The 71,463-nt window shown below is 37.2% G+C and overlaps 5 protein-coding genes, 2 long non-coding RNA genes and 1 other non-coding gene across 9 annotated transcripts; 2 read left to right on the top strand and 6 right to left on the bottom strand.

The window, feature by feature from the left end:
* Positions 1–16,274: 16,274 nt before the first annotated feature.
* Positions 16,275–25,356, bottom strand: LOC106181347 (telomerase Cajal body protein 1). The gene is made up of 12 exons (XM_013565703.2): positions 25,220–25,356; positions 24,346–24,909; positions 23,807–23,902; positions 22,909–23,053; positions 22,312–22,400; positions 21,315–21,405; positions 20,418–20,550; positions 19,253–19,339; positions 18,815–18,933; positions 18,227–18,330; positions 17,753–17,902; positions 16,275–17,410 (listed from the first exon to the last, which is right to left on the bottom strand). Exons 2-12 carry the CDS (start codon positions 24,900–24,902, stop codon positions 17,266–17,268), a joined length of 1,716 nt encoding a protein of 571 aa, XP_013421157.2. The 5' UTR covers positions 24,903–24,909; positions 25,220–25,356; the 3' UTR covers positions 16,275–17,265.
* Positions 25,357–28,143: 2,787 nt separating this feature from the next.
* Positions 28,144–32,139, bottom strand: LOC147759456 (uncharacterized). Its single transcript, XM_086997069.1, has 3 exons — positions 30,512–32,139; positions 29,592–29,683; positions 28,144–28,698 (listed from the first exon to the last, which is right to left on the bottom strand). Exons 1-3 carry the CDS (start codon positions 31,821–31,823, stop codon positions 28,144–28,146), a joined length of 1,959 nt encoding a protein of 652 aa, XP_086853195.1. The 5' UTR covers positions 31,824–32,139.
* Positions 32,140–34,027: 1,888 nt separating this feature from the next.
* Positions 34,028–42,133, top strand: LOC106170193 (uncharacterized). 2 transcript variants are annotated; one of them, XR_015331466.1, is made up of 9 exons: positions 34,028–34,171; positions 36,787–36,941; positions 37,547–37,601; positions 37,825–37,892; positions 38,310–38,421; positions 38,941–39,059; positions 39,704–39,846; positions 40,214–40,664; positions 40,804–42,133. XR_015331466.1 is itself a non-coding variant. In XM_086997793.1 (8 exons), the coding sequence occupies exons 1-8, from the start codon at positions 34,111–34,113 to the stop codon at positions 40,311–40,313; spliced, it is 813 nt and encodes a 270-aa protein (XP_086853919.1). In that variant the 5' UTR covers positions 34,028–34,110; the 3' UTR covers positions 40,314–42,133. The 2 variants fall into 2 exon arrangements, 1 of the variants encoding a protein (XP_086853919.1); XM_086997793.1 differs by having other exon boundaries at positions 40,214–42,133.
* A 31-nt stretch (positions 42,134–42,164) lies between these two features.
* On the bottom strand, positions 42,165–46,272 carry LOC147759455 (uncharacterized). The gene is made up of 2 exons (XM_086997792.1): positions 46,181–46,272; positions 42,165–43,853 (listed from the first exon to the last, which is right to left on the bottom strand). Exon 2 carries the CDS (start codon positions 43,846–43,848, stop codon positions 42,526–42,528), a length of 1,323 nt encoding a protein of 440 aa, XP_086853918.1. The 5' UTR covers positions 43,849–43,853; positions 46,181–46,272; the 3' UTR covers positions 42,165–42,525.
* Positions 46,273–46,371: 99 nt separating this feature from the next.
* LOC106181341 (uncharacterized) lies at positions 46,372–51,618 on the top strand. Its single transcript, XM_013565698.2, has 8 exons — positions 46,372–46,532; positions 47,214–47,356; positions 47,604–47,757; positions 48,436–48,609; positions 49,039–49,136; positions 50,084–50,271; positions 50,536–50,675; positions 51,161–51,618. The coding sequence occupies exons 1-8, from the start codon at positions 46,437–46,439 to the stop codon at positions 51,254–51,256; spliced, it is 1,089 nt and encodes a 362-aa protein (XP_013421152.2). The 5' UTR covers positions 46,372–46,436; the 3' UTR covers positions 51,257–51,618.
* Positions 49,562–49,648, bottom strand: Trnak-uuu (transfer RNA lysine (anticodon UUU)). Its single transcript is given in 2 exon segments — positions 49,562–49,597; positions 49,612–49,648. It is a non-coding gene; the product is annotated as a tRNA-Lys (tRNA).
* Positions 51,619–56,924: 5,306 nt separating the features above from the next.
* LOC106174684 (uncharacterized) lies at positions 56,925–58,744 on the bottom strand. The gene is made up of 4 exons (XR_015331483.1): positions 58,582–58,744; positions 57,654–57,750; positions 57,371–57,473; positions 56,925–57,185 (listed from the first exon to the last, which is right to left on the bottom strand). It is a non-coding gene; the product is annotated as an uncharacterized LOC106174684 (long non-coding RNA).
* An 8,975-nt stretch (positions 58,745–67,719) lies between these two features.
* Positions 67,720–70,015, bottom strand: LOC147759454 (uncharacterized). Its single transcript, XR_015331459.1, has 3 exons — positions 69,846–70,015; positions 68,746–68,815; positions 67,720–68,178 (listed from the first exon to the last, which is right to left on the bottom strand). It is a non-coding gene; the product is annotated as an uncharacterized LOC147759454 (long non-coding RNA).
* Between the last annotated feature and the right edge of the window lie 1,448 nt (positions 70,016–71,463).

The following is a 71,463-nucleotide window of genomic DNA, read 5'->3' as shown; positions in this document are numbered from 1 at the left end:
AAGTTCATGTTATTTTGCATACATTCGCATGAATATCCTATAGTTGAATTAACTAAAATATTCCAATTAGTTTTGTGAAAAGTTTTACCGAAAAGTGACGTGGTGTCTGTTAAAAAGCATCTGCAACATGGAGATGTTAGAAATTTAACACACTCCTTCTCCAGCCCGTCTTCAAACCCCAAAAACTCATAATCAATCAATCAAACACCGAGAATTTATTCATCTTTAATCTGTTTCATGATTTGTTTTCCTATTTTGATATTTTTTGTGACCTCATGCCTTGCTATTATACACAAAGGCACTCAAGCAAAGTTCCCACTGTGTTAAACTATACGGGAAATATCCACTGACAAGAGAACCAAAAGGTCTCGTGCGATGAGGGAGAAGTCAATGAATATGTGGACTGCCCAAGAGATCACCGAAAGACCCTTTTTAAACTGTAACAGTCCTAATTACGACTTTTTTTCTCACGTTGAGCCCATGTAGAAAACGTGTGCCGACATCGCCGTTAAAAAACGTCGATTTTTGAAAGGTCACAGATGACGTGCAGCTACTGGACCCGAAAATTAATCAATTTCAGATATAATGTTACGTCTCAAGGCGATGCCTCAGACACGTTAATGCATGCGGCTCTTGCATGCTTCTCGCTGTCTTTTCGAGTCAATAGACAATGCCGAAAGAGGGTTGACATTTCCAGAGCTATTTTCTTAAAGACGGCATCGCACGACGGGCTGTCAGATGCTCTTGCGTTTGAAAGTCAAATGTAATATCGCCAAACTTCCATTAAGCTTCGACGCAAACCGATTTCACTTCATGACAAATTCTTCTTGATTTGTTGGTAGATTTTCATCTGTAAAATTACAGAATGCACGAGAGCAGGCTTTTATCTTGATTATTTTACTTTCAAGATAATGCCAGTCTTAGATTTTCGTGATAAACAAGTAAAAACGATTCTAGTTCGCCGCGCAATGTGCAAAATACATATAAATGTAGTGAATAAAATAGTGTCATTTGTTTTTAAACATCGGATACATTTATGTCAAAAGAAGTCAGTGTTTTCAGTGATGCATCTCTGCGACTGCACTATACACATTTTCTGTCATTGCTCAGTTTTATTTAGAAATAACATATACTCCGATTTTTTGGAAACAAAAAGAAAAAAATTCTTAACCGACCACCATCTAGTTAAAGAAACTTATTGCATTGCTTACTGATGATAATGTTTGAAGACAATCTTTGTGAAAATCTTTTTAAATTGTTATTGTAGTATGAGTACATTATCAACAGTTTATATCGTTAGGTCACAGTCATTGTAAAGAACTACCAACCAGGATAAATAAATTAAAAATAAAAATAAAACATTTTCTATAAAAAAATATATATTTCTCATTCTATCTTCGTCCATCTTATTACAACAATACGATCTCACCTTTTATGCTTTGAATTTAATGATTTGTGAGTCTTCAAAGTACCTCGCACATATAAGTACAGTATGAGAAGAGTGTGTGACGGCATCCAAGCTCTGTTATCATCTAACTCACACCGATTGTTTTGTAATTCTTGGAATAACAACAGTAGGGTTCTTTTCCAAAGGACAGGAACCTATAACGACATGCTGTGTAGAAAGAATTGTGCCTCGAGATACAATACATGTACATGTACACCCCTCCCCCTCTCTCCATAAAGGCATCATGCTGTTTGGGATTTCCCTGCCAAATCGAATTTTCCTCGAGAGAAAGTGACTTTCTCCTAGAAAAAAAAAAAAAAAAACAGGGATATCACTGACGCTTGTGTGTCATGTTGGATACCATTTCTAATCAAACAACTTAGTTCTAAAAGCCTCACCAGACATTTACATCCTCCTTTATACATGTAACCTTCCTGACATTTCTAAAGGAAATTTCGACACCATTATTTGAGGAGTTTTATCACTTTTGAAATCAGAATTGGGAATAGCTTTTCAGGATATTATGAACTAAAAATATGACGTTGAGACATTTCTAAATGCACACATTATACCGTTATGTAATAACATATGCGTTTCAGGTCGATCAGCCTGCTTTAACAGCATTAGTCTCCCTTATTATTCACTACCCATGATTATATTAAGCTTTAAATGAAATGTATCGGCGCATGTCTGAGATATTTCCAACCGCAAATACCGCAAATATGATTGGTAATGTTTTTTATTGAATTCGAAGTCTATTGCAGTATTTTGGCGTAGTGAGTAGAATGGTGAAGTATTCAGAAATTAAATGAATAATATAATAAGAAGGATTACTTGGTCGCTTTCACTCTCTTTCTCTCTCTCTCTTTGTGTGTGCGTGTGTGCGTATGCGTGTGTGCGTGCGTGTATGCAAACCTACTGCCCCTCCTTCTCTCCCCAATATTGACTCCCTTTCAACATTTATCCTCCTAACTGAAAAAAAATCTCCATATAACTAATACCTGTATATCAAAATATCGAATACCACACATTCATTTAATCATACGCAAGACAAACGACTTTAAAAAACCCTTACTCGGTAACATCTGCCGCCTTCGTCTCGCCAAAGTCTTGTCAACGTAGCAAACTAAACAGGTCCTTCCCTGTTCTAAGCCCGTTAAAGGTCGCTATCGCTCGTTAGTCGGCAGCGCTTCTTCGTCGCCGGTGTAATGAAGATAGATGAGCGACAGAGAGGTGCCTCTGCGTATCACGTCGGCGATAACATACACTCATTTTTTATTGAAATTACAGTTTTGATAGAGAAATTACCGACTCATCTGTCATACTTGGGCTACTTTCAACTACGGGGGTAGGACCACTTGGCGTTTGGTGGGGGCCGCTTAAGGGTTGTTTTCTCTCTCTTTCTCTCTCTCTCTCTCTCTCTCTTTTATTTTGAGAGGTATTCGGGTAAAAATGAGGCCATCCAAAGGATCATGGGGAGAAAAGGAGAGTTAACCAAAAAATTGTTGTGGTTTTGTGGTTACCCTATAGTATGGAACCACTGCGAAATGTACAGTCTAGAGAATGTTTATTAAATCCCTAGTACAGCACACTAGTGTTTTATGTCTGCGTTTATTTTATTTGGGATCGCTTTGATCGGAAATGTTGATAAATATTTCAATGCGAAAATGGATTATAGACGTATACGCGGTCTCTCGCTTTCTCATCTTTGGGTTTGAAGCATCATTCAAATGATAAAGAAAATTAGCTGTCGTTTGTTTCTAAACGAGGTTTTCGTCTTCTGTCGCTCAGATTTTGTCATTAATCGTTATGATGCCTTCGATTCCGAATATACATGATATGTTTCACTTGTGAAAATACGACCCGTTCTCTTTTGAAAGTAGGGAATGAATTCATCCCAATAAAAAGCCGGTTCAACTGTGTAACTGAAGGACATGCTTACTGGGGCAATTCATTTTTTAAATCAGTGACTAAAATGGGCCTTTTTTTATTTTTGAAGAAAGCTTCCAGAAAAATTCATCACAGACACAATAATCATTGTTGATATCTTTCTTGGAATGGGGAGGAATTGTGGAATTTCTATAGCATATAATACAGTGAAAGTATTCTGACTGTTTATGTGAGCTTGCAAATCCACAAAATGTTCTTCAGATGCACCGCCAGGAGTTGATGGCAGAATATTTTTAATAAAATACATCTTGTAGGAATTACTACACGGAAGACTTGCTTCGTCCCCAAAAACACTATGTGTTGGTAAAGTGTTGCGACCCATTGCACGCAAGAATCCTCAAGATACCTATACTATATATATTATTCTACCGCTTTGTCAAATGATCTCATTTTTGTGTGCAAATAGAATTATCACGCAATAACAAAAAAAAAATAATAAATAATAATAATAATAATAAATAAATAAATAAAATAAAATAAAATAAAATAAAATAAAATAAAATAAAATAAAATAAAATAAATGTTCTTAATGACTTCTGTAAAAGACTTTGTATTGGAAAAATGTAGTCGTCTGTAAAGCCAAAGTGAGAGTCCCGTTTGTGTCCCTTGCACGCATAAAGTATCAGTTTTACCGATTTCCTGACCCCCGATATTCGCTGGAGTTGAACCTTCTTTTATATTGGTTGGACGTGAATTCGATTAAAATGAAATACATATTTTTGTTGCGTGAGCATGACCATAAAACGGTATCTATGCTCTTTACTTGAGATCAAATACGGGATTCAATATTGATAGAGTGTCTTAAGACTTTATTTCACTTTAAATAGGCCTATATGTTTTTGTTATAAAAAGAAAAGAAAGCAGAGAGAGAGAAGAAAAAGAAACACCCACACTGAGAGAAAGAAAATGAAATGCCAACACAAATGTATAAATTGATATAGGAGTATGTCAAGATAAAACTGTCATTTATTATCTAAACGCCCTCTGACTACATGTATATCAACGCTATATTTCTTTTTGTCTTAGTTACATCCTTTTCTCTAAATATCATAACGATGAACTATGTATTTAGTTGCTGTTCCCTACTGGTTTCAATAAAAACGAAGACCATCACCTTGGCAGACCCTATTTCACTTTGTTTAATGTTTAATGTTCCCTTTTAAGTGGTTGTCGTAAATGGTAACATTGAAAAATGAACATATTCATGACTCACAAAGTAGAATAATCTATAGTAATCATACTCGGTCCCATTATGAAAAATATGCTGTCTTATTTTATTTTGCTTTTCTCCAACTGTCTTGTTTTGCTATATATGATTATGTTGTACAGCCTTCACACAGTATTATATTCAGTGCTACTTCGTATCGGGAAGGATTAAAAAAAAACAATCAAGTAAACAAACAAACAAAAAAGTGTTCTCTTCTCAGAAGCTCCCCTACCTGAATGTAGCACTGCCATGAGCTAACTTGATTATTTTCGACAGAATTGACTAATATCAATTTCACATAATATTAATATCATCATTTATTAACACAGTTTGTATTAAATTTCACTCATTGATTTTCTTTTCTGCCACAGCATTTTGGGCGCCTTTTGAGAAGCTGCCAACTTTGAACACACTGCTTGTCAATGTATACAAACTATTTTTCTGGATTACCAGACGATTTCCCACGTAATCCAAAAAAATGTGTCACAAGTTGTGACATGCTGTGACAAAAGCACGCCTTTAACAAGAATAAGTCTACATATCCGCGTTCATTATCTTAGCAAACGTGTTAAATGAGATGATTTACTTTGCTTGTCTGTTATATATATTTAAGTCACTTACCTAACCTTTCGTACGATAACTTACGGGTGTCACTTGGCTTTGAGCGACTCCAGATGTCCCTGGTCAACTCCAACTGACCCTTAACATTATCCTTAAGTGTCAAGTCCTCACTTATCTCTGTCCATCTCACCTGTATAAACATTGGTCATTTTTTTCTTAAAGTGTCCAGTTAACTGCGATATAGTATAACACCTTTAATTTGTTTTCCGATTCTTCTTAAGTCAACACTGCGCGTGGTGGGTTCGACGACCATTGATCTAGAGTCCCTGATATTTGGACTTTAATTAAAGGCAATAATTGGACAACGCAGGGATTAAAAAAACACGTTAATCAGACCAAGACCAGACTTTTTTATGGAAAAAAGAACACAACGTTCAAACGATGCCGCAACTAGGGGAAATTACCAGGGGAGGAACGCTTGCGGCGACAGAGCTATGTACCGCCTTGGGGCGTCTGAACATCGGCGTCAGAGAGACGCCGGCTCGAATCGCGAGTAACACCTGACTACACCTGACTGTATTGTTACAACTTCACCGACGTGTGCGCCTTAAATGATTGGGTGTCAAAAGGCAAAACAAACTGATTCTTTCATTGCCTGGTAAACGGTGTGCTGTTGACAGGTCAATCATTCATTCCTCCAGGCGGTTAGCTGGCTTTTTATTACTAGCTGGCTATACCCGGCATCGTCTTCCAGTCTTAACACTTAAACCTATATTAGAACCCCGGCGAATAGCATACGTGTGATAAGAAAAAAAACATCTTGGTTACGTGTATTATGTAATTGCCTTTTTTGCACAAGAGAGTCAGTCTGCGGACTCGAAGTTGATGAATTTTAGAAACAAACTCGCCTGTGTGATATATTTGACCTGTCTACTTCTCTGAAGGTGACGATGCACTCTTATACCTGTGCTGTTGAAGACGTCACAGGTAGAGCCGTGTGTACCTCGGGACTCGTAAAGAATGGCACATGTAATGTAAAAAAAATCCCGTCAAGGACACTTTGTCATTAATGTCCGTGTGTATGCCTTCCGCCTTGAGTACACGGCGTCCGTCTGTCCGAGTGTCCATGCAGCTGACCCCATGCTAATATCTTTTCTCGAAATCAAAATTCTATTGCCCATCACTATACAGTGACTTTACAGTCATTTTATATATTTTCTATTACGTCTTACTCCCACCGCAAAACAGTGTTTAGTTTTTCAATTATTTTATGGCCAGGCGGCTGTCTAAACCAAATGTACATGTATATGCCCATATCTTAATTGGGTGAATGGTCAATTTCTTCAGTTTTAGCCCCATTCCTGCCATACAAAATTGTTTGTGTTTTCTCATGTTTTTTTTTCAATAAACAGATATTTTCAAAATGAATTTTTTTCGTCCTATAATATCTAAATAGTTTAGTTTTGTTTAAATTAAACGGAATGATCCAGGTTCTTAATATTATATCTAATTAATTATTTATTTTATTATCATCTCATTATCCTATTGCAGTCATCAATTATCAAAAGGTAGATAACCGTAATGCAAAGAAATTGGTTCGTGTTTCCCATAACATAAAAGTGAATTTTTCAGAAAGCAGGGCTAAATAACCTAAAAATACTAAATTTTATTGAAATCTGCGAGAGGACACACAAATGCTTTTTATACAGGGAACAAAATAAAAAAGGAAATCAAAATGGGTTTGATAAGTCAATCTGAAAAAAATCGGCTGGATATGTGCTTATTATAATCAGCTTTATGGAAAACTTGTCGTATACAGTGTATAGTAATATCCGTTTTCCTGATGTCATTCCCTCCTATTTGAAAGCAGGTACTCTGTAAATATACGTCTCGGGTCCTACGTTTTTTTTTCACCTCATGAAAGGTACCGTAGCGGCGACATTGTCCAAGATACGTACAGATATCTATTCCTTTAAAACGTGCATTTAATGCTAGAACACACCTTTAAAAATGACATGTAATACAAAAAAGGTGTAGCTAGTCTATGCGTTAACGTAAAAAGCTGGCAATTGTGTCCTTGGTACAAATGTACACGCCTTGCCGGGCAGTGAACTCACTAGTCATCCATGCAGGTTCAGTATGTTCAAGGCCTTTCTTCACAGAGTCTAACTTCAGAGAGGCTTAACTTAAGAGATTCAACGCTGCGTTTGGCGCTCTTCTTTAAATGTCATTGCTAAGTGTTGCCGTGCTGCCCATATAACGAACTATTACCTGTTTAGTATCAACATGCACCATGGTTATATTGCCAGTGCGACTCATGGTCATGACGCATGCGTCATCGTGTTGCGCAACACGAAAGAGATTACACTTCGCCCAGCTACCGCTCAGTAGAGCGGAGACCGGGTTCCCATAGGAGGGCCTTTCGGTAAGGATCGGTCGGGGATCGGAGACAGGTCCTCCCGCGACGGAGACGCCCTATTATCCAGCGGATCTTAACTGGGACCTTTCAATTCACCTTAACGAGGAACGAAGGCGGCTCCTTAAATTACGGAGGCGTGTTCTTTGCCATTTGAGCCGAACGACCAATCTCGATATGCCCATACTTAATGTTAGCTATTATGACGTATCTAAACGCAATACCACTCCATAAATGACAGTGTATTAAGCAGAGAGCGCACCAATTGGTCTAAATTATATAACTACACGTTTTGATGGTGTAATGACACACTGACGCACTAACACAAATCAAGGTCCAAATATTCGTGCATTTAGATATAGTGAAATTATCTCAGTTACTTTGCATATATATTTTGTATTTTTTTGGATACTCACATTAAAATAAATAAATAAATAAATAAATAAACAGTTGGGTGAACGGATACACAAATAAACGAAATGAGTCGTTTAACATAACAATGAAAATAAGCAACAAAATATCCTTAATTTTAATTAATAATTAATTTGATAAGAATAGTGCAATTTGGACTCCACTCCTAATTTTTAATGCGAGTATAACTCTATATTTGTGTTTTCCAAAGGGGATCTAACAAAATATGTGTCTATTATGTACTGTTAATTACACCATCAACAGTATAAAATACTCGAAAACAAAGGAAATTTAGGAGGAAAATCGTGCAAAAAAGAAAAAAAATGCAGAGAGCAACACTGATTACACATTATACACTCACAGTGTGGAGAAAAAAAGTAATTGGAGAAGTCAAGTTATTAGATATAAAATCTAAATGATCTGAAACCACTGATTTTCTTTCTTCACTTGTAATGTGTTTTTTTTCCTGTTTTTAGTCAATAAGGGAAACCCCCTTACCTTTCCAAATCCCCGTTTACAATTGTTCGAAACCAGCAGTAGAGCGAGCGCAGTGCGGTAGTTGTCTTGGGTTAGTCGTTCTTAGGTAGTGCGAGGGACTTGAAACGCTCGGTGAAGATAACACGTCAACCTGAGATGATTTATCTGCGCTGCATCGAGTCAGAGTTCTAGTGATGCCGGGAATTCCCGCCTTTAAAAAGGAAGATGCCCAAGTTCGTGTATAATGGAAACTCCCTCATCTGTGACGTAGTAAGCTCATTAGTCGATTCCCTTTGACCTTTAAACTCTGACCTCCACCGCCTTGACTTCAGTTACCGATTACTTACGCGCTTTTGATAAAATATCAATTCGAAGAAAACGACTAGTTTATTTCAGCATCTGTATAGAGATAAAGATAATTTTTATTTTGAATCACTTGAAGGAAAGTCAAATCCATGTTGTTGTACGCAGACCCATCATTGGCAGATTTTTAGTCGTAACAGATATTTCTTCCCATGGGCCTACATCTATATTTCTAGATAAGATCCACGTTGAGAACGAAAAAAATTAATAAATTCAACGAAAACTTAATTAAATTCAAACTTTGTCAATAATTTGAGATCTTAAGCATCATTTATCTTCGCTGCATTCATCTAGGAACAGGTAAACACACGTTTTCTTAGAAGATACATCACAGATCAGCATGACTTAGGATATCTTTAAGTACCAAAAGCGAGTGCTCTGTCCCAGTAAATTTTAGAAATTGTTTAACTTCAATAGAGCAATCATTAAAACAGGCGAGCATTTTCTGTCAAAGTATAGCGTTTTATTTCTATTTTCATGTGTTCTTTTCTTTTTCTTTTGTAGTTATTTCAAAATAAATGACTTACACTTTTCAGACGCAGAAGTAACTGATCGTATATTTGCATCATCTGGGGCGAGATGGGTGTCTTTAAATTTGAACAATGAACTGCACGCTTATATGTAATCTTACAGAAGGCATCGAACCCAAATAATCAATCCAATTCGACTGCTACTTTTAAAGATAATAAAATCATCCTCTGTTTTCTTTTTCAGGGTTTGTTTTAGTAAAGAGTCCATTTTTTGTTGGAAATGCGGTTTTCTTTTCACCCTCTGGCTGTTAACTTCTGTGTTATTTTTAATATGAATAACGTTTCGGGGCGCCCTATACATGTACTTTTATACAGGGTTTATCATCCAGGTAGAACTACGAAAGAAACGTAACTTTATCTACATATGAGCATAGGTGATGCGGAATGATCAAAATCATATTGTTCATGTAATTAATTTAGACCACAGAATTAATTCAACAATCAAAAGTAAAGGCTATACGTTTACCCGTTTTTTTCTCTTTCATGTCTGATATTGGTTTTATATAACTTGAAAAAAAAAGTTTCAAAAAAGAAAATTGAGGCAAAACCCGATTTTGTATATAACATTCTTATGGTACAAGTAACAGTAGGTTCACTGGGTACTCTAGTCGTCACGTGGTGTGCACTGTCACGGGGTGATGACACCTTGGAAGAAAAGTTGTTGTAAAATCCACACTTTGTTTGATGCAGCACATGTCATTTTGGCTCTTGTCATGCCATCCTTCAAGCTGCAACATTCTTTTTTTTTTTTTTGAGAGAGAGAGAAAGAGAGAGAGAGAGAGAGAGAGAGAGCTAGAGGGATACGTACTTCTGAACAAATGACTAATGAGTTTATATCAAATAACTAAATTTAATTTTAAGGACGTTTTCTTACTTTTTTTGTATATACTCGGTATCTATATATACCTGTACTAACTTTTCATTTTTTATGTTTTTCACAAAAACGCGTGCTTTCAAAATGCCTTTTTTTCATTCGTTTAATGGACATTTTTACCTTTTTTGAATATATATATATATATATACTGAACTCACTTTTCATTTTCCTCACCGTTTGATTGCCTTTTTTTACAAGAAAACCCTGCTTTTAAAGTACTTGACAATGGCATTTAACAAATAAGCTATTGATCACATTCCTTTCTGCATATCTGTTTCAGGGGCGGGTCCAGGATTACGTGAAGGGGGGGGGGGGCACGGATGCAAAGCCGACCCTCCCCCCCCCACCCCCCCCCCACCCCCAACCCTTGTCGGGGGTTCCGAAAAATTTTAGATGGCGAACGGTGCCATTTGGTACGGCTTAGAACTATGCTTCAGCTTGTCAAATTCTTATTTCAAGAGGGGACCTTTGGTGTGATTTTTGCTGAAATCGAAGGGGGGTCAGCCCCCCCCCCCCCCCAATGACCCCCCTAAATCCACCAATGTGTTTTATTCCTATATTTTCTCCCTTCAATTTTCTTTGTTTTTTTTTCTTGTTTTTGTGACATAAAAATACCTGTCATTTCATCGGCCTGTTACCTTGACAAGCAATCAGCAAATTGGTCAGTTTCAATTTCTTTGTTAGCTTCTAATAATGCTGAAAGTTGTTCTACTTCTTTCCATATTAAAAACACATCAACAACGACAGTTCAATAGGCCAGTGAAGACCCCAACTGTTTTTTAAGGAAAATTTCTCAATAAGTACATTGAGGCGTGTGTGACAACGCACGACACGTATTCAGTATTTGAGGAAGGTTTGTCAATCTACCTCACGCGATAGGATACGGCATCATTTAAAAATTTCTAAGACGCACAGTACAACTTCTACACTCTGCACCGATTCACCCCTTCCTGGTGCAACTACAACAAGTCATTACGAGCAAATCAAATTTAAATCACGCTATAAATCCTGGTTCGGGCCTCGAAACGCACCGAGTGACCCCGCGTCACAAGCCCTTGCGGTGCTGGATGGTTCAAATCTCGTGACGCGACACACGCGAGAGATGTGTCGGTCTGTCACATAATTCGCGCAGCGTACTCTGGCCAGCGCATTCTGGTGGAGTGTTTACACGAAAATGCACTCAATGACCCCGTTTGGAAGCCATCTTTTTTAATTGAAGACGCCCGCGACAGATGCCTGACCTTTGTTGACTTGTACTTTTTTTCACTGGCTGCCCAAGGCTGGTTTTGTTGTTGCGCAGGGAGAAAGGTGTGTTTATGAACGGTTTTCTTATTTTGAAGATGAACAGTTTGGATATATCTTCAGGATACAGATTTCTGATTGTTAATTTGCTGGCCATTTTAACCTTACAGCCCCTTTTTAAGCACTCTTGGTTTCAGAGTTTATTTTACGAAAAAAATAATTAAATAATGTTAAAAGACCCACAGGCATCATGTTTGTAAAATTGTACATAATTGGAAAGGTGAAAAACATTACTTTTTCGGTCTCCTCTGAATACAAACACAAGTGCTGCAGTCTGTTATGTACAAAATATATCGTCCAATTGATACAATATTCATTTTTCAGTCACACACAAACATTTCTTGAGGACAACAAACTGAGCATGACGCCATTTTCCATTAATAAGAACATCTTACATGTATCAACGGTATTAATTACCTGTATACTGAAATGAAACTGAATGAAAAGTATTTAACATAGAATAGGGCATTATGAGGACTACATGTATTTCATGAAAGCAATGTTTCTAAAGAATGCTTATTTTGAAAAGAACGCAATAAAAGGGAAAATACCTCACCAACCTTAAGCTGTGTTGCTACTGCATGTATCCTGCCTTACAACTCGTATTTCAACTTTCTCATAACTTTATAGTATCAGCTCGTTCATGAAAATTAATATTTTTTCACAACTGCTTTTATTTTTTCCTCGTTTTAGATTCTAACTATTTATAGCAATAAATAAATAAACATGTAAATAAATAGATAAAAATAATGATGGATCAAGTCAGGTAATTACGAAATATTACTCTATCAAGGCATGGGGTCAAATATTTTCTTTGAAGTGGGGGCTTTGAAAGAAGTTGTGTCTCATGGCAAGTTGCTATGAGGACTACTGCACTATATCTACTACAGCGCGACACGTGAAAGGGAGTGACAAAAGGCAAAAGTAGTCTTTTAATATAAAACCAATTTGTGAAAAAACTCTCACAGAATAGCGCACTTTAATACACAATACTGAACCTAGCATTTAGTATTACTGTTTTGTTTTTTTTTTTAATTTAAAAAACATGTCTCATTAACCTGTAAATTGCGAGTAGCTGTCGGGTAAACGACTTTTTGAAAATATATTGTTTCACTTTCTTTTATGAGAGGTGTAATATAACATGCAAATCTTATAGATATGAAAAAAGCTGGTTAGGTCTTTATGGTATCAAGAGGTACCAATATCAATTGTCTGACACTTCTTAATCTCACCATCCTACTCTCAACAAACCGAAGATTCAAACTCCAAAAATACCAAAGAAAAGTTTCAAAACCATATTGCTTTTTGTTTTTTTGCAAAACTGAATATTCCGCACGTATTCTTTATATCGCTTGGCGTAAAAATGCAATTTTCGAGTAAATATCGTTATTTCAAATGATACACATGTATATGCATACAAGCTTAGTTACAAGGAAATGGAAAATGTGACAGAAAAATTTAAGAAGAATAGAAATTGCAAGATCAGCATTTGACAACTTAGCTAAAGTTATAAGATAAAAAAACATGAACATTAGTCTATGGCTGCGTATTATTAACTCTTCTCATGAGATCTATATTTCACAATAAAAACATTGTTAACAACTCTTAGAAATATAATACATTCTGTTCTACCACAAAAAACGGCAGTTATCGGTATTGTTCTGATATCTGAGCTTGTCATCAGACCACGTGACCTTCATAGATGGCTATACTCTTACGAAATTATTACAAAAAAAAAAAAAAAAAAAAAAAAAAAAAAAAACAGGGATTAACTTTGAATGAAGAAATGAATTTGTTAACCATTGGTAAGTATGGGGAAATTTGTTGTTAACTCCAGGAAAATTCATTTTTTGGCCAAAACGAACAGTTATTATCCCTTTAAATGTTACATGGTGTAAACAGTTACACAGTTCAGAGACATGAACACCTACAAATACAACAAAGACATAACTGGAAATATTATAAATGTGGGTATATTGAAGGATGTTTAAAACACCATGGACTGAACACAAAAACAATGAGGGAGTACAAAACTAAAAAATAAAAAAAAGATCATTTTTGAACGCCATCAAGAAAAGCAAATTAACTTATTTTGGTGATATCATAAGAAAATATCATTTGTAGCGGTTGTCATTTGAAGGAACATTTAAAATGGGAAGCGAGGGAAAAGAAGGCCAAGAACAACATGGATGGACAACATAAAAGAATGTGCCAATAAAAAAAAAATGGCACAAGATAGGGAGGCATGGCAATCTATGACAGCCAACCTGCTGAGAGTGGATAGCACCCAATGATGATGAATTGACAAGAATATAATCGTATTTATGAGAAAAAAATGCCCATGAACTTTCTCTTAACGGACTGTTTCATGTTTTCTTGATGTGGTTTCCAGTATTTTTCTATCTTAGCAAAGAAAATAAGTAAATTAAGTTATATGGGAGGTAAAAACTGAAAATGTGAAGTAAAAAACGAGTGATCAATTGAAATCACATGAAAACTCTCTTTAAACTAATAAAAAATATTTTTTTTTTGTTTTTCAGAATCATTCACCATTTTTGAGTACACTGACATTTCTTCAACTCAGTATAATAATTTAAATATCTGTTTACTTGAATTTAAGTATATCATAATGTTGTATCGTAATTTATTTATTTATTTAAATATTTGTTCAAATATTAAAAAGAAATCTAATAATACTACAAGATAAACCAAATTGTTTGTGATCATGCTTGGTAAGGTATACAGTGTAGTTAATATTTTTTATTGTTACATTCAATTATCATACGTTATATTGTCGCACTTGTATTCAGGTAATAAAGCACATATATGTATCGTACCGTTCTCTTCTAAGTCACAAGCCGAGTATCGAAGAGTACTGAATATTCAATTACATTTTCTAGCATTTTATTCACACCGTTGCATCTCCCCATCTGATCTCACATTACTCTGTCCGTCATGGAAGTGACCACGGAACGCCGTAGATATTGTATTGCCCTATCACACTAACTAGATCGTCTATCATTTTGTGCGTGCAAAGAGAAAACCCCGGATAGCAACCAACAGTCGGCACGAGTGATTGCTATTGAAATAAAAGATCAAATAATTGAGATGATAAATTAAAGAACAACTTCAAAGTGGCGATGAAAGGGACTAATCACGGGCCGTGTGTTTTGACAGTTAGGTGTCATCTTGTTTTCTATTTCAGTGGCTAGTGGTTGTGGCTATTATATCTTGAAGGGGTGCTGTTTTTATAACAATGCATTGGCCATCTTGCTAAAAAGCGCACACTTATTCGAATTAAAAATTCAAGGAGTGCATGCGTGCATACGTCCATGTTTTATGTGGTCAGCTGAATTGGTTGTCTAAAACATTTAAAGAGACTGTTTGAGTGTAAAATTTGGTAGAATGATGGTTGAAATTACTGTCAATAATAATAACCCTAATTTTCAAAATATCAAGAAAAACGCATGATGCACCATGTCAACATGGTTTTTGCAGATGGAACTTTAAAACATCGCTAGTCAACCCCCTATTTAAATGTGCGAAGCGATTGGCTGGAGTTATATATTTGCTCTGAAATATATGGAAGGAAAACGAGTATTAAAGCAAGGTCACCAGATCATCCGTTTGATCAGATAACAAATTAAAAAAAACATGTGAATCATTTTTGGTGCTCTTCATGGGAGACGATAAAGAAAGAAAAGAAAATCAAATAAAAGTTATTTTTCAATCTACTTGTGTACAACGCAGCCCTATAAAGCTTCGTGCAACACTGAAAGGTCGTTGAGAACCGTAAATGAACCCAACTTTGGACGTTAGCACATTATACATTTCATAATAAAATGCATCTTTTATAATAAAATGTGACTATCGAAAATATACATCTCAAATTCGTTTCTACTTTTTTGGTTTCACCAACCCGCGAGGAAACAGACGACTTATTTTTCAGAATCGAGCACACTAAATACACGAAGCACTCCAAACACAATAGTGTGTTTGGACTCTTTACTTCGTCCCTTAACGCTATGATAGATGCAATATACAAGGACAATATAAGCCCAACTGTCTCAATTCAATATTCACACTTTTATTTACGGAGCTAGCTCAATAGCCGTAGATTGCAACTGACACTAAGACAAAGGGCGGATCCAGGAATGGGAATATTAGTACACGCCCCCTTCTCAAAAACAAATGAATAAAAATAAAAGAAAGAAAGAAAAAGAAAACAACCGAAAGGAGACTAAACCAAGCAAAATTCCGTCTCTGTATCCTTCATATTACAGTTGTTTTTGTGTTCTTTTAAATATGTCAAGCGAAGCGAGAAAATATCTTTGTCCCAGCGCAAGCAAATTTAAAACGGGATCATGTCTCCTCTTAGGGTCTATTCCCACAACTTTAGATCGATCTATCACCGCGGGGAGTCTCACTAGATTACTGTCAGATAATCCGCCTTAAGTTTCCGTCCCGCCTACTACAAGCTGGAAGGAGGTAATTAACTTTCGTGTCCGCCCGGCTGACAGCTATTTAGCGTGAACCCCCAGGGAGTTAGGTCGATCTAAAGTAGGTCGATCTAATCTATGGGAATGGGGTGTTACACAGGGGATGAGATGGCTGAAAAGTGAATTTTTATACAATTAGCCGTAATTAATCATACATATAATCTGTTGGAATTGACACTATTTTAGCAAGGCGGTGTGAGAATATACGACTTTTGATGGATCCAGATCACCAATGGCAAAAATGATAATATATTTATTTTCCATTTGTTTTTAGTAAATGAAAATGGTACCCCGACAATCTCACAGTTTTCAACAACTTTTATGTGCAAAAATCGTGTCAGCTGACGTATTTTCGGTAAAAGCGTAAACAATAACATGAAAAACTTCCGACAAAAATAAAAATTAATTTAAAAAAAATTAAACTGAAGTAAAATAAATACAAAAACGTTCTAACAAGACGGTCTTCATATAAAAACTATACGAGATTTATTTTTTCTATAAAACGTGTATAAGACACTGGCTCCCACTTCCGAATTGTAAACATGCACCTTCAAATGAACTGTCATACAGCTCTATACAGATAAACTTTTCAGCCTTGCTTATACACGTTTTGCATTGGTATGACAAACACTAAACGTTATCTTGTTTGCAGTTCTCTTTCATAAGTTTTATGAAACTGGGCTGAAGACTACTCTTTGACCGCAGAGGCCACTACTAGGCCCTAACAAAACAATTGTATCACCTCTTCAATTTCGTTAAATTTTCTAGGGACCCCTGAAATATCAGCGAGCACTGAAGACGACCATTTCTCAGCTGCGTGTAATTTAGAAATGACTCCCGCTGCTGTGTGCACTATTGGATTTCTATAACACGCTGTCTTCAGAATGCATCTTTGTCAGATTTATTGTCATTTAAAAAAAGAAAACAAGCTGGTCTTTGCTTTTCTTCAGCCGTCTCATATCCTGGAACAAACCTAGACCATCTTTAGCTGGCTACCGTTAGACGGTCATGACTTCCAAAACTTCCTCCTCTCCCTTCTCCTAAAAGAGAAGAGACTGTTTCTACTTCTTTTCCTTGACTGCCCTACATTTAGACTGTGTTGTCCTTCATCATAGGCCGACTACCACTGTCTCTTGTAAGACTGTCAGTTCATTTCACAATATCCACCATTCTTCGCATGATGAAGATGATGATGGCAAAACTAACGACTGCCAGTTCAGGCATCGTTTCACACTGCCAACTTCCATAGCCGTAATGAGTTATCTTCTACTGTTTGGTTCAACATTTTCTTTTCCTCTTCATCCTCATCGTCTGAAATTTCAAAATGTCTCTGACCTGAGGCTGTTGCCAGAAGAGGAAGACTGGGATGGAAACTGGAATAAAATTGGAGTTGAACTTTAAAAAGAAGCTTAAATGTGAAAATTAGCCAGCTACTTACAGAAAGACAACTTTTGACAGTGTAAACATGGACGATAAAATAAAGCAGGAATTATATTTAATAAGTTTTGGGGCTTGGCATTCAGCCCTGAACTTCTACTGAAAATACAGCATCAAAATTATTGAAAAAACAGACTGAAACAAGAAAATCCAATCTGACTGGTTTTCGAACTTGACCAATATACCTTAGTTTTATAAATAGTGCACACATGTTTGATAATAAATTAAGTGGCATTGAGACAATTCTCTCTCTCTCTCTCTCTCTCTCCAACATTTACCTGACACCATTCACTGTGTCTGTGTGTGCCTTGAAGTGCAGTATTGGTGTCAGAACAGGATCACCTGACTCTTGTGGCTGTGGAGGCTGTAAAGTATCCCACACTGAGACAGTGCCATTGTGGTTACCACTCACTAGATACCTCCCAGTGCTGTGAACACAAATAAGAAACCTGAAAACTGGGGGATCAGAGAGGCGCTACCACCCCGGTGAGTAAGCCCATTCATATTAAAAAAAAAAAAAAATCCATTGTTGTGCTTGACAAGCTCTTCAAAATTATAAACAGCATGTATTATCAGGTATTTTGATAGTGTTTTTTAGTAATAAATGCTGTTTATAATGTTTACACTTAATATTTATGTTGAGTTGATGAGCCATAAAGATATTACACAAATAATGCATCGGATTTTAAATTGCTTCAAAAAATCCTAAAATGTGTATCATTATCAGGAAATTCAGAATATATTACAATTACCTGTCTATGTCAAAATAAATTCTCTGATTGGTCAGGACTTCTCGTGACATCACACACAATACAGCGCCAGGGTTTCTCATGTCCCAGCACAAGATTTCTGGATCCTGTCAATAAAATATATGTTTGTGATACACGTACACTGCATGAATATTTGGTATTTTAATATGTTAAAACAAACAAAACTGGCTGATACGAACTGAAAGACATTGATATAAAAAGTCATTAAACTGAATTCCATTGTATACTTATGATGTTACTCTTGTGCCATTTCGGAAATTTTCAACAAAAATTCAATAATATTCTAGAGTATCTTTACATGCAAAAGGGGGAAATTTGCTCTTATACATGGGTGCCTGCAAGCAAACCAGACAGGCATATTCATTTTGCATACCTTTTTTTTATAAATAAATAAATAAATTTAAAAATTAATAAGTAAAATGAAATAAAAAAAAGAAAATCCTGGTTTAATTATCTATAATTGACAATTTGTGCAAACAATTCTGAAATGCCTGAGGGCACTTCGGCTAAAAGAGGAACACTTCTGTCCCTGTTTTAATTTTATACAATGTTAAGGTGTTTAAGTTATACCTTTCTTCCACCTGTGAATAGCTTGGAACCATCTGAGGAAAACTGTATGTGTGTGACGCCTCCAACCTGACCCTGGAATAAATACAGGAGGCGGCCATTCTCTGTTTCATACACACCCACTAAAACAGACAGAAAAAAGTATAAGAGGCAGCCATTCTCTGCTTCACACAGACACATTGAAAGAAAAACAGCTAGAATCATTTTTAAATTAAACCTTATTCAGGTCAATGCATAATCTCCCACTTCAGGACATGTGGGGACCACTGGACCCTAAAATAAATAATATATTTACAGCAGAATATGCACATAAAAGGTGATTGCAGACTTATGGCATTATAAGTCTGTGTGCACATTTTATTTCACCGAGTACCTCATCTATAAGGAAAGAGGAGCTTCTTTGAGTTTTGTTCTAAAAACAGTGAAAAACTAATAACTTACCAGATTTGGAGTAAGAGCCAGCGGCATACATGTCACCCATGGGATTGAAGGCTATACAGGATATTATACCTGCCTGGCCATCTTTCACTGGAGATAGCATAAAAAGCATTTATTAAATACTGTTTCTTGTCTCTTAAATGGAATTTAATTTTCTGAAATCTACTGGATAAACTACTCTTGAAAATGTTTTTTTTTTTTGCTATTCATTCAGGCTTACTTGTACAAGGGGATTTACATGCATATCCAATAAATTGTTGGCATTTATCCAAACACAATGAAACATCTTCAAAACCTTCACAAAACTGATGCTTATAATAAACAAAATAATGTGAAAATTAAGCTTTTAAAATCTGTTAAAGGACTTAAATTTCTTGTCGAGTTCACAATTTTGCGTCTCTCTTGGAGACTTCTACCAGTCTACTGAGAATACACATGGGACAATTCTCAGTATTTTCAGTGATCAAATATGTACAGTGTAGATTCATAACGAGAGTGAGAATAGATCCACCTGCATTCTTAGACCCCATTCAGAATAGGGGACTAACTAGTCCAAGGGTCAAATATGGTGACCCACTACAAAACTTGTCTAATCCGCTAAAAGACACTGAATAGATATCCTGTGGGGAAGTATTCAAGTGGGTCGACCATATATGACACTCTGACTAGTTAGTCTGAATGGGGCTGGCTGAAGTCTCCACAAGGGAGATGCAAGAAATATAAGTAAACAATTAATGTGGGTGCATCATTGAACTGTATCAGATACAGTTGAGCTCAGTAAGAACGCTCAAGATTGTTATCCGTTTGTTACGTTTTGTTACCAAAAGTAACTTGCTTGTTAACAGTGGTAATTATAGGGTATTAGAGCTGACACCTCTGTGGTCACAGTCTGTTTAGACAGGTGATAACACCCAGTGCTGCCATGACTCACCAAACTATTGTCTGTTGATAAAGCAGTGAGCAAACATGCATTGTGTTTATGTAACACAATCCATTCCTAAAAGAGGGCTGGCCTTATAAAAAGTAACCAGGTAAGTTGTTTAACATTGATACTTTTGGTACCGTCTCATTATTTCTGAGCTCAACAAACAGGGCGTGACTCTGCGGTAATTTTACTGGTATTTAGCAAGGGCCCAGTGGTACTGCCTCTAAATGTGGTATAACGTACCGTAAGTGGGTCTCTGTTGACATGTTCTCCCAGGTCTTGATGTGTCAAAAACTCTGATCATCTTGTTAAAACCACAGTAGATCTGCTCTCCTTGTGGACTGAAGGCGATACTATGGGCAGCTACCAGTTCATCCTGAAACAAAGTTACAAACAAATAAAAAATAAAACATTATCAAAAATAAATGCCTTGTGAAAAGTTTTGATGAATATCTTTTTATTTGAATTGGAAAATATTAAGTTAATTATGTGGATAATTGTGTTACATTTTAGACCCCATCCCCATAGATTTTAGATCGATCTATCCCTGTGGGGAGTGTCACTAGATTACTGTCAGCTTAGCCAGCTTAAGCGTATGTCCCGCCTACTAAAAGCTGTAAGGGGGTAATTAACTATGGTGCCCGCTCAGCTGACTGCAATATAGCATGAACCCCTAGGGAGTTAGGTCGATCTAAATCTAAATCTCTGTATCGATCTAAATCTTTGGAAATGCACTCTTAAACTAGGCAAATAAATATTTCATCTTAAAGACTTGGTATCAAATAAAAGGAGATCACCTAAGTGACTTTTAAGCAAGTGGGGCTAAATGATGGTAGAGCAGCGAGAGCTGTGTTGCAACAAAAGAAAAAACCTGGATTATAACCACAGATATTTTTTTCTGATTGTTATCTCCAAAGGCCTGTAGAATCAGTCTTTTGTAAAACTGTCTTTTGTGAAACTGTACATCTCAGTATTCAACACAAGCTTCATGTTACTTAAGCATTGTTTTCAAAGACAATATTTCCAGTCAAGAGGGTTTCCCCATTCTTTCCTAAAGGTCACCCCAGCCCCAGGTGCGTTCTCGCATGTCTTTTTGTCTCGTATGACATCACACAGCTCCAACAGCTTCTTTGTACTCACCATCTGGTTGAAAGCTCGGTAACTACACCTTAACTGTCCATCAAAGGCATCCCACAGGTGTACAGGGGTGTCCCTGCTGGTGCTGGCAAAACTACCAAAAAAAAAAAAAAAAAAAAAAAACTAATAATAAAAAATGGAAAACAGATAATAATAATAAAAACAATATGTGGAAAGATGCACAGGGGTTTCCCTGCTTGTACTGGCAAAACTACGGAAAAAATAATTAAAAATTAAAATCAAATCAAAAAAATAAAAATAAAATGTGGAAATCCAATGTGAGAGTTCTTGATACTGGTATGTCACTCCACTGAATATTTGTCATTGCACTTATTTTCTTTTAATATGCAAACACTGACAGCTGGGTCCCTGCTGGTACTGTCAATACTATGGAAAATAAATATCACGGATATTACGGATATAAATTAATAAAATTAATATGTGGAAATATGAGAGTAATTGAAAAAGATGTGTGACTCTATTGAATGTGTGCAATTGCACTTATTTTCTTTCTAATGAGAGAGATCACTCTGCTAACAGTGACCATGTGTCAAGTCATTGCTTTGTTCTTACAACACAAGCTGATATTCTCCCTCATTAATGAAAAGTTATAATATGCACAACATGACAACAGTGGGAAACAATCCCACTCCTACTCCCCACTTAAAGTTTGTGATAGCTATATAAATAATTCAATCTAGCTCAACAAGCTCAAGACATATACATAACTGTCACATGGGTGAATGTTGTAAAAACTGAAAATCCTAGAAATGAGCTTGCAATTTCTCACTGCATTTATTCCATATGAAAAAAAAAGAAGACTGATAATCATGAAAGTTTTTACCCATGTACTGACATGCCTTATCTTTTTTCAGTATTATAAATTCTATCACATTAAAACACCAACATTTTGAACAAAATAACACGAAAATCAAGTTAAAGTATATACTTCTTATTATAAGATACATGCTAATGAGATAATAAAACCCATCACACTCACCAGCATGTTGCGGGTTCCATGGAATTCATCAGGGGATACCAGCTGTAATCATAAACCAGTTCTCCCTCTAAGACCCTTAAGGCTGATTTCTGAAATCAATGGTTGAAAAATCTCCCTTCAACTTCTTTCTGTATTTTTTTTTCTTTTTAATATACTCTTTCTTCAGACAAATTTCTCGCCCAAACAAAAACAAACTTAATCAATATTGGAGATTGGATGTCACATGTGACCTCTTAACGTAAAAAAGTCTAAGGCCCGATGCAGTCTGAGATAAAGGGTTCATTCCCAATGACCTATCATTCTACATAGGTCAATCCAACTCCACTTTTTAGAGCATAACACAGCTGATGAATTTCAACTTCTTTTCTGATAATGCATATGCTGGGGTAGCGCTAACACTCGCCAATTTAGCCAAATGCTAAAACTGACTTCAATTGGCTAAAGAAAAAGGGCTTGATTTGACATGTGTTAGCCAAATTATAACCATTTTGGTAACAAATTGACAAAAATGTGGTGATTTGGCTAAGCAAAAAAAAATTGCTACCGCTACCCCAGATATGGTGATTAATATTATGCCTCAAGCCTATATCAACCCACCATTTCTGGACAATTATGGCCATCAGATGTGACTGGACTATCCTGACCACCATTGGACCCTTGACCATAAAGCTCTTGAGGAAGATTGAAAATACGGAGGTAGCCATCATCACTGTTGGTCAGCACACAGGTGCCATCTGGTGACCTGAGAAAACAATCAGTGACAGAAATATAGAAAAATAAAAAGAAGTACCTGCCATTCTCAGAGAAGGAATATGACATCTCTTTTCTTGGGCCTTTTGCAAATAATTATATGGTTCAGCATATATACCTGTAATTGTTGCATCTATAGGTATATAAGGTAAATCAAATAAGAACCCATTCCTATAGACACCATTGGTGCACATGGATCGACCCAACTCTGTGGGGACTCTTGTTAAGTGCAATCAGCTTAACTAAATGACACACTTCCTCTTGTTTCCAACATACTCCTTTGCTCGCCAGTTTTTCTGCATTCTAACAACACCAGGAGGAACCATGCCATTCAGTTAAGCTGATTGCAGTCAGCCAGGCTCTGCAGAGTTGGGTCGATCCACGAAGACAGATGGTGTCTGTGGGAATCAGGCCCTTGGCTCCAAAGTAAAGGTAATAAAACCTGCATAAAAATGCAATAAGTTCTTCCCCATTGTTCTCTCTTTTGCACCCCTTTCTTCTTTCTTATTTCATTTATTTATTTATTTTTTTTTAGGGGGGTGGCCGTGGGGGGTGACATTATAATACTCCTTGACCCTGTTTATTTTATCTGCTAGCAAAGCTTTATATTATCTGTTACATTTTTTAATGTACTGGAACTAGCTTGGAAAAATAACTACTGTATACATGGTTTTATTCCGTAAAATAACGTAGGCTGACCTTTGACCTTCCTAGACCTTTAACCTTTGAACTTCCTTTAACTTACCACTTGCAGCCTTTCAAGAAGTTTCCTGCCACAGCATCAAACTCCTCTACAGCACTGGCCACAGAGGTAGGGACATAGTCAAAGTTATAGGAGCAACTGAAATTGAAGCAAAGGAATCAATGTTATAGCTGTAGTAATTGTACATGTATCTTTTAGTGTGTGCGTGCGCATGTAAATGTATGTGTGTGTATATGTGTTTGTGTGAGAGAGTCGTATGAGTGCATGCCATGCATACTTGTGCACTGGTAGGAGTTAGACCTTACAATGTATAAATTTTTCTTAGCCAGAGATTTCCTTTTTTTACTATTTATACTCATATTTTGCAGGACTGTCAACTTGAATGGCTGGTTTGTCCAAGTTTATAATTCTGTTTTGCAATATGTAAAATTTTATCAGTGATATTAGGGTCTTTTTTATTTCGTGAAAAATGATGGAATAAAGGGAGAGGTGAGAATCAATACCGTTAATATTCACCCAAGTTTTCAATCCAATAGACTATGACTAGGAGATTACTTAGAAAGGAGGAAGACAAAAATTACTTTGTAGACAGACTACTGTCACAGTCCTGGGCTCCATCAGTTTTTGCCTTCTTGTTTGGTGGAGGGTCAGCCACTGTCTGACAGGTGGCACTACTGTCAAGACAAGCTTTGACATCTTTACAGACATTCCTAGTCTCTGGTTGTGAGATGGCACTGCTTCCAAAAGAAGCCACGCTTGCCAGTTCAGAAGGCTCTGTTTCTGACTGACTGTTTCCAGTCTTTTCAATAGCCACTCCTTCACTTGGCTCCCCAGATACTCTGTCATTTACTGAAGTCGTGTTAACGTTAATTTGCCATGAACTGTCTTGCACCTCTTTCAGAGTATTGTCAATTTTAGTTACAAGACATGAGCTATCATCGCCATCTTTTTGTAATCTGCCGTCTTTTTGTAAAGATGGCCCCTTCAAACCAAGAGATGATGACTGTTGATTTTGTTCCATTTCATTTTTGGGACATTCTACTGCCAAGCCTGTATCTTTTTCAGACTCTGCATCTACATGTGCTTCTTCTTTCCCAGTGCTCTGAAGATTCTCTTGAGAAGCGACACTGCCTTCCATCCCTACACTGAAAAATATTTAGAATGATATCAATGAGATGGGAAGTACATTAGTTTGTCCTTGAGAGAGAGAGAGAGAGAGAGAGAGAGAGAGAGAGAGAGAGAGAGTTTTCTGTGTTCATTACTTTCTCACTGATCATGAGGCTCATGCATCCTCAATCTAACGCTATAAAATTGGCAATCAAAATAATCACCCTTGTACTTTCAATCAAATTGATATCCAACCATGCTCTACTCTACCGGCCTCGGTTCACGAGTCGGAAGCATCGAACACTTTTGTTCTAGCGTTTTGATAATCTGTTTACACACAAAACATACCTGTATCTTTCAAGTCCAAGTTTATTCAAGTTCAACAGTCCAGGAACATTTATAATCTACTCGCAGCCGATGCCAAGCTCTAGCTCATGTTCCCCATATAAGACTGACTGGAGCCTGGAGACTAGCCATGTCAGGCAACAAGATGGCCACCATATGTCATCTTAAGCTAGAAAACTGGTTGTCCTATCAGGTCAGAGAACATGACAGCTAATATTCCAGTCAGGAATTTAATCTTTTAGGACCACAGGTGATAGAGTGAGTAGTTATTTATTTAGTTATGCATAATTGTTTATGCTTTAATAAGATATAAATCTGCACGAAGGTATATGTACAGTCTCTTGTTAGGCTACGATTTACTAGGTGCCAATTGTGAACAAGATTTTTGCTGTTGTATTCTACTTTGTATTGTTGTATTGATATATTAGGCATAAGAAGTATTGAGTTTTTCGTCAGGTATATTTAAAAAGCGACGAAATGGTGCGTTAGATTTCTTCTTTTTTTTCAATTTTTTTCACCTCCGCCAAGGAGGTTATGTTTTCACCCCTGTTTGTCTGTCTGTCTGTTTGTCATCAACATAACTCAAAAAGTTATGGACCGATTTTGATGAAATTTTCAGGGTAGGTGGGAAATGGGTTAACTTAGAAGTGATTAGTTTTTGGTGGTGAACCTATAATCAATCAATAATCAATAATAATAAAAAAATCGCTGCCTTGGCGGAGGTCTGCGCTCTCGGAGTGCTTTCACTAGTGGGCTTGATTTGGTCTTAAAATACAATTTAAGAACACAAATAGTCTTACATGATCTTAAAACATGAGTAAGACCATTTCTAGTCTGACAGCCAATTAAGTTGTCTCCCCTTACACATTCTCCTATTGTGAGCAGAGGTGTCCTCTATTATGAGGGGAGGTATCCCCCATTGTGAGGGGAGGAAACTGCTTGACCACTTAAGTAGATGTTAGATCATTTTTGATCTTAAAAGTAGATTCAGTCCATTTTAAGACTACTGCTGTAATGATTAAGATCGTGTAAGATCACTTGTGAACTTAAATTGCACTTTAAGACCAAATCTAGCCCACTAGTGTTTTCTAGTTTACATATACATTCTGTCTACTGGTAGATCTCCACAATTCGGGCCTTTGATGTTATGAAAATGGTTAATTGTTTGAACTTTTCTCTCAGTGATAATGCGCAGAATAAAAGGAACATGTAAATTAATGATTGTCAAAAAGCTCAACATGCATATTTATGTGCAGTCACAAGTCAAATACTGGAGACACGTGTCGCTTGTGTGCTTTTATCAGACAGCGTTCAGGCAGCGCTAACGCAATGACAAGTTTTCGTTTGCGCTTCAGCATCTTTGACCTGGATGGTGGGAGCCGGCCAGCAACTTTGAAATTTCAGCTTAAATTATAAGTTAAAGGAATAATTACACTTCGTTTTGGCCAAAAAATGAATTTTTCTGGAATAAACAACAATTTTCCAATAATTTCCAAAGGTTAATTAATGAATCCATTTTTACATTCAAAGTTAGTCCCTGTTTTTTTTTTTTTTTTTTTTTTTTTTTTTTTTTTTTTTTTTTTCTAAAAAGTTTTTTTTTTGTTATAATCACTTAAGAGATTATAACAGAGTATAGCCATTAATGGCCACGTGCACGCACGGCCTCCATTCATAATCAGAAAAAAAATTGTGCGCAAGGTTAAAAGTGCGCGTGCGGCGACGAAAAACACTCTTTTTTGGGTCTTATAATTAACATTTACTACGGAAGTTACGCTTTGTTGGAAATATATTCTGTTGGTTAATGATAGATTCGTTTGACGGAAATTTTTTTATCTATTTTAAGGAGAAAGCAGAAATGTCTCTTCAGTATGAATTTACGTAACATTACATGCAATTTACTTGAAATAAAAAAAAAGCGCATATGAGTTTATTTTACGGATGTAGAATTATATATTTGACCCCATTCTCATATACACCATCATAGATCGATCCAATTCCGGGGACTATTGCTGAGTGCAATCAGTTTAACTGAATATCAGGCCTCCTGGCGTTGTGTAGCATTCACAAAAGCTGGTGATTTTACAAGTACGTTGGAAACAGTACTCAGCAAGAGTCCCCGCAGTGTTGTACCGGTCTACGTAGAAGAATAAGCATAGGTATATATTATTGGGCTTTGCTTAAAAAAGAAAAGATCATGGCTACAAACTCAATAATTATTACTAGCAATTCTGCAAAGGGATGGTAAGTAATACAATTTGACGGAAATAACTAAGGGCTATATATAGCACAAAAAGAAAGGAGAAGAACATCTGTTCGAATGTCATTTTTTTGGGGAAATATGAGACGATACCCTTCAGCATATCTTTAGTTATGCTATGTGAAACAATATGATGGCGTTTGGTTGCGTTTACTAGATTTGACTTCATATTCATATTTAAGAGAAAACAACCAAAATATCCTTTGATAAATTGTCCGTTTTTATTTTAAAATATACTAGTCTGTTATTATTTCTTATCCCATTCTTCTCCAAATCCAAAGAAACCTTTTTGACTTTTAGCTACATGTGGGACACAAGACTTTGGGCCATCTCTTCACTGATCCACATTATGTCATCGGCCAGCAAGCAACGTTAATTGGATCAAGAAGATGGGTGACATTTTTCTTTTCATTAATATTTAGTTACAAAGTTTAATACAGTAGCACTAACTATTTCTATTACAGCACAGATAAATATGTGCAAGACTGAGCAAAGACCAACTTTTGTTGCGTAACACAAAACAGCGATCGATTTAAGGTAAAGCAGCGGCTGAAGTGGCCGCCCAAAGTCCTTGACACTCGACCCAAATCTCTTTACCACACTTTATCTCATTTCAGCTGTGAATGACTGCGGTAAAATTATACATTGTTTATAAAGGTAGCTGATCATTTTAGATGTTCTGAATGATAAATGCTATCAGAACCTGCCAGAGTATAAGATTGTCTCGGCCCCGGGAGAGAGAGGATATTGGATGGACTGCAGTTTCGAATTCTTCTCTGCGGTCCTTAACGATGCCGACTTCAAAATCGAGATTATTGTAAGTATAATTGCGGTAGTTCTTCTGAATCAGAGCATCTACCTGATCCTCAAGAGACTCAAACAATGGAGTGGCATCTTGGAGACGGCGAACGCTTCGCTTTAGCCTGACCGGCAAAAGGGTAGCGACGTAATTTCTCTCACTCGATGGGAGAGTGCACTCTGCTAAAGGATCCATAAACTTATAGGCCTCCCAAACGCCAACTGGCGATAACTTAGGTATGCTTTCCAAGAAAAGCCTGTACTGTATCCCACAAATGTAGGTAAGGCTGCAGGGTTGCTTGATGACTTGTTTTGGGGTGAATATGATAGTTAAGTTGAACTGTAGGTTGATCATACCAGTAAGATATATGGGTAGCCTGCACCATCTTTCATCCTTTGGGCATTTAGTGATCTGCTGACAGTCGTCCTGGAAAGGGGATAAAAATAATAAAAGCACAAAAAAGTTGGTAATGCGTTGATTTGCAGTTCAATGTGCACAGCATGCATTATCCAAATAAAATATACATGTATTTGTCTATACTGTGTCCCTTTTTATCGTTTCAAACCATTTTTATAATTGCGAGTGCAATTTATGTTTATAGATTTCGTTTAAAGAATACATATTGCAGACCGTTAACCATACTAAATAAAGGTTTCCCATAACGCATATAAATCGGGTCCAGTAGTTTCCTATATGAGAGAATGCCAAATCGTAAGCCAAATAATTATACCCCTCTTTTTGGCCAAAATAGCATTGAAACTGCATCTTCTCCAAATATTTGTTCGTCCGTAAATAATGTATATACGTAGTACTACGGGTGAATTGCAAAATCATCACTCTCACTCCCATGTATGGATGTATGCAGGGGTGCATTTATCTGCGCGCGAAATTGCATACTTTTGCAGATTAAACTGCTGAGGAATATTTAAAGCCCCCCTTCCCAAAAGAAAAAAAAAAAAAAAAAAAAAAAAAAAAAAAAAAAAAAAAAAAAAAAGCAGAAAATGTCCGCTGAAATATGATTTACAGGAAACATGAACTAAGCCCTTTGGTATTTCGTATTTCTCTAAACTACAGGTACGTAGCCTATACTATACGAAACTATATTGTGGTATTTGGTCTGGTTGGGTTTTGAGGCAAAACTTTGACTTTAAATGTATCTTTAAACGAGGCAATGGATATCAACATCTTGTTCAAATTCATTTGCTAAAGCAAAGAGAAAAGGCTGGTTTTCGTCAATTACAAAAAACTGAAAGAAGCTCACACACACTTGAAACGATATAGCATTAGATATTTAGATTCCATAGACATCCCATGCTTACTTGATTCCGGTGTTCCTGACAACGGGATTCCCTTTGATAATCTATCAAGGCAGAGAAACCATTTGGTTCAAAAGCCTTCATCGCTGCTTCATCTGAGAAAAAGTAAAATTAGTTCAAAAGTAAGTAATGAGATACAATGGGAAGAAAAGAAACTGTGCAGGCAAAAACTGACCTTAATAAGTCACAGCGCCGAATTATCTGTTTTGATTTGTGTCAGTTTGACACCAAATCACTGATTATAGGTACATGTAACATAATTATATTATTTTATTTATTTTAAGACCAAGGCGTATGTACAGTTAGGCCTAAATATAGGCCCTCAGAATTACTGGAAAACGTATTTAATCATATCTCTAAAATTTTCATATTATTTTCCACATTAAGGTCAATACTATATGCATTATTTGTTGTATGTATATAGAAAAAGAACGCAAACAAGCCAAGACAGCTTCATGTTCGCAGCTCCAAGAGACCACTGTGGGTGAAGCAGCACAGATAAAGTTGCTGTGAATCATTGGTACCATATGCTTTTGCAGAATCTAAATAAATACCAGGTACTCGACATGGCCGCGTGCCAATGCGTATACCTGTCTTTGTGGAGTGGGGTGGGGTGGGGGTTTTATTGGGAAAAAGTATTAAGGAGATCGTGACAAGAAAGAACAGTTCCACTCACCTGTAGGTTACTTCCTGCTCTGGCTGGTTGAATTGTTAAACACTCAGGAAGAAGCTCGTCTCTCAGTAATAAAGAGCCATGTGCTTAAGAAATTAACTAAATATTTAATGTTGCACCAACCTCTTAAGCAACATTTAACTTGGTAAAGACCAAAAAGCCATCCATTTAATATAGTGGATAAAAGGTTGGCGGGACGATCTGATATCTGATTATGACTTCAATAGAAAATAGTTACTTAACGACTTACCATATTCGTCACATTCCTGAATGCTTGGAATAGAATCTGGTTGTCTAAGGCAAAGCCAGCAGAATACATTTTGACCATATGCGTGACCATTTGGACGCCTATAAAAAGTCAACGACACAGGCCCGTACTGGCAGATACGTGCGGACTCGGCGTCTAATGACCTTGAACAACGTCTGTCATTTTGTCCGTTCGCAGGGTCATGCCCCCCTCCAGGACCTATGCATGGTCGTCCAGGATTATGGTCTGGTGCATCAAAGAACATCATGCAATCCGGAATCATTTCAATCTGGTCTAAAATTTCAGAGACGTTCGTTACATCTCTAAAAACTTCGATTTGGGAGGTCAGACACACTACCCTGGGTTTCCATGCTGTGCGAGTTGTTGCCTTGTGACATATTGCACAGAAAACGTTTTTATACGTGAGGTTTGCCCATGTTGATGAAACAGGTAGCATTATATCAATGTCGTTAGACAAGCCTTTGAACTCACATTTTTGGCGGACATTTTCATCTTGCCAGTGGCTTGGACAAGAAGAAACAATCCAGTAGTATTTAGCACTAACTTCGTAATTTTCTTTAGTCGCCTGCAACCAACATTCTGTATTATTTTTCTGTATTTCAATCCCCGTGAGCTTGGTATCGTTGCAAAAGTGACCGTATGGCCAACAGCAATCGCCAAAAACGTGACACAAGTCGTCGCAGTAGCAGGTCACGAGAACGACGTTAGTGGTTGAACCAGCCCTCTCTTCGGCGCAGAACAGGCTGTTGACTGTTATGTTAAGCTGTGTAAGTCTCCGGCGTGCATATTCCATTGAATAGGTTTTACTTGGTTCTTCCAATTTAGGCCTAAGGTGAACAGTGGGGGCTTGACTTGTAATCGCAGTGTTATACGTATCAGAAGTTAGGTTTGAGACCGCTTGGGGGAGACCGGAGTAAGTATCGTTTCCGTGCGGTGCATTCTCCTCTGTTTGGTTGCAATATGTATTGTTTGTGACATCCCCATTGGGCACCAAAAATCGACTGGAGGCTCCCGTGCAGGCGGTTGACTTCAAAAGCGGATCTGGAGCGCTTTCGTTGATCTTGGGAGAACTGTGGCTTTCATGTGTAGGCTTTCTACTAGTATTAGACAGTTGTTCATCGCGATAGCCGATAGTTCCAGGCCTAACTGAACTTACCGATTTGACTATCACGGTGTCGGTCCGCACTTCAGCAGGTCTGCCTGACGACGGCAATACGGTAACTTTGCCATTTTGACTATTTTCAGAATTGACCAAGACATAGATTATCAGCACAATCATTAATAAGACTTTCATTTTTGAGTGGCTTCTTTTTCTTGATACTCAGTTAATGTGTCTTGCGAAATCTCTAATACTTGAGGGTCCTTGGTATTCTTATACATCTGAAATTGTCATTGGTTAAAACGGGGTAGAGAAGAAACAAGGCCGTTAGGTGGACGACGTGAGCCAATCAGAATCAGGTAGAACGACAACAATATGGCATTGTGAAATCGACAAAACTGTAATGTGAATGCCGCATGTCTATGGCGTCTTGCTTTGTTTTCTTTGTTGGGCTACGAGATCCTACAGCTCAAGTGCCGTTGAAAAGGTTTCTCAGAAACAATTCATACTCACAAAGACACAGCACTATCTCTTTTCAAACCAGACCTGATTAGCTTTAGTGCTGGAAAACAGCAATGTGATTCTGTCGATGCTTTGGAAAGGTAAAAAAGAGTAGCTTAACCACAAGCCTCGAACAACTAAATTGCTCTTTACGCTATCGCCTCAAAACAAAGAAAGGATAACTGAATCCCTAATTTGATACCCATTCTTTCTTTTTTCCCCTCATTTCTTTTCTTTTGTCCATTTGGTAGGTGAGCTCAGGATACATGTAGATAGCATGCTTTGCTTTCAAAGGGTTGGGGGACAATTTATAGCTATCTTCTCCATTACTGATACAAAATTGCACGAAAGCCCTCTGGGAGATTTGGGATGACCAAGTTGTCTACTCTTATATGTTACTACCTCATTCCTCCCACCCATTCATAAACTGGACCAGTAGCAGAGGAGACAACCGTTGTCAAATGTTCCACCTTCGAAGTACGATATCAGTATATTTTTTGCCGAGGGGAGCTTTTTTTTTCACCCAGCTGATCATCTTCGATCCGACGGGAGCATTTTGCCCAATTTTGTAACAGACAGGTTGGGAATATATAACAATTTCCTTGTCGTTTGCTAAATTATCGGAATAATTGCGTATGTCATATTTCTAGTACATGCAGTGTGTTATCTTTCCTATGATGAACTTTGTACAACCGAATTGGTCGTTTGTTCCAGTTTGTTCCAGGTACATGTACTAGTATCATTTTCTATTCTTTCTTCCTTTTCCTAGGGTTGTTAACCGCCGCTGTTAGGTAAAGCGGACACTGTGATCAGCAATTAACCACATCATATGTTAAAGTTCTTCATATTTCAAACATTAGCACGAGAACGCTGATTCGAAATCTTGATTTTTCCGTTACCATGAGGATTTGTGGTAAATTTGAATTTTAGCACGCGTGCGCTGTGAAATTAGCCCGCCCTCCGTTCATATACGGCTTTTCTCTGATAATAATCAAACGAATGTCTTGACCCCCCTCCCCTTCGGTTTCTGAAAAATAAACCTAACAAAAATTCCTCTTTTGAAATTAGACTTTTGACTAGCCGAATCACATTTATTAGACGTACCAAATGGCACCGTTTGCCCTTCAAAACACCAAAATTTTCCGGGGCCTTTGAGCGAGCCCTCCAAGCCAAGGGGGCGAGGGTCAACTACTCATTCGAGGCTTGTCATTCCCAGCTCTCTCCCCCCACCCTTCCAAATAACCCTTGATCCGTCCCTGGGTTGAACATGTACGGCATGGTCCTATCATTTTGTTGAACTTTCTGTGATCCTCTTTTCCTTTGCCCCTTTGTGGTTTTAGGAGGTATATCAATATTTTTAGAAGGTGTTTAAAATGAATTCAACTCCATTGTATGAATTTGAAGTTACCCTGTACATGCATGAAGCTATTTCGAAAAAAAGATCCGAAGATCTAGTGATCCACGGATCAGATATGCCGGACTCTACATGAAAGAAGAGCCGACTTATCCGCTGATGGTCTCCCCGCCTCCATGCACACGCGCCGTCCTTGGTCACCCAAATTAGAGGCTAAATTTATTAAAATGCATACTTTTGCAGCCGGTATTTTCGTTCATCGCCCTCTCATAATGTTGAGAATGAAGGCATAAAATGATTCGCGATTCTTACAACAACAACAACAACAACAACAATAATAATAATAATAATAATAATAATAATAGTAGTAGTAGAAGTAGTGGTAGTAATAATAATAATAATAATAATAATTATAATAATAATAACTAGACAGTGTGGATACATAGAAACATTCAAAGTCATATCACATAGCGATTGCTGTCTAAAATTACCGGTACCGTAACTTTGAATCTTTGGGTTAAACCGTGTTAATAAGACGGGAACGCGCAACAAAGATATCCGTATAGCTCGTCTTGATGGCAGCATCACTAAAATCTATATCGATGGACAGTAAGTACAGTTTTCAAAATGACAGCTGCCTTCATGAATCCCGTTGCCGACCTACAACAATATGATCCAAGATATAAAGGTATGGAGATTTTTATTGTGTTTTGCATAAGGGATTTATTTATGAAACGTATGTAAAATAACTAGAGCCAAATCAATAAAGGGTATTTGTGTTGTATATGGTCGAATGTCGTCTTTTGTTTAGACGAATTATTGATCTTCTGACTTTTCAAGTGAAGTGGACCTTTTCAGTTTAAGTTACTGGCTTTTAACAAGCTAGGTAACTGCGATATTTTGAGAACATGAGAACAGCTTTCAGTAATGACAAAATACTGATTATAACAAGGGCAATGCCAGCTCAAACTTTAGTCCAATTTTTCTATGCCCAGGCCTCCATGTTAACTGGGATTGGAAAACTTACACGGCTTTTTTCCCCACTATTGAACTTGAACTAGCTGGATACTTGACACAGCCTGGGTAACTAATTGGATCAGATGAGGAAGAATCTGTTTGAAAAACAGGTTGATTTGCCTTCACAGAATCAAAACTAATTTCATGCCAGCAGCATTTGAAACAAAACTGGCGTATCCTTGGAAGAAAGAGGACAACACATTTCCTTGTTATTTGGGTACCTTCAACTTACAAATTCTACAACTGGCCCATATTTGAAGAAGGAAAAAAGAAGTACTAGTACCTGTTTGTATAAGAAACATTGCCCCAGCATTTGAAGTTTATTTTGTAGAGCAGATACTGCTTATCATCAGGGACAACCTGATGCGAAGATGCGAAGTTGCACATGGATGGTCTTGGACTTATTGCGAATCGTTGAACCATATTTTGAAGTTGAAAACAGGTTGGAAGCAACTTGACATACCCAAGTTGTTAGATTCACGCCCAGAGAAACTCATTTGCAATTATTATGAAGATGTAGAGAGGGCATTTATGCACAGAGGCAAATGTTAACTATGTGTAGCAAATGGATATATATAAAGATTTTCTTGTGGGTTTCAACGATTGGGAAAGGAAATCCTCCCAGCAAAGGAGACAACGCTTCAAGAAATCACTTTGCACCCCTAAGCTGCTGAAGCCCATGGTTGCATCTTAAAGGTATACTGTGATGAAAAAACGGGTTAAAACTATCCATTAGGTGCCCAAAAGTCATTTTTGAGTAATGAAAAAAAAAGTTCTTACGTTTATTTAGTTTTTAAAGCCGATTTTATGCAGGTGTGTGTGAATTTAGTTTATGATACTCCCGCGTGGTGGCGCTTTGAGGCGAGTGACGTCACTTGCGTCGAGGCTCAGAAAGCCATACATATTCAGCTTTCCGCTTGCTAGCAGTGCAAACTAAAAGCGATACACGCAATTGATTACTACATGATCATTTATAAATTCAAACTTTTGAAGATAGATACACAAAAGAAGATGAATTCCCTACGTGGTTATCATTTATTAACCAACAAAATACATTTATTAACCAACAAAATACTACGTTAACAGTAAAGGTTTGGAAGCAGGGCAGCGAACATAGTTTTTCACACATGCCCATCTGTCGCGTCGGCTGAACGTTCTTATCCCGACTGATAAGAGAAAGTTACCTTATAATGCAGGTGTGACAGCTAACATTATTTTTCACACCCGTGCAGTTTACCAGTGTCAGTGGAGAGCCAGGTCAGTGGACAAAAGGCCAAAGATATTGGACTGATAGCATCGCACACTACATTTCACACCTCTGCAACTTACCTCGCTACTTCCGCCTTCCACGTGATCAGTGCAGCAGTATGTCGAGGAAAAATTTGAGTCCACTATCATGTTAATATTAAAGTTTTCACTAACATAACCAAAAAATTCGACAACGTAATTCTGCTACGAACTTTTTTTGGGCTCTAGAAGCTGCTCTCTTCTTCCTTTCGACGGCCGCATCATGCACACATCCTACAGGTAAGCCTCTCGTCGGCAGCGCTCTGGCATTTACTGTCGCATTTTGGTACTCCGAAAAATCGAATATACTGGGAACAGCATCATCTTTTAGTTTTCTCCGTGCTTTTCCACCGCACAATTCAGCTCGCAGGTCACTACGAAGCATTCCGGCTCGAAGTGGTCGCTACAGATCCTCGCGTGTTTTGACACTGTGTTGGGATTTTTTAACTTCAGAGAATTGAGCCAAATTTTACGTTTTGCGGCATCCGCAGGCAGGATATAATAGCAGATGTCTTTCTTATCGTAACCTACATTACGGCACCCGGGAACAACACAACTTTGCGGCATTTTGTTTTTCTGACACCTACTGCATAGTATATACTATTACTAGTACAGCTGTGGGAAGCTACTACCCAGGTTACGTCACTAGAAACTGACCAATCAGAATTTTCTCATCTAAATCTCATCTTTTCTCTCTAAAACTTAAAAAGAACAATTTTTTGACGTCGATTTATAGTTTTTATACTGTAAAAAAAGCAGTGAACGCTATGTGTTCCTAGAGCACAGTAGGCCTTAAAGTTTTCTTTGCCCACCAGTCTCCATCATGTGGAAAGAAACCATATCAAAGGAAGCAACCCTGCGCCACCTGAACAACTTTTCCATGCAAATAATTATAGTAACAAAATGAATAAACAAGTAAAATGAATAAATGCATATTAACAATTTATACCTACAGTAAGGTTGAGGATGAATAATAACCCAAGATTTTAATCTCCTCAGTGGAAGTCCTCCTGAATGAGTCCATGCTGACAAACTTTAAGAGAGGCAATGCTGTGGACCCCACCATTGAAGTAACAGCCCTGTGTGCCCAGTTGGACTTTCTCTGTCTAAAGGAGATGGAACTTCAGGATAGAAGAGGCACAACAAATGAAAAGGTAGGGCTTATCACATTATAAGGATACTTATTATACTACTATTTATAATTGTCTAAATTCAAATCATAATGTGTACAAATATATTTTAAGTTTGCAATGCAAAATTTGAGATAAAGAAAGGAAAATGTTAATAAAAATAATTTGATTTATGTATAATAAAAAAAAAAAATTCAGTTCATTTCTAAAAGTCCATTAAAAAGTCATTGAAAAACATGCTAGAGGCATGAAATCTCAGTTATGATTTTTTTTTTTTTTTTTTTGTATGCTGTAATGCACATTTACAAATGGAGAGTGAAATTTTTCCCATTTGGTCTCCTTATCTAACGTAATGGCAGTGTGACTAAGTGCATGCATAGAATTGAAAAGAGGATAATTGTGCATCTACTACACCCTGAGCTTCAGAGCTAACTTGACACTAACCTTTTCACTGTAGCCTATCTTCATCGTGACACGATGGAGATAGGCTACAGTGAAAAGGTTAGTGTCAAGTTAGCTCTGAAGCTCAGGGTGATCTACTAGTGCATGTACGAAACATAGATTGCTTTCAACATAAAAAAATAATAGTAAACTAAAAATGATAACTACATAATTCTCTTTTTTATCAGAAACCACTATCAAGAACCCCATCTGGACAAATTTCAAATGCATTTGAAACAAAAGGTAAAATATCTAATTTATATTTTTTTCTGTCAAATTCAGTTTAAGTTTTAAATTAGAACAAATTTGTTTTTGGATATACATATTAAGTTTAGGGAAACAATGCAAATACACGGGAGTGCACCATGTATTTTTAAGCTTTTTAAAGATTTTTTGAAATTATTTCTGAGTACAACATACTAGGTAGAACCTAAGTATTTTTTTTAAACAAATAATTTCTTTTCAGCCATGATCTTAATAGACAGAATGGAGAATGTTTTGTGTAGGAGCGCATACTGCCAATATCAACTAATAGTAGGTATTCTTATTATCTGATACATGTTCATATTCCTTTGGATTTTTTTTTCTTTTTTTCTTTCTGTCCCAGAGTTGTTATCTGTTATACCCAGATATCAGTACAGACAAATTAAGGAATATATGCTTGTGGGACTACTTTTCAAAGCTTTTAAATTAATTTTCTTTTTCCCGCTATGTAATTTTATGTATTTCATTTAATTCAATCTCATTTTATCTTATATACTTTATTCGTCTTTTTAAAAAATTATACTATTTTTTTAAGGTGGTTATATTAATAAATGAATTAACATAGTATTTAGCAAAGAATTTTGTATATAACCTTTAGTCATAAAGTATGTACAATTGGTATGAGGTCATCTTTTATTGAATCATCGACTTGCATTGAGAATTGCACATTTTTTTCTTTAATTCCAGGATTATTTAGATCATCTTGGTCTTCAAGGGATCTATCCACGTGCACTGGAATTAATATCTCTGCCCAAAGCAGTGCCAACTACAACTAGATCGCAATGCTCTTTGATGTCAGGTAACATACACTAGGTGTTTTGTAACATCTATTGTGTCTGTGTGTTAGTGAGAGAGAGATACACACTGGTAGAGGGAGAACAAGAGTGAGAACATGTCTTACCTTGTGTGCATGTATGTATGTGTGTGTGTGTGTGTGTATTGTGTGTGCGTGTGTGTATGTGTGTGTGTGGATGCACTTGTGAGAGATAAAACATGTTAGTGTGTGTGCATGTGTGTGTGTGTGTGTGTGTGAGAGAGAGAGAGAGAGAGAGAGTCACAGTGTTTGTATGTGTGCACTTGTAAGTGAGAGTGCATGGGTGTTTGCCTTTCTTTATAAATGTACATTATGCTTAGCAATTTCTTGGTCACTCATGATCAGTACTATCCATTTGGTCAATTCATCTTTCAAATTGAAATATCATTATATGTTCTAAAAAGAAGTGAATATTTAAAAAACCGACCAGTCTGAATATTGTATACAAGTTTTATATATACTGGTATATGTACATGTGTATCAGTGTATGTATGCATTTTTCAGATCACATTACAGTTCTGTGTAAACTGAATCAAGTCGTCAATATGGCCCACCAGTTGAATAGCGACATAGCCAATATCACCAATCATAAATATGTGGCTCACCAAATAGCATTACTCTATGTAAGTATCCAAACAATTGGTGCTATACTATAGAATGCATTTGTCACCAAAGGTATGCGTGAAGATTCATATCAAATTACTGTATAGGTCTTCAAGATATAAATAAGTTATCATAATCATTAATGATGCATCTATGAAGATCTACTATAACATTACTTATATGACATATACTGCTATAATATTACTACTATTACAACAATTACACACACATATATATATATATATACACTACTGTTAGATCTTTATAGTAGATCTTCATAGTTGCATCAAAAGTATATGCGTTTAACATTACGTATATATATATATGTGCATAGTAAGCAAGAATCTATCAGCATTCATGGTCAATCATAAGGTCAAAAATCAGTCAAGAAGAAAGGTTGATTTACAACAGTGCTACCCTTTGTCTCTTTATCCAGCAATAAAAATAATATTAAAATAATAATTATAATATTTGCTATTTTTATTATTTTATTGAAAACAGATAAAACACTTTAAGTAAGATCCCTCTGACCCATGGCCCTCTGATGGTTAATGTAGTGGGTTTTAGGAACCAAATTTAAGAAAAAAATTAAGATTAAATTTTAAATTTAAATTAAGATTAAATTCATTAATCAATTAAACAAAATAATCTATCTATCTTCCAGCAATCTATATGCACAAATGCCTTGAAGAAATGCACTTTCCTGCAGCCATATCAAAAAAGCATCGAAGACAACTTTAAACATGTGAAGAACACAATAAACAGTTCTGGGGATACCCCACATGTTACTCAACAGCAAAAACAGTGGTAAGTTTTGATTATTGTATAAACTGTACTAGTATATAAGTTATTTTCTCTAGACAGGTAAGCCTGTGAAAAAAAAAAGAAATTTATTTATTTATTTATTTATGTCATCGACTACCAGTTGTGCAGTAAAATAACTTAGTTCAAAAACAGATTGATCATTACATAAGTACGCCAACAGAAATGTTGACAAAATATTGCTTAGTTTTGCTTGTTTTAAAAGATGGATAAAATTTGCCTTTGTATGCTTTCAGTTAGTCTTTGAAATAACATGCGAAAGTTGTTTTAAAATAATATGATCATGTACAAGAAATGGATGATATGATCTGTGCAGAGGCTTGACATTTTCAAAACATTCTCTCCTTTCAAGGCTCTTGGATTTGACTAGTGGCATAGTGAACACCGCTGTCTCCCAACTACGCAGCATCATTCCTCCTGACATTGCCATGGTTACCAGACCTACGAAGTAATCTCTACCATAGCAACATACTTTAACCTTTGCAAAACGTACATTACAATTGCCACGGGGGTCGTTTTTAGAACCCACGAGGTCAGAATAGGGAAACGCACAGCTTCATATTCAAGTGCGTTGAACTAAATATCTCCACTATTGTTATGCCTCCTAGCTGCTTAATTCACCAGAAGGTGGACGGGAAAGAAACCAATAATAGGTGCATCCATGTTCACGATCACCGCAAGTCCACAGAACAATAATGTCCGTAAGGGAACTGTGCAATGCTAACTACAATATTGCTGCTTCCTACGGGTTTGCGATTTTAGAGAATTGTCAAAAGTTTTAGCTTGACAAAATCGTAGAGGCTGCGTAGGCCGTGAAACCGTACTGTTTCGTACGGCCGCCTTCTACTGACATACGATCGCAAAAAGGGATATAAGGGCATCGTGCATATATCGCATGGCAAATGTAATGTACACTTTACTGCTCTTGAAAAAGTTTGATAGGGGATATAAGTGCAGGCTGTTTAAAGGGGAAATACTCAACAGTTTTCTTTTTTTTTTTTTGTGTGTCACCTATGGCAGTATAATAAATATAGGTATAAGGCTACAATTATTAAGGCAGAGATAGAGACAAACAAATATATTGTCATTTTTGTATATTTATTGTGTTTTGTCCATTTTTTTGTGAAAAAGGTTCAGTTATTGGAGTATAGATTGCTTTGCTACTTTATACAACAGATGTAATATGTTATGTAAATGCATCTTGTTTTTTATGCGTCAGTCGCCTATGAATTGGTGATTTGTTTTTGATGTATCATTTGACCTTACATGTACAATGATTTTTCATGAGACGCATATGTTCACATATATTTCTCTGCCAGATGTCACTGGATATTCTCAAATATTTCTCTGCCAGATGTCACTATATACAGTATTCACATATATTTCTCTGGCTATTCAAATTTTTGTTCGACAAGATCTGCTCATCAGCTACGTCATCAGATGGACAGCATCTGGCAGAGAGAAGAATGTTTAGGAATGACATTTTTTCTTTTTTTACAAACATTTTGGCAGGGCAAGTGCCAAAAAACGGATTTTCCTGAGGTAAACAACGAACTTCCCACTCTTACCAGTGGTAAATAAATCCGTTCAAACATTCAAAGTTAATCGATTATTTTTTATTTATCTTTTTTTTTTTGTAATAATCACTTAAGAGAGTGTTACGGAGGGTAGCCATATGTGAAGGTCCACGTGGCCCGACGGCAAGCACACATTTCAGAATAATTGCGCTAACCGCCGTTTTGGTGGTAAATGCTTTATTTCTAGTGTTGTTTACAATTCGTGTATTTTGGAATTTCGAATCTCGGATGAAAAGTTGTTACCCCTTTAAAATCTGTGCTCAAGCATGTAACAATCAAAAGCAATGCAAAATGTGCAATGGAAAAAGTATTATTTTTTTTTTATTTTGTTTTTCTTTGTAGTGTCTTGTTTGTTCAGCCATGATGCTGTAATTGTGATCTAGCCTGTAACTAATTGTGAACAAAGGCTTTATATTCCTGTGCTTCAAAATGATAGAAATTCGGCTGAATGGAAGAAGACGTGATGGATTTTGTTTGGTGTTTATGGGCAATCCTCATTATAATTATTGTCATTATTAGTATTAGTATTTGTTTATATTTCTCTTTTATTTAAGCTTGAGTCCACACTGTTCAGTTTCCCTTAATCCGGGTGTTTTCCGGGGTTTTATAGACTGTTAATTCTTTGTATGTTCTTAGAGTTGGCTTATATTTGTTAAATTTGTTTGCCGTGAAAAGAAATACATATTTTGTAATACATATAACTGTTTATTTTGATGTCTCTTTTTTTTAAACAAAATTTTAAGAAAATGCCAAATAAGATTGTTTAACCATTAAAAAAGTCGTGTCATTCTACACGTTTATTTCTTGCGAGAGCTCATACCTGTATGTCCTCTTTTCTCGACATTTATAAGTTTCCGTCACCTTATAAAAAATCGATGTTTACAGAACGTAGACCGTTGCAGTGATACCCTAATATTTGAAAGCTTGATATATAAGCTGGGTATTTTGAAATGACTGGCGCATTTACCAGGTGTGCGTGACGGTCATCTTGGGTTTCAGTCAAACGGTTGTACCTCATTGCTTTTATTGTTTTCAAAATACCTTGGCATTTCTCAGAGCGTGTTATTTAACTTAGTTTCGGAGAATATCACTTGACGCCAGTGGAAGAAATAGTGTCTGGCAACACACTCGTTTCTCCGATCCGTGCAACACCTAGGCGGTCGCAAAATAAATCTGCTTCTGATTGGACCTCTTTTGTCCAATCAATAAGGTAGCCCCGCCCTTTTTTTCCAAGCGTGTCCAAGTTAGTTACGTACATCCCTTTCTGGGAGTCGCGATCCATGGCCTTGCAAGCTTCTGAAGCAGACTCCACTGGCAAGTCGCAGTATTGCAGCAGTAGCTTACAGGCGTGGTGCGGATTCTCCATCAAATCTTCATACTTGAAGGATTTAATGGCCATGCCGTTCTGTTTGAATCTGCGGTAATTAGCGCATATGGTTGCCCAGCTCGCGACGTAATATCCTATAATGGAAACACGCGCCACCAGCTCGGTGTCCCCCAACCACGGGTACGTTTCCGTGTCGACTCCCAGGTCCCATTGGAATCGGGCCAGGTGCGGAAAAAGGTAGTGGGCAATGCGGCTCGTTTGCAAAGCATGCGAGCGTTTGGTTTGTGGAAGAGAAGCGAAGGCATGGTAATACGACTGGACGGTTTCTTTGCCGTTCCGATATAAGAATAGATGTTTGATTTGTGGTACAACGCGCGCCACTATGTCCGCAAAAACAAAATTCTCAGCTCTTGGTTTGATACAAATGAGTCGAGGGTTGCTATCCTGCATCGGTTTGCACGTGAGTCGAACTACGCTCCTCACGTGCCTTTCAAATTCCTCGCGGGAGGTCCGTTTCATGATGATATTCAGACTTGTGTACCCGCCTGGTTCGCTCATAGACACAACTCTCGGGACCGATTCGAGAATTTGCGTGACTGCCGTAGATCCGCATCGCCCTGTGTTAGAGAGTAACAGCACATCACCTTTTGGATCACCGATTTCAGCGGCGATTCTATGAAATGACGAAATAGGCAGTACAATTAAACGAGTAGCATAATCAAACTGTGCCATGTACATAAAAGGGTTAAGCTCAGAACTGTAGATGTCTACTGTCTTGGGCGTTTCAACAAACAAAACCTCTTTCTCATCGACGTAAATCAGCGTGATATTTTCCCCCATTATGCACCGCGGATGTGCGAAATAACTGTGGGTGGCAATGAATTTGTCCAACTCTGCTTCTCGTGAAGGGTCTAATTTGCATTTCCATATGATGTTTTTAACCTGGGCAGATTGCTCGTACAGTTGACCATTCCTTGCAAGTCGCAGTGTGTTAGCGGTGCCGTTACATTGCCACCAAATGCGCTGTGCTAAACTAAAGAGGAACCGACACGTGCGGAAAATCCACCACCGAAGCTGAATCATATCTCCTGAAACATGTTTGAAAGCATTTGAGTAAGTAACCTAGGGTAACATGGTGCTCCATTGAAAAATAAATAAATAAATAAATAAATAAATAAATAAATAATAAAATGAAATAAACTGAATTAGTACACAGCAGTCTGTCGTCAATAATTGTTTAATCTCTTTGCATTACTTTTAGGTCAAATTAAAAGTCCATTTATTAAATCAGGCACATGGACGTCCTGTGTGTAACAGGTATACAAGAGGACGAAAACGGAACACTGATCGGCTTCTCCGTTGTATATCATGCGTTGGTGTACAAGGGGCGATGATGCACCTATTGGTCCTCTGATGAGGTGCCCTTATCCTTGATGACGGTACTCTGTACTGAGTTTATGTGCTTTCTGGTAGAGATACAGTGAATGTGTGCATATGCAGCTTTGGCAGATGTGGAAATGCATAGGCCTATGCCACATCTGCGCAGGGTATTGGTCCTTGACTGGCCGTACATAGATATGTGATTTGTTGACCTTGTATTCCCCCAAAGATCCCATTTCACCGTACCATGCGGTATAACGTATACGTATCACGGTGTATAACCTACCTATCTCAAGCCTTACATAGGGTATATACCCCGGTATACTCACTGCTATATTGGATCCCATGACACCCCCCGCTATATCACGCGTGGGTGCCGTTACTATTAGTATAAAATTATTAATGTACAGTGTATATATTATAAGTATAGATTTATTTAAACGTTATAGTTGGCGTTTAATATCCGCATTTTGTTAAGTAATGAATATGGTCAAACCGATTTAAGGTGATATAGTCTCGAACGCGATCCACAACAAGATACCACATTCACTGTACCAACCAGCGACTTGAGATGGAATGCCACGTACTACACGAGGCCATAACCCGTGGCGAAATTGTTACAGGAACTGCCAATCTGTTTGATGCTATGGGCTCGCACGGGTACATGTACATATTTGTAGACCGAGTGCCTCCTTCGATTGTCTGTAATGATAACGGTCATCTTGCTTGATCATGAACCTAAGGTATCACTTACCCGCCTCATGGAAGACTGTCTTAGCAAGAAGGATTGGTTCGGGTAAGCAACAGCAATGCGCGGCACATACACCGCTGTACATGTATAAGGAAACGGTGTGACCAAGTCATTGTGACACTGGACTGCCGACTTCGGACTCTTTAATTCTCTGTTTGGACAACAGAAGGTCACTGAGATAAAATGGACGGATCTCTCATGGGATGGGTTTAGATGTACACTTGTGCTGTTGCACCCACTTTGTGACTGACCTTTTATACTGTATCAGTAAATGATATACCGGGCCAATTTAATCAACATAGTTGCGTTACTGAGTTCATATGAAGCTTAGGAAAGCAACGATGATAATGATCTTAAAGTATCTATTTTCATTCAATGTATTTCCCATTGGGTTAGTTGCAAAAGAAAGCACATTCCGTCATTTGACTAAAAAATCAACAGATTCTGGCATTTGCAAACACATGCAGTGCGTACAAGCACGAACTGAAGGCAGAATATGACATGCATGGCCATCATATAAATGCACAATGCAATTTTAATTATTATATATTATTAAAACTAGGAACTAGTGTTAGCGACCACTTCAGTATGTTTGAATCCACATTAAATACAATAGCCAGAGTATAGCCATCAATGGAGGTCGCGTGGTCTAAAGATAAGCTCAGATATCAGAAAAATAGCTATAACTGCCGTTTTTGTGGTAAAACAGAATATATTTTATTTCTATGAGTTATTCACAATGTTTTTATTGTGAAATAAAGATTTCATAGGAAGAGTTATTATCCTTTTAACATTCTTCTTATACTGCGTTTCTTTGCAGTTGGTTGAATCCACACACAGTGGATTATATATGCATTACAAATGGCCATAAGAAAACGTTTGGACTTTATTTCTGCAACCAGTCCAAACCAGAATATAGCAATGCATGGATTCTGGCTGAGGCAATCTCTTAAAATTGTTGTCCAGTAAGGTCCAGCATGGCATGGTTTTTGCAAATCCAAAATATATTTCGTATGCGTAGGATGCGGGCCCTGCTCAATACGGATATTTGATATACTTCTCAATTAATCTTTAAAACGACCCATTATGCGGTTACCATTTCCACAATGTATATGCTCTCTGCCGCGTGAAGTACGGAGTCACAGTAAGGGGAATGTGCCATTACTGTACCCTCACCGCTGGACCTAAGTTTAATTTTTCTACAAATTCTCTAATCATTTAAATCAAAAGCAGGATGATCTCGAATGTCACCCATTCAAAGGTAGAAATACAATTGATACTCACACTAGAGGTCGTTCTAGAGATCACATCTCCTGAAGGAACATTGTTCCTCTTTATTCCCAGATGAGTTAAACCTGTTGCTACCGGTAACTGTGACATCTTGCTAAACGGATAGTACCGCGTGCAAGACAGCACCAATGAGATTTATTAACATAAATAATGAATATACATAGACAACACGTGGCACAGTAAACTTGAACGCTGTGACCCAGTTCCTGCATCTCGTTGTCTGTGGTTAACATCAGTCGACAGTGACAAAATGGATGGGTCGTCGATGGGCTACAACTTTCTAGGCAGCTCAGGACTGAAGGTGTCGAACATTTGCATGGGCACAATGACATTCGGGGAGCATAAGGTGAGTATTCCTGTTGTTTGTTAATGCTGAGGTACTGTTTGAAGTATCTGCTGTTCAACTTACACGTTTATTCCACGTAACCTTGATTATTACATGATGTGAGACGGTTACTGAAGACTCGAATGTGGACTTTAAAGCATAATCTCTGTTCCATGCGATAGCTGTAAATACCCACTCGTTTATACCAGCAAACCATCTACATGTATGCCATATCAAATCATTTGAATAATTTAGAGTTACCTGTAGCACTACAATGCACGTCATAATTGAGAATGCTACTGTGTAGTATGCTGTATTACAGATATCTTTGATAATTTGTTTGATATGATTTATATTTTCAGATAACTATAAGATAACCCTCCCTCCCCCCCCGAAAAAAATGCATCCATATTTCTAAATCTTTTTGACTATAACCTATTATTTCTACCGGAACGTAGCAATTTACTTTATATTTTTATTATTTCTTGTCCTTAAGAGAGCATTCACATTGATAAGAGCCGAGGTCTAGCAAGGCCGAGACCTAAGTATGGCGGACCTACATGAAAAGAAGGCCGCGTAATCTTTTAATGGGCTCTCAATGACATTCTCAATGACATTCATTGTGAATGCTCTCTAAGTATATGTTTTTGACTAAAATAATCAAGTCATGCTTTTTTTTATTCATATTACGTAAATCAACAGGGAGGCCGGCCTGGCAACCTGGATGAAGCAGCAGCACACGCTATGATGGACAGGTTTGCTGAGTTAGGAGGAAACTTTCTGGACACAGCCGACATCTACCAAAGAGGAGAGTCGGAGGAGATAGTGGGAACGTGGCTTCAGAAGTAATGATAACTTTTGTTTTTAAGCAAGAATGTTTGCATAAAATGCACTCTGAAAATGAGTTGGAAAATAAGTTTGACTTTTTTGCCAAAGGCCTGAATAATGCATCTTCATATATAGATATGATGTCATATGTTTTAGGTAAAAAGAAAAATATTACATAATCGCACCACTATCAGTTCTGAAAGATATGTAAGGGTTTATCTAGCTTTGTATTATATAAAAATGGTTTCATCAACTTGTTTTCAGGCAGGATCGGGAGAAATTTGTGGTTGCCACAAAAGTATTTGCACACGTGTATCTCGATAACCTTAATGGCGTGGGTCTGGGTAGGAAACACATTATGCATGCGGTGGAACAGAGTCTAAAGAGACTGCAAACTGATTACATCGACCTGTATCAGGTATAGAATTTTTATTCAGGGCCCCGTATCTCGAAAGCATCGCGTATTGCGAATAACTATATCAAATACAGGCTACAATGTATTATATGGGACGAGTATGGGCGAGTTATGGAATCGAGGCTCTTGCGCACGGTTGCAATGCGCGATGCTTTCGAGATACGAGGGGCCTGGTCTTCTCTGTTATTTGGTGTTTATCTTTTTATCTTTTATCCCATCCACACAGTACTATTGTACATGAACCACTGCAAACTTTTAGCACCTGGCTATAGTTGGTGTCACAATAGATAAGATTATTTAGTTCTCATCGATTGTAAGTGTTGTTGTTTTTAATTAGTTTAATTGCCCTGGCCAGACATGCAGCGACAATCAAATGGAACGGTGCAGTTTTCTGACCATTGTTTCTGTTCACACCTGTCACTCGCGTGGATCAATGCAACAGTGCTAATTTCTATATATTTATTATCCCAAATAAACCGAGTGGTTTTAACAAAGTCTAAGTTTGAAAGTTCAACAAGTACTCACTGTGTATGGTTTCATATTGGCGTTAGTTGTACTGATTAATTTGTACTGCTGTACAAGGGGTACTGGTACACACGTTTTAAGACCCAGATTTCATTTTTATACTTTACATCAAAATCAGATTTCTATATTAAATGATGGTGAGTGGTTTCTTTATAGACCCACATGTGGGATAGCGCTACTTCAGTCGAGCAAACCCTTCGTACCCTCAATGATCTTGTGCGTGCCGGAAAGGTCCGCCATATTGGCGTGAGTAACGTGACAGGATGGCAGTTACAGAAGATTGTGGACCACACTAGATTCATGGGTCTGGAAAGTGTCATTAGCCTACAGGTTTGTTAGGATTTGAAATGCATACATAAATTAATGTTTTATATGTCAGTTTTATATTGCCATTATGGCTATAAAACATGGTATACCATATAATAATAATAATAATGATAATAATTATTATGCATAAATAAACAAAGAAAGAACAATATCAATCCTGAAAATTTCATAAATTAACTTATATCATCAAGGCATTCCCAATACGAAGCCGTTGATACAAATAGGATCTAAAGACTTTTTTCGATATTTTTTGTTTCTAATTTTGCCCTTATGAATGAGATTCACCAGCCGTCATGTGTATTACGCTAGTGGCTCAAACGTTAGAAACTTGGCACTAAAAAAAACTACATAAACAAATTATTGTCTTACATGTTGTGTTTGTAGAAGCAGTATACCTTATTTGTCACACTTAACAATTCTTCACATCTCCAGCAACAGTACAACTTGATGACCCGAGAAACAGAATACGAACTGTTTGACGTGTGTATGAATGAAGGGATCGGGTTTTTACCATGGAGTCCGCTGAAGGGGTGAGTCATGAACGAAATGTTGTCTCCTCTTTTCAAGCATAGAAGTTAAAGGGTGTCGACATACATAGATCACCGCCTTGAGGTTAATTTTCTGCTAAAACCGCCATATAACAGTCAACCATGCCATTTTGCAGTTGATAGGATTGACAACGGTTTATAATTCATGGTGCCAGTAGTTGTAGACCAAGCGCAGCACACTGTACTTGCATGTCCCCGTGTGAAGGGGATGATAGTCACAGGAATGGAAGTCCAGGGTCCCATATGATTAGTACAAGCTAGGGTTAGTTGATGTATTGGGGTTAGTATATGAGACGAATGTCACCTGAACAAATTAAAACAATGGGGAACGGACTGTAAGGTTCTTAGCGGATTACCCTTCCCGGTTATTCAATGCTGACTCATATACAAAAGGAAAATAAGAATCGCGCCCGAACAGGGACTCGAACCCTGGACCCTCAGATGACATGAGTATCCATAAAAGTCTGATGCTCTACCGACTGAGCTATCCGGGCGCCTTGGGGGTTTATGTGATTTGGAAAAATCCGCTCACGTACAGGTACAGTACGTCTAGGTTCTCCCTTTCAACTGTGAATGTCAACAAGCATGTCAATAAAATTAAGCACTTGTTTCTCTCATTCTGTTCAATACCGGTGTCCCAAGAAGTCCAGGGTCCCATATGATAAGTACAGGTTAGGGTTAATAAGAGTATCGGGGTTAGTATATGGGCCGAATGTCACCTGTACAAAGTATGGGGGACGGACTGCCTAATGCACAGTCTTAGCGGACTACATATCCTGACACCCCGGTATATATATTACAATAACTTCTCTTCCTATCATTGTATTCGGACTGTTAACCTCAAAGTAATTTTGTTCAGACTTATTAAATAATGAAAATGTTTTCATCTTTATTATGGACCACATAGCAATGTCAATCGATCGTTTCAGTGGCCTTCTAAGTGGCAAATTCAAGCGCGGGATGGACGGGCCAGGGGATGTACGGGCGACCAGAATTGGGTGGGCAAGTGAACAACCCGAGCTACGACACAGGCATGACCAGCCAACTTGGAACCACTTCAACAATGACAAGACCTGGAACCTTCTGGAAGCCATGGAAGAAATAGGAAAGGGACATGGTAATGAATGCATATTTGTGAAAATAGGCAAATGTTTAGTTTTACAATATCACATGCACTCTCATACACATGTGAATTACTAGAAGGAAACAAAATCTAAATAAGTCCCAGACTAAGATTGCTATGTATATATGCTCATCTTGTGATAAATTTTCTTGGTCATAATTAAACTTGCACTTACCGGTACACAGGGAGAGTTTGACTCAGACATCAAATGTCCAGTCACAAAGCGCTTATCACATTTATCTTATTTTCAAAACTCAGGCAAAACCGTGGCTCAGGTAGCTATCCGCTGGTTGCTTCAGAGACCCACCGTGTCCTCTGTGGTTATAGGAGCTACAAAGATGTCACAGCTGGAAGACAATGTAGGGGCATCTAGCGGATGGGAACTGACGGAAGAGCAGGTAGGAGAGCGTTTTTCATCTTTAACTTTGATTAATTATTATTATTGTCTCAGCCAAGGAGGTTTTGTTTTGTCCTTGTTGGTTTATTAGTAAACGGTCAAAACTCGGAAGAAATTCACGGGGTTTGATACAATTTTCGTGAATGGCTGACTTAGAATCGATTGGATTTTGGTAATTTGGTTTAAATTTGGTTATTAAACAACTAATTCTAAGGAATGAGCTTCATTGGCGCAGGCATGCGCTCTGAGTATATTTTCTAGGTATTTGTTTGTAAAATGGGCGTCTGTGTGTGTGTGAGGAGAGAGAAAAACTGGTATAGAATAATAAATTCGTGTAGTAAGTAGATCATTAAACATAATGTTTTACTGTGAATAACTTGGAGATACAGGCCTTACATATCTACAAGTTAGTTTAAAGCAATTGTGTTACATAATAATGTGATATAAAAGATACACAAAATCAACATGATTTATCGCGTTTTCCAGATGCAAGAATTAAACAGACTGTCAATGCCAGATGTACCATATCCATATAACATGATACGGCTCTTAAACAAGCCCAGGAAGGATATGTCTTTTTAATATGGATGCACGTAGTGACTATCTAACACGAGACTTTCAATCGCATTGGTATTGTGGTGTGGCCGCATTTTTTCCTGCTTTGTATTTAGCGCCTCATACGGCAGCGGGGCTGTAGCCTCCCCAGGGAGGCGAGAGCGCTAACACAGATTGTAATGACCAGGTGCCTAACCATTTGTTATATATGTAATGCACATGGTTGTAAAGTCTACTGAACACATGGAGTTTAGACTTAGAATCAACATAGTATAGTTGTTCAAACCACACAGTCTTCTGTATCTATTCTATTGGCCCATATTTTTATCCTACATTCATATGACATATATCTCATTAAAATATGTGAATAAAACATGATTCGGAAATTACTTATGCGCAATTGCCTTTAGTTTCGTATATGCTATTATGAACAAGTCTGCTCTTCCAATAACAACGTATCATGGAATGCATTAATATATAACATCACCACTGTTGCCGACCCATGCGGCAATAACATATAAAGTGAAGATATATTATTGAAAATGTATTAATGGTATCCATTTTATTACACTAATTTTTGTAGTTACGGATCACAGAGTAACATATGATTAAGGTTTGGGCAGAACGTTTTGGTGAATGAATTTAGGAACGTTCGTTTAGTTGTCGCAGGGCTGGGGTTTTGAGGGGCAAACGCCATTATTTAACTTTGCCCATTATCATTGTGAACATTGCTATTATCTCGGAGTGTTGCTTCAATCGAGTAAGTCAATTTTTCTTAATTTCACATTTACAGTATTTATCATACTGACTAGTGCTATATACTTAGCGTTTATGTATCTAATTAGCTTATGATGTCATTTATTTACATCGTTATTATTATCATCATAGTTATTCATCTTTTTCTTAAATGGTTTTCGCGACTCACATACACGAATCTCATAAAAAATAATGCAACGAAAGTAATATATGTGTCCGAGTTCGCAACCATTTCATCTTTATACACCTCATGATTAAAAAAGTTTGAAGGCATGTTGATTGATGCAAATTCAATGTGGCAGTAAAATTTTAAAATTGAAATCTGCTAAATTGATATATGAAAGTGGCAATGCATTTAAAGGTAATATCAATTTAAAACAGAGAATAATCAAGTTGGTCATATTTTAAATACCGTGGGTTACATCACCAATGACAAATTTAGATTATACAGAACTATACAGGTATAAATGAGGTTGTTTATAAACATGCAGCTGGACTGTCATTCATATTTTGTGAAGAAATTGTATCCGGCAAAAAAATTGGTACATCAATTCGATTGACTCCGAAGCCATCGCAAAAGAAGTTTGATTCTGCTAACAACTCAGGGATCCATTTTATTAGATATTTGCTGTCCATGCAGCCGCCCTTCATGCTTTTCCTAGATCGAAGCATGCCTCGCTGGGAATCGTGTTTCAGAGCATTGCAAGCAACCTCAGTGTATTCCAGCGGTAAGCCGCAGTATTCCAGCAACCTCTGACAGGCATGTCGTGGGTTTTCAATAATATCCTCGTATTTAAAGGCCTTGATATCCATACCTGCCTCTTTAAAGCGGATATACGTGTGACATAGCATTGCCCAATGGCACGCCATCATACCAACCATGGAAGTCTTAATCATTAGTTCTGGGTCTTGAAGCCAAGGCAGATCAAGAATCATCCTGTTCCATAAATATCTAGCTTGCTTTGGAAAACAACGATGAGCAAGGCGACTATTCTGCAATGCATTATAAAATAAAATTTTGGGCAAAAAGGCAATCGCATGGTAAAACGACTGGATAGTTTCTTTGCCGTTCCGATACAGAAATAAATGCTTTGTATCTGGAAAGAGACGTGCTACTCTGTCTGCGTGGATAAAATCCATTGATTTTGTTTTGATGCAAATTAATCTTGGGTTTGATTTCAGCGGCTTACACGTGACTCGGACAACGCTCTGCATAAACCTATCGACAAGTTGACTTGGTAAATGTTTCAATGCTGTTGCTATGTTTGTGAAACCGTCGGGCTCGCTCATGGACACAACCCCCGGGACTGATTCCAAGACTTGTGTGACTGCCGTTGATCCACAACGCCCAGTGTTTGACAGAAGAAGGACTTGGGTTTTAGGATCACCAATTTCATCTGCGATTCTGTGAAATGATGTGATCGGCATGACAATTAAACGAATGGCATGTTTGAATTGTGCACAGAACAGAAAGGGGCTCACGTTCGAACTAAATATGTTCACCGAAGAAGGGGTCTGGGTGAAATAAGCCTCTCTCTCATCCAGGCATATCAAAGTGACATCTTGCATGAGTATGCAACGCGGGTGGTCAAAGTAACTGTGAGTGGCGATGAAATTATTAGGCCCCGTCGCCAACACATCCCATTTACACTTCCAGACGATATTACTGACCTGGGCTGATTTTTCGTACAACTGACCATCTCGTATTTGGCGAAGTGTGTAAGCGGTGCCAGTGATCCTCCACCACAGTCGTTGGACATTGACAAAAATGAAGCGGCAGATGCAGAATCCAATCCAAATGAAAAGTTTCATTTTTATCTGTAATATACATTATGTAAAATAAATTTCGATTTGCATTGAAAACCCAGAAAGACGTCTAAGTAAGTTAATTTTCCTTTGAATTTAAAAAGATGGAAGTTTGCATAATTCAAAAGTACAAAATGTCTTAAAAAATGACATTTTATAAGGGAATATTTTTTTGCCGTAAAATTTCAGTACTTGGGGAACTTATTAAAAAAGAAAAAACGCCATACCTACTGTTATAGAAAGCTTTTTTTTCAGGGTGACTGTCCGCTGAACTGTAGCTGTGTATAGGTGATTCACGTATGTATATAATCTGGATCCTTTTTCTGTCGTGTATCGACCCCAATTATAAGCAGCGACCAAGTTAATCGTGCAGTATTAACGAAATATGTGCACAGTTTGTTACTCTGCTGCATGTAAATTACACACAAATGACCATTTCACATGAAACATTGCCCATATTCTTAAACTTTTAGTCGCGTAGCAGCTGACATACGAAGGGTGAAGTAGAGGCCACCAAAATTTTTAATGCGTCTTTTATTCAGAATAAATGTATTTGCGACCCAGTTGGACACTGTAATATAGAATACAACGTACGCCAATGAGTCTGCATAATTTACTTGTACACTTATCTTCGACAGATAAAGGTTGACCCACCTTCAGTCCTATATGCAATAGTTAACAAAAGATCATGGCGGCTGCAAACCGTTTAAAATTGCATTTTTATCCTTTATACCATGTTTAACATGGCTTAGGCCGAAGAAAACCCCAAATACCGGCGAGGATAGCCACATTTTATACATGTACCATTTATTCAAATTAAGAAATGTAGTCCCTGAAATATGATTTTCCACTGTGATTTCCATAGAAGTATAATAATAATTATAATAATAATAATAATAATAATAATAATAATAATTATTATTATTATTATAATCATAATAACGCCACCGAATGTCAAGAAACTATTACACAGTTAACATCAGAATGCGCTCTTGAAAAACCACGTGCTTTTTTTCACGAGCGTCGTACATTGTCTCAATCTTCCTGAAAAACTTGGTGGAGTTGTTTTATATTGGTAGGGGTTTCATTCTTCAGTGCATCGCACTCTCTAAATCATCCTACAGATGCTCATTAGGGTTAATGTTTGAGGTAAAGGAAGGTTTTTTCCTCCTTACCTTATGCCCAAGGTTTTGGAACACAACATTAACGGGTCCATAACCGTAACATTCTTTACATATGAATCATTTCATTTGCAAGAGGTGACAACAAGCTTCATCGTGACAACACACTTGCTCAATGTTCTCGTGTGGTGATTATCTGTCGCAAAACGCAATGTTCCCATTAAGTAAAGCTACTTTTGAATGCGGGTTTACTTGAGAAACTATATAAAGTCTGGTAATCTACAATGCATGGAAAGGCAAACTCAGTTATAATTTCCAACAAAGGCAAACACACAAAGATAACGACAAAACAACCTGTTTATTAACACGTGCATTTAACAATTACATGAATATAAAGAGTAAGAATGATAAGAAGAAACAATCCAAATCGATTAATCATGTTAAAATGAGTTTATTTGATATAACATGTACACAGTATGTTATTGTGACCTTCAAACCACTTCCAACTGATTTGCGTGTCACAGGTTAAATCGCCCCGTTCAACATATTAAAACCCTATAGCGAGACTGCCACATAAACATCATTCCTCAAGGTTCAAGATTCTTTCAAATTTCTCTGATTTTCCTTGCATTCTCTCACTCGTTTTATCAACAAAAACATACTAACATCTTTGAATAATATTGCCATGAATTTATGTCTCATTGTATATTTCTTTCTCTGAGGATAAATTATAATGTCCTCCTAATATTAAGTGCGATTCCAGAATTCTTAAGACAGGGAAGAAATGGTATCTGGCAAAAGTGTAGGTTTTCCTATACGTGTAATTCCTACCTGATCACAAAAGAAATTAACCTCTGCTAACACATCAGGATTGTTCCACTTGATAAGGTACTTGCTGTCTTTATCTTTCGTGTCTTTCCTTGATCGTAGCATGCCTCGTTGGGAATCGTGTTTCAGGGCGTTACAGGCCTCCTCAGTGTATTCCATGGGTAAGCCACAGTATTCTAGCAACTTCTCACAGGCATGCTGTGGGTTCTCAAGAAGATCCTCATACTTAAAAGCCTTGATGTCCATACCTGCTTCCTTAAAGCGGATATAATTGTGACAAAGCACTGACCAATGACCCGCCATCATGCCAACCATGGAAGTCTTAATCATAAGTTCTGGGTCTTGAAGCCAAGGAAGATTAGGCACCATAAGCATGCTCCAAAGGAATTTGGCTAAGTTTGGTAAAAGTCGATGGGCAAGGCGAGTAGTCTGCATCCCATGGAAAAGTTTGACTCTGGGCAAAAACCCAAAGGCGTGATAAAACGACTGTATGGTTTCTTTGCCATTTCGGTAGAGGAACAGATGTTTCATGTCGGGAAACAGACGGGCGTCTATGTCTGCGTGGTTGAAATCCATGGACTTCGTCTTAATGCAGATTAACTGAGGGTTTGATTTCAGCGGCTTACACGTGATTCTTATCATGCTCTGTATAAATCTTTCCAAATCTTCATTCGATACACTGCATGAAAAATCAGCTTTTATATATCGTGAAAGGTGATCAAAAGGCCTTCTTTTATTCATCTTCTCACATCTTTCCAAGACCTTTCGTTTTTTTAGGAAAGGTGTAAAAGACGATCTTTTGAATGACTTTTGTATAAGTGAAAAAGGTTTACAAATGGCCCACTTTTCTTCACCTTTTCTCTACACAAAAGTTGAACTTTCATACACCTTTTGCTGCAAAAAGACGATCTTTTGCTTGAAGAAAAGGTATTCTCAAGTTCATCATTCATCAGCTTTTTGTATGCTAAAAGGTATATTAATGACCCACTTTTCTCTACCTTTTCCTGCCAAAAAGTCCAACTTTCGGATGCCTTTTGTGCAACTTTCCAGATACAAAAGATAGCCTTTTCAAACCTTTTTATTTAAGAAAAGACTATATTTTTCCTTCTTTTGTTAGGTATTTTACTGTTATATTTATTGCGGCGCTTTAATAATATATTGATAAAACAGAACAACACATGGTATAAACTTTTATAATTTATTCCATTATAACATTTTTGTGCAGGTTGCGCTTGTCTTTTGAAAGTTTTTTGATAATCCAAGGAACTTTGATTTTTTGTTTTGATAATCCAAGAAAGGCCCAGGAAATGTTCTCTAAATGTACTTTCAGCCAGATCCACTAGTCCTACTATATATGCGTAACTTCTCGTTCTCGTGGGAGTAGTTTTTCTGGAAGCGTCTGTCAAGTGAACACTTTGCCTGCCCAAATCTTTCCCTTTTGCCTCCTGGAAAATAGGATGTATGTAATGATAAATATTGTTTTTTGGTAACAGTCCATTTTAATGCTAATCAAATACGATAAAAACAATGCCCACTTTTATTATGTTTAATTTTCAAACTATGGACTTAAAGCCATCAAAAGGCTTAAAAACAGATATTACAAGGTTTAAAAAGCATCCTATGATAGTACCTCTTCCTTTTTTTCCATATTTTTTGTTTAAGCTCATCCAGTCCTTTTGCTTGTTTTAGAACATCCTCCTACTTTTCAGATCTGTAGTTTCTTTTAATGGCACCTGGTAAAGAAATAGAAAGAGTGAATTATTTTAATGTAATATCATGTAAAAAGTTTTCAATTAGGGAAATATGAATAATGAAATAGCTACAAGTAATGAAGAAAATATGCATTCATTATCACTGATAGGCAACTTGATTGGGCCTTGTACAGAACTTAGAAAAGCTCCTGTATTACATACCCCATTCTTCTCTTCTAATTATTTTGCTTTAGTCCATCCACTTTGTTTGCTTTTATATGCTATTCAGCCATGTAGAAAGCCTGTCTTTTAATAGCATCTGGAAAAGAAATAAAGAGATTTTTTAAGACAGTGAATTCTTTTAGTGTAATATCATACAAACAGTTTTCATTGATGAAAACATGATTACTGCTCAGGATTCATACAGCAACATAAAAGCAAATTGAAGGATTTCTGAGGCTCTGAATCAAGACCTTTTCAATGACTCTTTTAATGGCCTTACTGTCATTTTTAGTTTACATAGAAAAGAGGTGCATCATTTTACACAAACTTTGTATTTTAATACACTAATGACGAAACATGAGAAAAAATTGAAAGGTTAAAAAGGGCATTCCCCCAGCATGCTACTGTCTACATTCAGGTTAAAAACAACAAGATTCGTAATAATCATTCAACAAATTTCTAACTGTTCAAATTCAAGTACTTTTAAGACAAAAATAATGAAATACAAGGCCTTGGTAAGGCTAATAGCAATTTCAAGTACTTTAAATGTCATAAACAGACTGAATACACGTACAATGCTACATTCAAGCAGTCAAAGTCCTGTTTGAACCCTGCGAGTGAACCAGTGCATTGATTATATAACCCTGCCTGGAATTTAGGTCAAGGAATGTAGGTCGACTCAATGGGATTAATACAGGCCAGTTTAATACATGTACAGAATCTTTACTTGTACGCGTGGCCGTACTTTGACGTAAACTTTTTGCAGTATTCTAATAAAAAGGTCATAAAGTTTGATTAACTATTGTTTTACGATCGTGATAATCTTATTTCGGCACGGTCTGTTCTCCGTGCATAAAAGCCCTCTTGGTCGTCCCTGACACGGATGTTCCCTTAAATATGATTGATTCAAATGTTATATTAGACCTACCTGAGGCATTTACACCTTCTCTTCATCCTCATCAGTTATATTATCGCCGCAACAAACGCCATCTTGCAAAGAAGTCGACCATAATCAATACGGAGGCTTAAAAAATCTTCTGTGACCGGCCTACACAGCCTAGCAGTCCCCGCGCATTTTTAACCGCCTGGCCGTGCGCACGCGCAGATAGTCTGTAATGGGATATCTTTCGCGCCGATTCTCTAGCATTGACCTAACGCTATATTAATGGCAAGAAGAACGCACCTTTTGCCTCTTGTTTTATTCAAGACTAAAACAGAAAGAGGCAATAATATAGATCACTAGACAGGGGGCAGCCGGTCATCGTTTCACAAGGTAGGTGAAATAGTGATTTCAGTAATGTTCGCACAGTGTATCTTAACACAAATTATAGCCAAAGCATGCTTCTGGGATTAAAGCGGGATTCTTTCTCGAAGCACTGCATATTGCAGGGTAATTTAGCCGTCTCTTGAGAAAGGATCGAATTATACTGAGTTTCATTGGGCTTGGCTTTTGTCTGTTCTAACGTTTGACCGGTTATACTCACTGTGAACTTTGGAAATATACCTGCACGTCCACGATACGGGGTAACAACAAGGGGTTATCATTTTAAAAGTGTGTCAAAATATTCCCATGTGTTGGATTACAAGGGGGGGGCTTTGATGCACGACAACCAAATCACAGCTAGCGTGTAGTCTCATTTCCCCATTCAGATTCGGCCCAGGGACTTAAGCATAAAGAGTGGAGATTTCCATGACATAATGACCAGGTCACATGATTATTAAATGAAACTTACGGTTCAGGATCGTAGCATGCTCTCCCATCTCTTTGGAGTTAAGTAAACTCTTTCCGAATTATTTTTATATGTGTTTAATGTTACATTTCGTAAAATTTATGAATTTAAAGCAAAAACACTTTGAAATTTCAATGCTTATGTCACAGTGTTGTTACCCAGTATCGTGGATGTGCAGATATGGTAACGCTCAGCTTTAGCAATTGAATTGTTTTGGTACTATATCATGATATGGCTTCAAATCCTTGAAATTCAAGCATAAACTTCCATGTTTCAATTATTCAGTATGTCTTTTCTTTTATAAAGGAATGGGGTGTCCCAAGGATGAAAAAGGAGTGCCTGTCGTCACAAGAAAAGAGATGAACATCTAAAAGAAGGCTGCGTTTCTGTGTTCCTGTTACATGAATTCCCAGTCTGCAGCCACAATAGAAATTGTTAACCTACATGTATAACCTCACTGTGTTTACCTCAGACCCCCTTTCTGTCAGATTTATGGACTTAAACATGCTAAAATAGTAAAGGAGAGACTGACTCGCTCTGAGCAAGGAGAATAAGCAAACAGTTATGTATGGTTGATAATTTTCCTCTGATATTTAGATTAACTACAGCAGTGTAAGCAAGATGAATTAGGGATATGCAAACAGTTACAGTCTGTCAATAATATTACCATTTCCAATATAAACAAATTCAAACTGCATAGCTGATTACTACTTATCTAACTTCAGTGAAATATTTCCATCATGCCCAGGGCCTTACTATTAGGGACTATGCATGAGATAAAACTTGCTCTCTGGAGCCTTAAACACATCATAAGAATTGTAGAGTGGTTTTCTCCTTAGAAACGATCCCCTTGTCAGGCAAACTATGGAGAGGTGGCCTCTGGCATATATTGTAATTATTATTATTATTATTTTTACTTGCTACAATCACTGCAAATACTGACATAACTGCAAATAACAAAGTTAGTGACGAGAGATCCTATAACCTTTTTTGTCAAGGAGAGGTGGTTTTCTGTTAAGAAATGATCCTCTAGCCAGGCAAATTATGGGGAGGTGACCTCAAACACTATTTTGACTTGCTACAATTAGTGCAAATACCGACATAACTGCAAATAACAAAGTTAGTGACGAGAGATCCTATAACCTTTTTTGTCAAGGAGAGGTGGTTTTCTGTTTAGAGACAATCCTCTAACCAGGCAAATTATGGGGAGGTGACCTCAAACACTATTTTGACCTGCTTCCATTAGTGCAAATACTGACATCACTGAAAATAACAAAGTAAGTGACGAGAGATCCTATAACCTTTTTTGTCAAGGAGGGGTGGTTTTCTGTTTAGAGACGATCCTCTAGCCAGGCAAATTATGGAGAGGTGACCTCAAACACTATTTTGACTTGGTGCAATCAATGCAAAAATCCTGACATTACTGAAAATAACAGTTAGTGACGAGAGATCCTATTGCCTTTTTTGTTGAGGAGGGGTGGTTTTCTGTTTAGAGACGATCCTCTAGCCAGGCAAATTATGGAGAGGTGACCTCAAGCACTTTTTTGACAGTCAATGCAAAAATCCTGACATAACTGAGACAGCAACGATAGCTTCTGTCCAGAGTTTTTTTTTTTTTTTTTTTTTTTTTTTTTTTTTTTTTTTGTCATGGCGATGGAGATCATTTCCTGTGAAAGAAATTATCTAGGCAAATATGGAGATGTGACTTCTGACATAAAAATTTTTGATTTGCTGTATTTAAATCCTGACAATATTGGAATAAAAATATAAGTTACTTTCGATTCTGAAAGTTGTTTGTAGTTCAAAGCGTCAAAATTATATGTCTACCTCAGGTGGAAGGCGGTGAACATTTCTTTCACTGCACTGAATGCTATATATTTGTACATATACTCCAGCCAATCTAAGATTGCGTAATTATTTCTCCAAAATGCAAAGCACCACATTTAATCTATCTGTTGAATACTTTAATCAAAGTCCAAAACATTTCATCATGCAAACAATTTGCAAAAGTATTCGCTTTTTCCATACTGCGCTTACTGTAAAATGCGGAATTAAGTCATGTACATAAAATAAAAAGTATATATACAAAAGATCACCACGCGATATTATAAAATCAGTTTTAAGCTTTCGGAAAATAAAAGATAAACAAAATGTGACCTTTCCAGTAAACAAAAACGGAATGTAAGGTGGCCTTTCGCACTGTAAAAGGTGATAGTTGAACTTTTGAAAACTGAAAGTTAATGAAAATGTGAATGATGGTCTTTCCGAGAGATAAAAGTTGATAAAAAGATGACCTTTTACAATTGAAAGGTGAAAGATGACCTTTTCGTCAGGAAAAGATGATCAAAGATGAGGGATCATCTTTCGATAACATTTTGTAGATAAATGAAAGGCGATAAAAGGTGTTTTTTCATGCAGTGATAATTTTTCCCTTAGCATAATGATATTTGTGAAACTGTCGGGTTCGCTCATTGTCACAACCCTCGGGACCGATTCCAAGACTTGTGTGACTGCCGTTGATCCACAACGCCCAGTGTTTGACAGCAGAAGCACTTTAGTTTTAGGATCACCAATTTCATCTGCGATTCTGTGAAATGATGAAATTGGCATGACTATCACTCGATACACGTGGTTGAATATCGCAGCGAATAAGAAAGGACTCAGATCAGAACTTAATATGTTTACTGACAAGGGCATCTGAGCAAAGTAAGCTTCGTTTTCATCTATGAAGGTTAAGTTCACATCGTCTCCTAGTATACATCGTGGGTGGTCAAAATGACTATGTGTGGTGATAAATTTGGAAGGGTCGGTCGGAGATAACTCATCCCATTTACACTTCCAGATGATATGCCTGACATGGGCTGATTTTTCGTACAACTGGCCATCTTTTATTTGACGAAGTGTTTTAGCGGTTCCGGTGATTCTCCACCACAAACGTTGAACTCTGCCGAAAATAAATCGACATATGCAGAACATGATCCAAGTGAAAAGTTTCATTTTCTCTGAAAAATACATACTAGATAGTGATAGCCGGGGAAATGAAAAAATATTCTTTATACCTTTGCAAAATATCAACCACTTTTAAGAATAACGAGTTAAAAAAAACAGGAAAAAAACACCGAAAAGGAGAAAAATGTCGTGCATTTCGTTGATATTTATCTAATTGCATATGTCCACTGGTTTATTTACATTATCATCTGTTATATTTATAACATTATAACATAATACATCTACTCCTATTTTTCGTGTTATTTCTATTTGTATTGGGTTTACTGGCTCATTCCCAATGAAACTATTGTTCGACGTATATCTACTCGCCTCCGCCGGTTCTCTCGCTGAATGCAATCAGATTAACACGCATCCCCTGATGTTGTCTAATACAAGAAAAACTGGTGACGACTTTACGAATATATGGGAAATAAAAGAAGACGTGTTGGTGCAGATGTTAACAGGAGAGACTTGACAATTGGTACAAAATCTTTAAAATCTCCTAGGAAATCAACCGGTGGTTTTTGCTGAAGACGAATAGATTGAACAATTATTTGATGAGCTTCCAATTCCAACTGACTGTCAGTGGCGGATTTAGAGGGGGGTCGGGGGGCCTGAACCCCCCCCCCCCCCTTCGATTTTTGGTTCCCTCTTGAAAATTTTGATAAGCTGAATCAAGCTCCAACCCGTGCCAAATGGCACCATTGCCCTCTAAAATACCTTCTTTTTTTTTTTTTTTTTTGGGGGGGGGGGGGGCTCTTCAGCGCCCCCGAACCAATACTTTGTTAATGTGCAATTTCGTAAATCTTTTATGCGTATAGGCGAGTAGGGGCAAAATCATAGTTGGTGCTTTTGTTGAGGTGCACGGGGCTAACCATTCGGAGGATACAATAGTCAGTGGAAGGTCAGTGCTCGTGGTGTTGGTGGTTCGGAGTATGTCAGGAGAATAGACCCACAAAAATCCATTTCTCGAATTTTGACTATTCAGCACTCAATCTATTCACTACAGGTATGTTTTAATCGATCCCCGTCATTAAGAATTTATAAAAACAATCTATTAGTAGAAAAAAAGCGTTTTAGTAAACCTCACCTTGCATAAATGAAGCAACAGATCTGGGTCATGGGTACTGAGACGACAAGGAGGATAAAGGTCTATGATACTTACCTGAGCTGCATGGTGCATACAGACAATAGTTTAAGAAAGTTGTGTTGAACGGAGTTGAACAATTTTCTTCATGCCTCAGTGTGTTGCCGTGGGATTCACCATAATTGCAGCACTCCTTGACAATCTTTCTTTGTCTGTGACGGTCTTCCGTGACTTACTAACTTCGGTGACAATAGTTGCGATGCTCGCGATCTCGGTCACCTCAGGTGTTTTAGATCACATCAAAAGCTAATAGTCTTTTAGATTACCTGTCTTCAGTTGGCAAGCTTACTAACTGTTGATGCATTTTAAATACATTGTAGTTGACCAAGAGCTTGTTAACAATAAAACCTGCTAATTATGCACTGCTGCAATCCCCAAGCCAGATAATAACAGGTATCAAACTCGTCTTGGTGGGCTTTAATATTTCTCAATATATCTCATTTACTTCATGGGGTTATTTTATTGGAATTTGTAAATGACGTTAAATATCAATATTTAAACAATTGTGATCAAACACGGTCGCGAACATTAATAACAGAAATTGCTCTCAGGGTATCTTTAAGCATGCGTATGCCCAGGCATTACTTCCTTGGAAGTAAACGTGTTGAGGAAAAACAGGAAAAAGAGCAAAGATTGAAAGATACTTTTAGATAAATAGATAAACTTTGACGGGGGAAATACCCACAAAGAGTAAAGGGCTATTGTGCCAACATCTTGTTGAATTTTTTACACTGCAATTCTATTGAAATAAGCTAAGGAACTACATGTAATTGCCAAATTTAGACTTTCATCACATAACAGGGGAGTTACCAGACCTGCAAAAGTTGTACGCACAGATTAAAAAAAATACAAGCACGTACAGCAAAATGTAGACTAACGCAAAACATGAAGGACAGCGTAATTACAGCAAATGTACCTCATATACAGGTAGTAGCTTAAAGATGCATACAAAGTCAATTTTGTGTCACAAAAACCAACCAAATGCCAGCATATAGTTTCAAGTAGTATAACTAAGAGAATTACCAAAAGGCATTGTTTAATTTTACCCGAAAATGATGTTTGAACAGATTTTTCTGCTGGCATTCTAAGCTGTATGTCAATGGGGTAGGAAAGTAGGTCACGGAAGTACAGCTAGGCTTTTTAATCTGTTCTCACTACCGTGATCGTGTCTACGGACACGGTTACTCTTCACCGTGACCAAGCCTACCGCCCACTTTTTGAACAATGGAAGTAGGAGGATCGTTTAACAATGGATATTTAGCCAGTCGCGAGGCAGGAGAGCGTGTCCCGATCTCTCAACCTGGCAGGGGGCGACCGTCTTATTCAGGAAGCGTATGCATTTAGGCGTGATGGTATTAATAGCCGCTAATTGCTGTCCGGTAAATATTGCACCGCTTCTTATTACTTCAAAAATCAAAACATCTACTTACTGTACTTCGTCAGTTAAACGGGAATATATAAAGCGGGTTTAGCAGAAAATACAATTTGGGCCCCAACCATTACTTTCCCCCCGTCTACCGTCGTTAACTTTGACGTGTCGACACTAACGACCCCACCATCATCGCACTCTACCACTCCATATCTGTCTGCAAATAATAGTATTTGGCAACATTACACTCAATCTACAAGTCAATAAAAATAACAAAAATAAATAAATACGCTGTACATTATCATTATTTCAGGACGTGTTTATAAGCCTTGGTTAATTTATGAAAATGTCTTTTTTCCTAGTTGAATGATATTAAAAAATTTACTACGAAGAGCATCGCCACTACAGAGATTAGGAAGTAAACTCTTCATGGCACTAAGATGGGTGCAAATGTGTACCCTCTCCAGCACTGTCAAAGGTCCACAAACAAATATACACACATTTGTCAAGACGACAAGATAGATTTCACTACGATGTATCAAGTGTAATAATTGTTACATATTTATTCTAAATGTTGCTTACTTATAATTGCATTAAGAAAAAATCAGTATATCAATTAATTTAGTTTAAATAAAATCATCTGCAACAGAGGCTAAAAGCTGTGCACCTGGGACTAAGGGACTGCCTAATCTTAAACATATTGAAGACAAAGACAACTTCCTTTCTTTTCCGAGGGAACAATAACGGGCGGCGAAAGGAACAATTACAACGTGCAAACGTGCATCAGATAAGAAGCCCTACAATGTAGTTGCGATTTTATCTGCAATGGTGGTCACAAGCTGGTCTCATCCTTCAATGCGATGGAGTTTGATACACCACACATGTAAACATTCATATTTAAGAAAAAATCGAAAAACATTTGTACAACTGGTCTGTGGGACAGTCATTTACTTGTATTGAAACTTAAAAAGCATCAAGAGAGGGACTCACTTGTACAGTTGATATTTGAAGAATGACGCCGAAATATTTTCCTGTTCCTGCAGCGTACATTAACTGTACTTGTGTATACATGTAATTACGTACGTATTTATTCTCCTCTCGAAACATATCGCGCACAATTCTCTCGACAACTATCATCGTTATATGAGGAATGTTGAGGACATTTTGAAAAACAGGCAGTCTTAAAACAACTTTATCACTATTCTAAATATTTAAATACAAATGCATTTACAAGGGCAAATACTGTATATCATTTTGCTTGCTTATAGCCCGCATTTCTGAAGAAATGCAGTAAGTCACGCTTTACACAGGTTGAAATGGTGTCGCCGACATAAAACAACCACACTTGGCAATCCATGTTATGCTGGAGTTTTGTAAGTGATGTCAGGCATAGACCTGAAAAGGTTAATTTGATCTACATTAGTGCGTTAAACATCGAAACGAGGTAATTTCTGGTAGTGCGTCTCCGTCGATAATTAATATACCGGTATGATAGAAGAAAGAGTCTTGACAATTTCCCTCAAAGTTATCTCTTCATTGTGTCCAGACGGGAGATGTGCATTTGCTATACAGTACTAAACAACGTTCGCACATAAACGTTTATCTAAACACATCTGTCAGGATGTCAAGATAGATTTCACTAAGATGTTTCAAATATAATTTCATATTTACTCCAAATGTGGCCTAATTAAAAGTCCATAAAGAAAAACAGCATATCAATTAATTTATTTTAAGTTAAATCATCTGCAACAGAAGCTAAAAGCTGTGCACCTCGGACCTAAGATCTAATAAACAGAAAGATTGGACAGCGGCATTTTCCCTTTGACCAGACGTTCGTACGGGTAAACATTGCTCTATTGTTCCCCTTAAGTTGTTTTGATAGCCGGGCTTAATTTTAATCCCCATTGTACCTAACCCGTGTTTAGCGAATAGCGTGATTTCTCGTGCATTCTCGCGGACGCCACATCGTCGTCAAGTAGATCCGCCATATTGGATAAGCAATGGCACACGTGGAGTTTTTTTTATTAAAAAGTTCTAAAGATGTACAGTTTGTTTACATTTCGTAGTTGTCTTAATACTTTATATTCAGAGGAGGCAATACCCAATAGCGCACTACCTGTAACAACAGCTGCCATTTTATAGAAATTGACTCAACGTGGAGATATAGCCGGAAACGTGACGAGATCATCAACGTAACAGATAGTGATATTCGATGCCGTTTTGGACAATAAGGTCATGCTAATCACTGGGAGAAACTGAATGGTGAAGCTACACCAAAACAGAGACTTGATCTATTATGCATGTTTGTAAAACTTTGTCACTATTAGCGGTCATTCTTTTAGAGCATAATCAATTCAAATTCACCAGAATATTCGTAGCAAATCAGTGAAACAAAAAGGACTGAAAAAAATCCTTTAAGAAAAAGTAGTTTTTAATTTCACTTTCACAAACACTAATTTGGGTACCTACTTCATAATGATAGTGAAAGGTAAGACATATCTTTATACTGACAAGCAAATAAAAGTAAACTAGTTTTTTCATATTTATAAAGAACACATGCAATATAGTTTCCTTGCGACTTCATAATCATGCACATATTTTTAAACTCTGCAAAATCTGTTTTGAAACACATGTCTTTTGAACATCTTCCACAGAATGTACTGGAAGAATAATATGTGTAACAATTTTGTTTGCCATCTCACTAAAAATGACTAAATAAAAGATGATTGCTAAAAATTATCAATATTTCATCAGATTAGCATTTAAAACTGATCATTCATTTCTGGCTGATATAGTAACATAATACAAGTCATATTCCGTTCATAAGCATTTTATTATAGATTTAATAAGGCACAGATATTGAAATGCAAATAAAAATGTTAACACCTTTAGATAGCACTGACTGTTACACAATCACAACAGATAGGTAATTTATTTAGGAGTACTAGTTTCACATGACAAAGAATTATAGCATTTTCCCCCTATTTTGACTTGTTTCAACATTAATATCTCATTCAATAAAAATTATGCACGTGATGATAATATTTATCTATTGTTAAGAGCACTACTGACTAATTCCAACCTAGACTTGACAGTAAACTAAACTTCAGAGTTTACAGAAGGGAGACAATTTATAGTGATATATTTGTTTTTCATGAAGAACAACATATGGCTAGTTTCAAGGTGGTCCATTTGCTGAAATATCAATGTGCCTGTCAGGTTCTTGAGTAGCACCGAGTTAACTTGACAGAGGTACGTCGTCATCAGAATCACTTCCATTGCAACATATATCTGAAAAAAATATTATCACACAGTTAAAAAGATGCTGACGTGTTAATTGCTCATGTTATGTTGAAGTCCACTGTACGGACAACACTGACCTAGCTTTTCGTGCACTTGTAAAACTATCGAGCAAAAATTTAATATTTAATTTCGGGCAGCTTACCATTTTGCTTATTTAATACATCTGTGTCTTTTTGATTGTTTACAATCACTTTGCAAACTTGACAGTGGTGCATCTAAATCATCTGCAACACTTGCATTATGACATTCACCCGAAATAATAAAATAATATTTTACTGTTAAAAAGGTTCTGACATGTGCTAGTCTCTTATTATTTGTCATTGGTATAATTCCACTCAATCCACTGTGGTGATTGCACCTGCCTTTTTGTATCCGATACTGGTAATAATGTTGGTACAGTGGAAATCCGATACTTGTAATAATGTTGTCGGTACAGTGGAAATATCTTACTGAGCATGACACACAAGGGACAGATTGATAGTGCCCAAGTATGTAAGACATTTTACTTTCAACTCCATAAACTAAAAAGTTCTAGTTATAGACCAGAAAGCTTACCTTTTGATTTTGCTGCCAGATTTTGCTCTATATTTTTTCTCCTGCGGGCCTTGACCCACTTTAATGGCATCTGAAAACAAAACAAAACAAAACAAAAAAATAATAAGGATGTGAGGCACATTTTCACGCAATCTTCTCATTACTTATAAATCCTGGGTAAAAATATCACCAGTTGTAGTCCCCGCCATCTTGTTTTATTGTCATCTTTACCGATAAATATTTCTAAGAAAAAAAACTAAATTTGAGCTAAGTTTGACCCTACGACCTTCCACTACTTTTTTAGATGAACACAGGTTAACTGCCAATGCATAGTACAGATTTAATTTCGTGTTCGGCTGTGCATTTGAAGCCCATCGATAACATAAGTCGCCGCCATCTTGTTTTATTGTCATCTTTACCGTTAAATATTCCTAAGAAAAAAAGCTTAAGTTTAGCTAAGTTTGACCCTACGACCTTCTACTACTTTTTTAGATGAACACAGTTTAACTGCCAATGCATAGTACAGATCTTATTTCGTGTTTGGCTGTGCATTTGAAGCCCATCGATAACAAAAGTCGCCGCCATCTTGTTTTATTGTCATCTTTACCGTTAAATATTCCTAAGAAAAAAGCTTAAGTTTAGCTAAGTTTGACCCTACGACCTTCCACTACTTTTTTAGATGGACACAGTTAAACTGCCAACGCATTGTATAGATCCACTTTCGTGTTCGGCTGTGCATTTTAACCCCGGCGATTATGATCAGCACCGCCATTTTGCTTTATTGCCCGAAGTATTGTTTAAATTTTCATAGAAAACGAAGCTACTATAAATTAAATTATCAACCAATAAAACGACAGTGTTATTCAGTCATCAGTAATATAAAAACCAACGTACATTAAGTTTTACTCCCCGTGTTAGACCTTAGGTAACAAAGCATTCAAACTCGCTTGTTTGTCGCCATATTGCTAATTTGAATGCAACAACGGATTGAAGGCAAATTTTCACGATAATATCTGCTCCAAAATATTGCATATTTTACACACAAGTGAACCCTGTTAGTTTTCCCTTCTGCACATACATTCTCAGAGAAACTACAAGACTAAAAGAGGTAATTTACCTACCTTGAAATCGCCCACATGCAACAGAGCTCTACCTGCGCAAGATCACAACGCGACTGACTACTTCCGCCGTACGAACGTCTTTCCACAGTTAATCGGATTACCCTTTGAAGAATCGTCGAGTGTCCAATCTTTCTGTTTATTAGATCTTAGCTCGGACTAAGGGACTGCCTTTATTGAACTAAACTCAAACAACTTCCTTCCTTTTCATACAGAACAATAAAGGAGGTGAAAGCGGCAATTGCAGTGTATATACGTGCATTGTACAGTGTACATCAATTAAGGGGTCCGGTTGCTGTAAAGGGTGTAATTATATATATGTACTCCAATGAGGTCTTGGTGCGATTTTATGTACTATTAAAACGACTTTATATTAATGTCACTGGGTTCAGCAACAAGAAATTTGATTCACATCTTTCCTATTATGTTAAATGTAACAATCAGGGCTGAAGAGGTGAAATGGTTAAATAAATAAGGGGCGGGGGGGGGGGGGTAAATTTTTTCGAGAGTGCCAGGGCTCAATGCCCCCCCCCCCCCCCCCCCCCCCCCCCCCCCAGCACACAAGCAGGAAAACTAAAGGATTTCTTAAGGAAAATGCAATAAACTGGTTTCAAACTCCCCCCGAGAGTCCAGACTTAAATCCCATAGAAAACATCTGGTCTACGATGAAACACCGCTTAAGAAAATACACTAAGCCAAAAACAAAAGATAAACTTATAAATGGGATGCAGGAATTCTGGAAGACGGTCACAACTGAGGAATGTATAAAGTACATAAACCATATAAACAAAGTTATTCCCGAGGTGTTGAAAAGGGAAGGCCGTGCATCCGGACAGTAGATTAATGATTATCAGGAGAATGCACTTTTTCAATTAAATGACTGTTCGTGATAGCCATTTTATTAATTTGCCATTTTTAAAATTTATTTTTTATAAAATTGTTGTAGTTTACTGTATGGACGTTCCGTGTTAATTGTGAATAAACCGACTATTCATTGACTGCAATAATTTGTTTCATTATATATACATGTAGGTCACATTCCACTTCATTGAAAAAGACAATCACCGCATAATTCTGCCATATTCATACTTCACTTTTTCAATTGGCTTGAGCATGTTATCGTGACTCTTATCGTTTCACCTAAGTAAGCCAAAATAAGATGAAAGGGCAACATCGGTAAATTAATTATATTTCATTCAATTACAAAATTCTTTTATTGAAAATGTCTACGAAGTTCGGAATGCGGTGAATAAACAGAAATATCGTCAGTGCTTGAACCATGGTTAAACCCAACATTTAGTCTTCCGTGTCTTAACAAAGGGCACGTGCCGTTCTACACCAGAACAATGCTTGGAACTAGCGGGGCGTATGATTGCACAGGCTGCTTGACGGGACAAGATGTAGACAGCGGGGAGTCCGAGATGGTTACGATTGATAACTTAACAGCTTAAACTGTCGCTATTTGCCCTGTTATTATCCACGCGGGGGTTATCAGGAGTCACGGTCGCACTGACCGTGACCTACTGTGAACGGTCTTATTGACCTAGCTGTAGGTTAAATTTACAACCATAAATTGAAAGAAAGGAGCAGTCTACAGGTCTTTTATGGCTGATCGAGTGAT

This window comes from Lingula anatina, chromosome 10 (assembly GCF_051362555.1).
Source record: "Lingula anatina isolate TDL-2025a chromosome 10, LinAna3.0, whole genome shotgun sequence".
Lineage (NCBI taxonomy): Eukaryota > Metazoa > Brachiopoda > Lingulata > Lingulida > Lingulidae > Lingula > Lingula anatina.
Note: the sequence above shows the minus strand (reverse complement) of the source record. Positions and strands in the feature narration are given on the sequence as shown.

What these genes read in the sequence shown, in the direction of transcription:
- LOC147759456 (XM_086997069.1), bottom strand. Translation starts at nt 31,823, where the DNA reads ATGAAAGTCTTATTAATGATTGTGCTGATAATCTATGTCTTGGTCAAT. An exon ending in TCAGGAATGTGACGAATATG is followed by an intron (nt 29,684 to 30,511) that starts GTAAGTCGTTAA and finishes ACTTTTTCTCAG; the next exon opens with ATGAAGCAGCGATGAAGGCT. An exon ending in GTCAGGAACACCGGAATCAA is followed by an intron (nt 28,699 to 29,591) that starts GTAAGCATGGGA and finishes TCCCCTTTCCAG; the next exon opens with GACGACTGTCAGCAGATCAC.
- LOC106181341 (XM_013565698.2), top strand. Translation starts at nt 46,437, where the DNA reads ATGGATGGGTCGTCGATGGGCTACAACTTTCTAGGCAGCTCAGGACTG. An exon ending in CCATGGAGTCCGCTGAAGGG is followed by an intron (nt 49,137 to 50,083) that starts GTGAGTCATGAA and finishes CGATCGTTTCAG; the next exon opens with TGGCCTTCTAAGTGGCAAAT. An exon ending in AGAAATAGGAAAGGGACATG is followed by an intron (nt 50,272 to 50,535) that starts GTAATGAATGCA and finishes TTCAAAACTCAG; the next exon opens with GCAAAACCGTGGCTCAGGTA.
- LOC147759455 (XM_086997792.1), bottom strand. Translation starts at nt 43,848, where the DNA reads ATGATTCAGCTTCGGTGGTGGATTTTCCGCACGTGTCGGTTCCTCTTT.
- LOC106181347 (XM_013565703.2), bottom strand. Translation starts at nt 24,902, where the DNA reads ATGGAAGGCAGTGTCGCTTCTCAAGAGAATCTTCAGAGCACTGGGAAA. An exon ending in GCCATAATTGTCCAGAAATG is followed by an intron (nt 22,401 to 22,908) that starts GTGGGTTGATAT and finishes CATTGATTTCAG; the next exon opens with AAATCAGCCTTAAGGGTCTT. An exon ending in TCAACAGAGACCCACTTACG is followed by an intron (nt 19,340 to 20,417) that starts GTACGTTATACC and finishes TGCTATCTCCAG; the next exon opens with TGAAAGATGGCCAGGCAGGT.
- LOC106170193 (XM_086997793.1), top strand. Translation starts at nt 34,111, where the DNA reads ATGACAGCTGCCTTCATGAATCCCGTTGCCGACCTACAACAATATGAT. An exon ending in GCAATGCTCTTTGATGTCAG is followed by an intron (nt 38,422 to 38,940) that starts GTAACATACACT and finishes TGCATTTTTCAG; the next exon opens with ATCACATTACAGTTCTGTGT. An exon ending in ACTCAACAGCAAAAACAGTG is followed by an intron (nt 39,847 to 40,213) that starts GTAAGTTTTGAT and finishes TCTCCTTTCAAG; the next exon opens with GCTCTTGGATTTGACTAGTG.